Here is a 50,850-nt window from a genome sequence, read left to right as displayed (position 1 = left end):
GGAGTGAAGAAAGAGTTTAACGGATTGTTAGTGAAACTTGTAACTGCAGCTCTTCACTTACATTGTAGATGTTTGATGTACCGAAGAGGAACTTTATAAACGTTCTAACAGAATAAAGTTCTTAAGAATTTTCTCCACAATTTATTTTATCAACCTACATTAAACATCTATGGATAAAGTTTCCTTTCGAAAAAAAAACATCAAGAAAGGAAATTTTTATCTACATAATAAATAATATAAAATAGGATAATAAATTCCAACAATATTTTTAAATTAACATATAAGTGTAGGACATTTTTAATCTATGCATACAAGTTGGCCAGATATATTTCGAACTTAAATTGTCTGCATTGGGTTTAAAGGTAATCGATGGTCGACCGCGATTCGAAACTGATGTATTTACATTATTTTCTAGCCGAAAGACCTCTGAAAATTTGAATTCAGCTTAAAATTTACTAGTTCTCAATATCATCTCTATTCCATACTAGCACTAAGTTCAAAATAATATAACAAAATAAAGGATTTAAACCTTTTTTTAACGCCAACTTTGTGTTTGAACATGAAATAGAACCGAACCACTGTAATCAAGTCATCTCGTTTTTTATAGAGTCGACCTTCTTGCGGTGAGTGAGACAAAAACACCGGCTAACGGTTCGAATTTCAAACCGCATTCGATGAGCTCAGCTGTTGGATTGGCGAGTGCGGAGATGGAGGCGTGGCAACGCAGCATCGTGGCCCCCACAGATGTCGCTCTGATCCAAGCAGTGCCGCGTTCAAATTTCGAACAGTTGAATGCGTATTGTAACTGTTCGCCGGCGAATTTTACCGCCACGCGACGCTTTTGGCGACGTTGCCACTTCGCGCTACGAAATACAAGGTAAATTGTAGTACAATAATTGTAGCCCCTAGTACGCGCACGTGAAGAGGGCGCAATGAAGCCTTTCCTCGCTGTGTTCACATGATCGTGGAACTCTCAAAGCGTATGTTATTTAAGTGTACCACCCTATTTCAATGATAATTAATTTGCATACACGACACTACGATTATTGACTTTGATTTTTTTACTCGAAAACGGATTTTTAAGCATACAAAATATCGACTTATGCCAATAGCCTGTATTTAAAAATATTATCCTATCTAAAATCCAATTTAAATAACTAATATATTATAATAGGCAATGATGAACTTTAAGTTATACGCAAGTAACGTTTTATGTTCAATGAAACTTGACAAGCTAAAAAAAATCTCGATTTGATTGGAAAAAGTTTTCTTTTTTTATATTAAAAAATTACTAAATTAGTTCTATCAATATAAATGAATAATTCAAAATAAGCAATGAAATATATGACATGTGAACTATTCGAATTCTGTTTACAGCAGTCTAGACTAGCAATTCGCGTTTATTAAATAGGTCATCAGCCGAAACTCGCGACTCTCAATTTCCGATTGTATACCAATGGCATAGAGTCTATTATTGATTGGATAATTAGTTTGGTAAATCTTAATCTGTGAACACACGGTGCATTTTCGCACATAGCTCATTCCGATGGTGTAGTACAAAACTAGATATATGTAATTGTAGTACACTTATAGGATCGTTAATTACAATGTACGATGCTTGACTACACTTGTCCCTTAACAGTCTAATTGACTGTGTTAACGTTCATTGTAACGTGTTAATGCAACACTTAATTAGTTCGCGGCACATCACTAGAATGAATGAATGAATGAATGAATGAATGAACTAGTCCAGCTACGTTCTACCCATAAATATTAAAAATGAAAAGAAACTGCGACACTACCATTTAAAGAAATGAATCGTTTTGCTCACATATAAAATACTGTACTGTCCGTGTATAATATGAAATGACTTGTTTGCTCTCAGCGTAATGTCCAGGAATAATAAAGAGTTAAGTCTACTCAGGAATTATAAGATGCGTCTTACACCTTCAAGCACTTTTTGGAGTTACATTTTTTCGACCATTATTAATAGCCAGTTATTTTTTTTTTCAATGTAGATTTTAGTAATAAAAGTCGACGCTTTCAATGTAAATATTGACAAATCTGTTTTTCCTTTTTAATTTACTTAGTAATATTCAGTCCCTTGTGATCTAGCGATTTTATTTTTTTTATTAAGCTTAAGATAGTTTTTAATTACTTTTGTGAATAGTTTCTTATCATTATTAAGATAACGATATTTAGAAGAGTACTGGACCAGATTCGGTTTCTTTTTAAAAATTATAATTTTTGACTTAATGCGACATAAATTTATTGGGACTTCGGGATTTTATTGTACAAACTATTTAATATATGAAATTTTTGTGTACAGAAGATTATTATTTGCACTTTATTTTTTTTCGTCAAACACATATTTTTGGCTTTTATTACATTTTTTATTTTACTTAGACAGTGATTTTTCTTTTCTCCTTATCCAGCTGACAGAAATACATACATCTAACTAAATATTGAGCTAAAAAATGCACATATGTCTGATCATTAATTATAGAATGTCTTTGATGTTAAGTAATATAAAATTATACCAAATAAAATACGTTCACAAAATACACTCCGTTATTATTTATGGACCAAAATATCAAAGAAGTCCATTTTACAAAATTCGACTTTATCTAGCAATACAGTAAGTTCATTTTCCCAAGCCGCACTGTTTCGGTATTTCAAAGTAACAGCAACATTTATCGTAAAAGTCTTTCTTCTCTCAAGTTTCCCCGGGTACATACAGAGGTCTCTGCCCTTTTACTATCGCAGGGTTTTCTTAGTAACAATTGCTGCGGGTTTGTATTTCGAAGGGTGTGGCGTGGGGAGGCTTCGGAGGGATTCCGCCCAAAGGGGTCCAGGGCGGCCTTGTTTTGTTACCCTCATTCGTACCGCGAATGCGATGCAGTTGCAATTCTCGTGATTTTCGCCGTCTACAATTTTTAATTTCAAATTTCGCGTATCCGTTCGCTGAATTTTTTGTTGTTTGTTTTTATATTGCACAAATACCAGTGTCTGTGTCAGTATTTTGAATTTAAATTAAAAGTGAAGTAAATTTAAAGTTCAAAAGTGAATATTCAAACTAAATTTGTTTTAATTGGTTGAATTATTGTGTTGCATTTTGAGGTAAATAATTTGTAGTGTACATTTTTTTTGCTATTTATAAAATAAATATACCACACTTATAAAATTATCGTATTGAAATAATGAACGATTTGCAAAATTTAATTTTCCTTAATTATATTATTGAAATACAAAAGTTATTTCGAATATAAATAGCTTACTTTATTGTGGGTATCGGAGTTCTACACAACATTAATGAGGTTAAAGGTTATGCGTGTAACATAATTAAATTTTATTTTATCAATATAATTTTCAGTTTGACATATTTTTGTTCGCGGAAACGGTATGGTCATTAAAATTATCGATACTTAGAAACTAATGCTAGCTGTTAATAATATCGTAAAATTTTAACGGCTTCAACGTCGCAAAGCCTCGTACCGACAAAGCGTTGTTAGTTCGGTAAGGAAATATGAGATAACATTTATAAAATTGTACTCTTAAATAACAAAAAAAATAATAAAACACATTAAACACTGTCAATACACACATGTCACATTAAAAACTTTTTTCATCTGATTGATTTTTAGTAATCTAAATTACCTAAATTAATAGTACATACCAATAGCAAATTTCCTAATGAAATATCTACATATATAAAAGAAAGTCGTATTAGTTACACTATTTATAACTCAAGAACGGCTTTACCGTTATGCCTGATAATTGGTTAGGAGGTAGCTTAGAGCATGGAGACGGACATAGGATACCATTTATTCATTTTTTTCGAATTTATGCGTTGAAGAGCTGCTTTTTATTTTTTTAACTTTATATATTTAACTTATTTATATATTAAGTTTTTTTATAATTCTAATAAATAAATAAGTAATAATTAATAACATTTTAATCCCAAATCATGACTACATTTTTTGCATGTTTTATCCTAAAAGGACAAAGAAAGCTATGGATACCTTCTTGATATGGATTCTATAAAATATCAAATTTGTACAATCGTTTAACAACAAAGTTCCGTCTATCAATTGTAGCTTACAGCCAATATATGCAGCTTATATCTGACCAACATAAAATGCCTTGTTTTTTATAGCTCCTAATATTAAAACCTCCGACTTTAAAACACCCTTATCAAAACGAACAGCGGCGGTAAAACTATATTTACAATGGCTGTAAATAAACGCAATTCCTGATAAAGAAAAATAAATTCTATTTATGATAAGATAAAACTGAATTTTTAATCACCTACGGCTACTCTGTTAAATAATTCTCGGGCTCAATTCATTGTAAATTCGTAATTAAAACTATAATGATAGCGTGAACAAACCACGCTATGGTTTTTATGTGAAGCTTCGCTGCTTACCTTATTAATGCTCCGAAAGCTTATGCAGCTTGGAAAAACTTCTTTTAGATAACATATTATTATTTCAAATTCGTAGGATTTCTAAAAATTATATTCTATTATGAATCGCCCGCGACTTTGTCAAAAAAAAAAAAGCTTATGTCGGCGTGCATGAGCTACCTTCGCGTCGAAGTCCCGTCAGAATCGGTACAGCCGGACTGAGTATTACCCAGAAAAATGGCACATAGTGGTTAGGCAAACATTTTTATAATTGATTATTCGTCATCAACGTGGCGAATTATGCGTACGAAATACATTTTTTTTGTTACATGCAGACCTTCCAATTTTTATGAAGTTTATATATAAAATTCTCGTGGCACAATATTATTTATCTTAGTCTTCCGAAATGGCTTGCTGGACTTGTTTTCTACAAAAATACTAGCTGTCGCCCGCGACTCTATCCGCGCGGGATTAAAAATAGTTGTTGGCCGATTCTCAGGCCTACTCAATATGCTCACAAAATTTAATGAGAATCGGTCAAGCCGTTTCGGAGGAGTATGGGAACGAAAATTGTGACACGAGAATTTTATATATAAGATATATACATATTCTGTAGATCTGAGAATCTACTAGCTACTATTTTTTAATCCCGCGCGGACGGAGTCACGGGCGACAGCTAGTTTTGTACAGAAACATACTCGCATAAACCTTATTACCGAGTCGCGTAAAAATATTCATATTCGTACATGAACACGGTCGAAGGGATACATTCGTTTATTTTATAAAACACTTATGAAACATGTTAAAATGTTCAAAACTAACTGGCAAATAAATTATGAACAAACGGACATTGCTTTATACTTCCTCGTGATGTCGTAGTGTTGCAAATGTTAAATTATTTAAACTCTGCATAATCTCTCACTAATTAATTAGTGATCATTTGCTTCATAAATTGAAACTGTTAATATATTTTGTCATTCAAAAGTGATTCTTATAACATAACTGTAAGGTTCATACATTAGATACTAAAACAAACATTTGTCATAGATTATTTGCTTGCAACGTTTATTTAATGTTAAGCATTCGCTTAATTTTGACTGAATTTGGATATTTGAATATTAAAAAGACATCTATGATTTTAATTTCACTTACACAAACAAGTACGTACAGTTATTTTGTTTGGTTAATATTTAAGTTGCCAACCAAAAACCACAAATACGTACTAAAGGATTTTTTTTAATCTTCATCTTTTTAATGTTATAAGTTATCTAAGTATTTAAATTTAAACTAAAAAAAGTACTGTTATAATATTTGTACAAAATTTTCAACTTACATTTATTTTATATAAGCACATAAGCGAACTATTATTAAGTTAACCTATATTAAGTTAAGGGTGATTAGGCCAAAGTCAACCACGCTGGCCGAGTGCGGGTTGGTTGACTTTACACATATCTTTGAATTTCTTCTCAGATATGCAGGTTGCATCGCAATATTTTCCTTCACCGTAAGAACGTCGTACTTATGTACATATGTAAATCAGAAATCGAAAAACACATTGTCACATGTCGGGATTCGAACCCAGGACATGCAGATTGTAAGTCAAGTGCTTGACCCCTGAGCCACCGACGCTCTCTATTATTAATTACCTAATTAAAAATTAAGTAATCCTGTCTATATAAAGAAGGTACCTTAGCTGAATGTCAAAAATGTCAGACATCTCTGGATAAAAATATAAAATATACAATAACTTTTAGTAGATTATTTTTTTCAGGTTATTTATATTTGCGCTTCAAAGTTACGACGCGACGTATTCAGATAAGATCATTAGTGAAAAAATATTTTTGTAACGCCTATTCTTGATACAAAACATCATTATATTGTTAAAATTCGTCTGAAGTTTAATAATAATTTACGATATAAATATGTGGTATTAAAAATAATAGTACTGTAGCGAAGAAAAAACAAATAGCTACTTGAACATAAAATCGCGATGTTAGATTGTCGAAACCATTAACGCTTCTTATCTAAAGGCTTTGTATAAGTGGCCAGTGTTATGGCCAATTGATTGGCCATTTAACGTTCGCTGTAATAAACTTGTAAGCTATACGATAACTAGTATTGAGAGCACAAACGTCGCATTTGTGATGTGTTAAAGTATTGAGTTGTCGTTTCTACTTATATTTTAAAACAGTGTTTTCGGTAAATATTCTCATTATTTGTAACCTTAAATTTAATTCAATATCTGTGACATTTTTAAATGATTTTTGCAACAAAAAATATTTGAACTTTCGTGAGACGTTTCTATAATCTAATGAGTGTTTAACCGTTCACATATTAGTTTAAAAAAATTGACTCGCGAAATTGTTGAATCGATATAAGTAAATTGATAAATAAATTAACATAAATTCAGTTAGATTATTTGTTTTCTTATGAGATATTTTTAAATGGTATTAACCATTTGTACTATTCAAATATTTACAGGTAAAATAAAAGTTCGGGAATAATCTTAGTAATAGAGTAAAATACAAATATAATGAATAACAACTCAACGGCTTTTTTTGTTTTACTAGAGGTTACAAAGTTATTCCTCAATTACTTAGGTAAACTTAAGGTCGATCAGTATTGTTTTAGTTCGTGATTTTCTCACCCACTTGCGGCAAGCTCTCGTGTTCGGCCAAGTCGAAAACTATTGTTTACAGAATATAACAAAATTATGTATATCCCATAATCACCCACGCAACTTCAACAATAGAATCACGTTTGGGGTTTAACCTTTCATAAGTCAGATGATGAAGTTATGATAAAATATTCTGCGATTTTCAATAGTTTTAGTATAAAGAATGCCCAGCAGTGGGCGTCTCATGGCTGAGTAGATAGAGTATAAACTTTCCGTATCGAAAGAGTTAAATACTTATACCTACACGTCACAATTATGTAGGTACATATATAACCCGTAAAGTAAGTCCTTCATAGGAGGGACGCATAGAAGGGGAAATATTCTCTTTCTGTACGTCTCCTCGATCGATTAAAGGTAGACAACGCCTCTGCAATTGCGGATGTCTACACGCAGTGGTCGCTTAGCCATTCCCGCGAATTCAAGTGGCCGCTCGCTCGTTTGCCACTTTATGACATAAAAAAAGTTTGGAAAACGCGCCGCCTGTACCTTATGAAAATTATAAATAGATGTGATATACAAGTAGACGTAGCAGTAATTCAATTGTTCTAATACACTGCCTTTACAAAAAATATTACTTACATAAAGAATTTTCTTTCTATGTATTTTCCTTCTCTAGTTCCTTTATCATATATTCGGAGAAGTGATCAGTGACCTGAAGAATTTACATTTTAAAACGTACACGACATTCGGTCCTCAGACTGAAATAAAACGAACTTTAACAGGCTCCATTGTCTCTTCCAATAAAAGAGCGGTCTCGTATAAGTTTCCATAGAAATGTATAGATAGTCCATTGTGTACGGATGCTGATTTGTGCCAGTCGCATGGAGGAATAATAAATGATATACTAAGGAGCTCCGAGATAGGGCTTAACGTTGAAAACTCGAAGCGTACGCCTGTTTTATAGTTGATTCTTGCATTCAAAGTTTATAATAGAAAAGCCTTGTTCTCTATATTCAATGGTACTTTCAATTCGTATAGGATGTTCGTTTGAATATTTATATTTAACCTTTAATGTATTAAAGAAAATACTTACTTTTAAACCTTTTTTATACCCTATACTTTTAAAAATTGATTCTTTCCGCGTATCTATAATAATTTACTTTTATAAAAGTATGCTAGTTTGAAAGATCTTTGCATTACAATATTAAAATAATAATATAGTAATCTGCTTTCTAATTCAGTAGGGGATTGTTATACCTACTCTTAAAATGTTATAAAAAAACTTCATATTGATATTAAGCATCGACTATTGGGATGGGCCCTTAGTCTTATCATTTTTTTACTGTTAGACTTTTTTGCTACTTCTTTTTAAATTTTCTTAATTAAAGAAGTAAGTAAATTTGTTAAAGGAGACATCTTTAAGGCGTGTCTTTGAAATTGCAAGCGTATTTAAATTTTAAAGACATCAAACGAAATAGACTTTTTAAATAAAAATGTGCGCCAATTTAAAATTAAAATAGAGTCAAATGTAAGCTCTGACCTAAGGTCATATACATTGCCTTCTTTTACGTTTTTCAGTGAATACACGGAATATTCTAAAACTCTTTTATTTATACAAAACATTTACAAATTATTTTTCATTTGTAATTAAACTGGGACACGGACTACTTATTTATAACAAAAACGACGCACAAAGATATGTACATTTTAAACGAAAGAACTTTTATCAACGAGAATAATCAGTGACTTGCTTTATATCATTATCATCATTCGTCTGTCCATTGCTAGAGTATATGATCATATATTAATATTAATAAATAAAGCCGATATATAAACACGGCTAAACACTCACGTATAGCCGTGTTTATATATCAGTTTAGTATAATGTCTCACGAAAGTTTGAATAATTTAATAAATAAAGCCTCTTATTTTTTTGTCATGGTGAATCAGTAATATATTGTGGAGTTGAAGTGGGTGAACAAATATTAAATTAATTTGACATCAATATAATAAATACCAATAAGTGTTATCTACAGAATCTAATGTTGTATAAACAACGATTCCTGGGAGTAAATCTTATAAATGAAATATGGAATTTTTTCATCGAATGCCATAACTAACATGCGCTAATAACAGGATATAGTTACTTCGTTATACATAACTATAACTCGTGTTTCTCATCCGTCAACAGGTTTTGCTATTACAAAACAATTGGAATCCTGCTTTGATTCAATCAGGCAAAAACAGATCAGTCAAGTTATGTCTGCGGCCATCGGCAACGGAGAACAGCCGGCGCAAGGTGAATTGAACCCTGTTATTTGAGGAACAGAGTCCGTTGTGGGCGGCACGACGGAGCAGGAAACCATGCTTAAGGAGAGGCAGAGTTTGGAGGGGTCGCCTGCTGCCCCAGACGAGTGCGCCGGCTGCGGGGGGAGGATACAAGACAGGTGAGATGATCTGTATGCTCGTAACCGCTGTAGACATGGCGCAGAAATGCACTAAATGACATTACAAGTAATTGAAATGCAGCAATAAACTGATATGAGCACACGACCTCGCATAGAAATGGAAACTTTAATAGTTATTTTACAAGCATTATAGATTGCAAAATGTACCGGCTAACATGTAGACGCGCCATTATCAACATGCCTACTACTTTTTATTATTGCTTGGTGTAGTTGTTCGGTTAATATTCATATACAAATGTACGCAATTTTTTTAAATACATAAGCAATTTGTTTCATATATCTACCTTGTAGCTTTTGTCCTTAATCGTTTTAAAGTGACCAGGCAGGCTAGTTTATTGATGTCTATTTTAACAATTTCACTAGGTTTTACCTACTAGCGGTAGACCGACAGTGGCATGGTACTTGCTTGAGATGTTGCGAGTGTCGATTGCCACTTGACACCGAGCTGACTTGCTTCTCCCGAGATGGAAACATCTACTGCAAGGACGATTATTATAGGTAAGCATGAGCATCACTTTATAAATTAATTTTACATACAATACATAATATAATAAGGTAAGTATAAAGTTCACTGCGAATTGCTAGCGAATATTAGCTTGCGAATTGCATAGCTTTGCATATTATATAAAATTATATACTTTGTTTGGAATAAATGTGTGTTGATTGTTCATTTCGGTATAATATTATCTCACTCATTCCCATGAAGACTTTACGAGATCATTTCAATAGCAAATTCTTACATTTCAGTTCAAAAATTGCATTCTTTTCTGTAATTAAATTAAGACATACTGAGTCTACTTTTTTTTTTAAATTTGCTCTTTCATGTTACCGTTTCTAGAATTTTGATATATTCATTAAAATATCCGAAGAAGGAGAAAAAGTTTAAAATAGTTTACGATAATTGCACGAAAAGTCAAGTGTGGTGGACATGTCAACATGGGGTTGTAATTAAGGCGGGCGGCGTTCGGACCGTCACTCACGATCCAACACACTTGTGAAGCTCCCACACCTGTCGAACACACCAAATACATTATCCATCTGTCTCATTCTAACGAAAAATTCAGTGTACTTTTTAGATGGAAATAACTGCTTAATTTGCTCACAATTTTTACCTATATTTACCTAATATCGTCAATTAAATATATTTATTGTGATTATCAGATCTCTATAAAACGCATCAATCCCCAGAATCGGGTTGAAATTTTTCTTGGAATGTTAAAAGTTCAAAAATTAAAACTTTACTTGTAAAAATAATTTAAAAATTCTTATACGGGTCTAGCCCGTAAAGAATCGAGTAACAGATTTTTCCAATACTTAGTAATCGATTTAATAAAAACACACAGTATAAATGCCTTTGTAAACCGGGGGTCAAATCTAAAAGAAGTTGGTAAATATTTTCGTAGGTGGGGTTGTTTGAGTGGAGCATATGGTATAATTGTTATATTATTACAAATGTTATTGCTATGAATGGAATATGTTCCAGGTTTATTATTGACAAGAGTAATGTTACCTTAAAACAGATCATTAGAAAATTTAAAGAAAGTCCTATAAAGAAGCCATGTTAAGATTTTTTTTTGGAAAGGGATAGGATATATGGAAATTTCAGTCTATATATTATCTTTTATTTCAATTTTATTAATATATCTTGTTTAGATTAATTATAACTCCATTTTAGCAATTTCTGGTGACCCTTTGCTCGTATGTCATCAAATACTAAATAGGAAAATATCGCGTCGGCAGTGATGCGTTCTGTCTATCTGCAACTTGGATTCTGTAATTTCTTGTCGTATGTATACTGCTTTTATCTGCACCAACTAAAGCATCTTGTTCCAGAATGTTCTGCGTGAAGCGCTGCGCCCGCTGTGGCAACGGCATCACCGCTAACGAGCTGGTGATGAGAGCACGTGACATGGTGTATCATCTAACTTGCTTCACTTGCTACGCGTGTGGTACTCTGTTGTCCAAGGGCGACGTGTTCGGTATGAGAGATGGACTAGTGTATTGTCGTCCGCATTACGACAACGCGTGTATGGACGAATACTGTGAAGACGATATGAACAGCGTCTACAGGTATGTTCGAATAGTTCAATATTATAAAGGATTACCATAAACTTATTATCGCAATACATTGGTCAAATAGATACCATGTTAAATAATATTACATGTCAAAGTTACGTTAGAATTTTTTTTAAATTTCCTATTCAATTATACAGTACACTAGTATAACAGATGTCACTATTTTATATATAAAAAAATTGACCTAATTTTACTAAGTGGAACTAGTTTCATAAACCAATATCATCTCAGAATTTGTCGATACGTACAGTCCCCAACAACTGCAAACTAGACGCTACTACTCTTGTAACTATCGTAGTTACTCGATTGTTAGTCTCAATTTGCTTCCGTTGGTTCTGATTGGGCGGATCGAACTCTAACCACATAACTGCTATTTCATGAATTTGTCGTCAAATTATTACTTGTTACCAAGATGTTTGCAGAGTTTAGTTGGTACTGGAATCACTAGTGATAACTATCATAAATCAAAGGAAAGATCAAACTGGACTCTAATGAGTTTGATCCTTTAAAATACGTATATAATAATTCCTTTCGACACAGGTGTCAAGATATGCACAGCGAAGGTGGTTCTCCATCACAGTTTTACAACGGAGGACCAAGTCTCAAAGGACGTCCTAGAAAAAGAAAACTGGCTCAAGGCTCACCCGAGGACATTCAGGTGCAAACCATGCGAATGACCAGCACAGCACTCGGTAAGTAAGAAAATGCAAAAAGAAAGTAAAGCGCCACTTATAAAGCGAAACATTGTTTTCATCCAAAGCGAATGTTAAACTCACAAATTTAATTAAAGTCTGCCAGTCAGTAAATATTCACTCGACTGAAAGATGTTTATAAAAATTCTATTTAATTTCCCTCGGCATTTCAAAAAGAAATTCAAGCTTTCCCGCTTTCGCTACCCTTTGAGACAATTTCTGTGAGGTTGCGCTTACGCCAAGGTAAGTTTCGGAGTAAACACGCACTTACGAACGTAAGTACTATGAAACTTACACTCGCCGTGTATTCTATAGTAACTTTTTTGTGGAAACGAGCACAACTGGCAAATTTTTACATATTTCATCGATAGACGACGGTCGCTTCATATTTAGCAGAAATCTCAGAAGGGAAAGCACGACGCGTTACTCGCGCTGGCGTCCCAGATGTCAATTCATCCCAGTCCGACCGTAATCACGACTAATGAATAGGCGACGCATTGTCGAAATTGCTCTCGTCCCTTTCTCGCGCAACGTGAGGTAGTAAGGCTGAGCGGGAGGTGGGTAGACGTGAGCGTTGGGTCTCCTGCCGGGGTCGGTCGTCTGGATTATTCTTTATAGCGTCGAAATGCGAAGCACTCATTGAGTTGGATTCAGTTTGTGTGACTCCTCGACCCGATTAATCATGACGCTGGACTGAATGGACCACGGGACGACACTTCGTTATACTTTCCATTGGCCATGAGAGTTTACGCGCTTGGTAATGCAACTGCATCGCCGCTACATGCATGGTTGCGGCACTGTACTCTGCTCTAAGTTAGGCTAAAGTCGCTTACTTTTTAATTCATGAATGTAACAAAATTTTAACAACTGAGTGGAAATGTGTTTCCTATTATTAATTTCTAAAGTTACTTCAACATTTTTGTGTGGAAAATATTTTCTTTTATATTTTTTGCGACTTGATACAAGCAAGTTAATTAGTGACGTAACAATTTCTATCGCGAACACCTTCACTTTTGCTACAAGTGTCTACACGATGACTGCTTAATTGAATGATCAATTAATCAAATGAAACATGCTAAAAGTGCCCTTAAAGTGTAGATGAATATGCATATAAAATAAAATTTTACTTTGTTAAAAATTATATTTAGTGCAACGTACAGAAACAGAACACGAATAAGTGGCTTCCCGCCAACTAATACTCTTTGTTGGCACAACAACGCCACTCGAACGTTGCGCGTGACGGTGATAATGGTAACTAAGGGCTCTTCAAAAACTACGTGCCTTATCGGAAATCGAAAAAAATCATATCTTAAATACGTTGTCATTTTTCGTCCATATATGATTTTTTTTCTGTTTTCAATTTGCATTTTAATTTTAAATTGCATATAAAATTACAACTGTTTATTAACTGTACTAAATAATTTAGATTAAACAGATAGGATTTTACAACGTTATGCAGATTATGTAAAAAATTCTAGTAAAATAAAAATTAATTATAAAATTACTATAAACTCATTGCACGTAACATTAAGTCTCAGAAAAAAAAACTCTAGTTGTATATTAATATTACAATAGAAATTAACATCATATTACAATATTTTTTGTCCATTTTTTTAAATTCTATTTTGTATTTTTTTGCTTCAAAGACTCCTTACTATACTGCAATAGTTTAGTGTAGAAGTTGTGAGAATAGATAAGACAAGCAATAACTGGACCCCCCGGTTCACTTAGTAATTTATTAATTAGATCAACATTTCTAAATGAAAGGCAGATGTATGGCGGGTTCTTCACGCGGAACGACTGCCACAGAGGCCGTAATAGAATTTAATTTTAATTAATAAAATTTAATAAAACAAAAAAATACAACGCGTGGTGTTCGAAATGACATTCCCGACTCTTATCTCATAATCATCGGGGTCCGTCGCTTACGGTAAAAAAGTCGTTTAGTGTTTGAAGCCATTTCTCATGAGCGCACCCATTCACACCTGCGGTAGCAGACGATTGCTTATGTTTGGTACACAAGTTTCACAAGCCACGCCGCGCAGGTGTATAAACAAATCTACGCGACACTTATTAAACTTAACATGCAATTATAACATTGATTAAAATAATTGGATCGTTGTATCTGCATACAACTTCGATATCAAGATAATCTCTATTTATTATAAACACCGAGTACCATTTCCATTTGTTTACCTCAAAGTTTATTGAAGATATTATTAAACTTGAAATTAATTCTTCTACGTATTACGTTTCATTTCATGGAATCCAGGAAATCCAAAGTTCCATGAATTCAAGCTTTTTCATGGAATTTACTTCTCTTTATGAAACAAATTAAACTGGTAAACTGCTAGCATACCGGACAAGACTATAATATAAATGACTTTGAAAAGACTTTGGGATACTATCCATCGAAAGGTACTCTAGTAATATTTCCTAAACATCAAAAGCTCAATTAACCGTGTTGAAAACATCTCTATTAGCACTAAAGCGCTGCTTAAATTGTATTACTTTTATAAAACTATGTTTTTTTTATATTTGATAGACAATTATAATTACTAAAGTCGGTTTACTTTAATTATAAATTATGGTCTCATTTAAATACGTACTGCGCTTTAAAATTTATTGAAATTAAAGTAGCACCTGTACAAAACATGAATCAATATTTAGATCATTTTACCGACTCCACACATTTTAACTTTCGATATTGTTTATTGCTATCGTTTTATAGAAAAACATTTTAAGGTTAATTCGTATATATAATTTTCTATTAACTACCTTTAATCACTTAATATATGTAAATTATTGACATCGCTTGAATTCAACCATTTTATAATTAATCATTGCTAATGTATTTATTTGTCGTATCTTTTTAATTTATTTCTTTATGTTCAACGTTTTATTTTTATTTATCTTACTTGGCAACAAAGTTTTTGTCAATATTTCAAATAGAAGCTCTATATATTTATAATTCTAAAAATCTAATATTTTAACATGATTTGAATGCAATGAAATAGATAATTAAAGAAATTAAAGAGAAATCAAAAATATAAAGTTTGTATAAGGATATCGAATCATCATGATAAGTGCCCACTGAGGGGTTAGGGGCCAACCATAAGTTAAGGATGACTAAACCATAGTCAACCATGCTGGCAAATGCGGGTTGGTTGACTTCACACAAATCTTTGAATATCTTCTTAGACATGTGCAGGTTGCATCACATTTTTCCTTCGCCGTAAGAGGGATAAAAGTACACATGTACATCGAAAATCAAAAACACTTTGGTATATGGAGGGATTCAAACTGAGCATCTGCTGATTACAAGTCAAGTGCTTCACCTCTGAGCCACTGACACTCCTTATTGAGTTATTGCGAATGTAGATAACTAATTAGGATATACGTCAGATACAATTGTCATACTTAACTTTCTATCACAGCCCTGTACAACTTTTAATTGCTATAACTTTTTGGGGGGTGAGAATATCAGATAAAAAAATAGAAATAAAAGAAAGCGTTATGCGTATTCCTCTCTAACTGCTACTTATTTATTGCTCGGTGTTGCTACTAACAACTTTATTGAACGGATGTCGTCAGATAGTGACCGAAGATAACAGACATTCCAACGGACTGCAGTCAAAACACTCCGGACAGGATAACCTCGACTTTATAACGTGCCTTTGAGAAAGTAAAAGTTTAATGTACCAGATGTAGTTTGAGAAGTACGTTTGCTTTACGCTACGTCATTTAAATATCAGACATTTTTACAATATTGACTGGCAGTTTACCAAAGAATATGCTTTTGTAATGTGACCAAAAATAGCGTTAACAAAATCAGATAGTAATGTAAAGTTAATGGATAGAACGAAAGCAATGTTCAAGTGTTTTGGCTAATATTTCAAATTCAGTCATCATTATTTTAACGTACCCAACCTAGAGACGTAGTCAACTAACCGTACCACGCACGTGTGAGTTGACTAAGCCTCTATATTACTTAATAATGAGACATTTATTTCACTTTTAAGAAACTTTATAGACTCTTAAAGGTTGTATACCAAAGCTTATTATATACATATGAAAAACACATAGAATACCATTTATTCTTCTGTCTTCTGAAAAATCTCAAGCAACTGTAAATAAATATTGTATCGAGACAAGTACACGCGCTCCTAAACCAGCAGCTTTCGTTTCACTTCTATATCGGCTTACAAGTCCACCAAATTATTTTTTATTGTCATGTCCAAGGCATAAGCTATCGAGTTTAATTATTTAAATAAAATCAAATCCGTTTTAGCATTGTTGATTTGATTAGAAAAAAAAACAATGATACTATTTCATAACTTTTTTACATGTTTGGAAAAAAAAACTAACTACTTAATTGTTTACTTAGTATACGTAACGTCTGCAGATTGATGAGCAAACAATTTAAAAATTGCAACTTTAAAAGATTTTTTTTTAAAACCGCTCTCGCTTATTGTTTGTACCAATCCACCGCGGCGCCTATCACTGCAATAAAACACGTATTCCCGCGTAGCTCCTTTATTTTTTTTTACAACCAATCGTTAATATCGAAGTTTTTACGACACCAATGCTTTATTACTATTTTTTTTGTCAAAAGCTGTTTACGTAAAGTCGGTAACATGTTAATTCTGTCAATAAAATTGAAACAATTTCAAGTGGTATCAAACTGGTCGCTTTTATGATTAGGTCGGCATTTACATCGGGATTATGTCCGTTGTAAATTATAGTTCAAAATACGGACCGCGTTGAGCATAGATAGTCCAATTTTGGTTTATTGATTAAATACAGGTTTGAGTTATATGAACTAATAATATTTTAGTGTTTAGAAATGATGAAATGTATCCTTAGGGACTGTTTAATTAACTATTAACGAATCTAGGCTATTTCAAATCGATAACAGAATCGTTATTACAAATGGCAATAATTGAGAGATTCTATCAATTCTATTCTAACCGTCGAAAATTCAATAACGTTACAAAAATAATTAAGCTATGGTTTAAAAAAATAAATGATTGAAACATATGATTATACATTAACATTAGAGAATTATTAAATGGCCTCATGGAACAGCGGCGTTAAGGGTCGCTAGCCACCCAACTGTGTTAAGGATATAGAAATTAATTATTAAAAACCACTGTTCTCTTACAACACGACCGAACCGGCCATTAGCAGATATCATTCACATCGGAATACGCCCAATTATCGGTACATTTATCATCGCATGTTATTTGTTTTGACGAACGTGTAAGCAGCGGGTACGAGCTTGTTTCCTTTAATTATTAATATTCGGTTTTTTGGTGAAATTCCGTTGGCTATTTAACGAGCAAGACGAGTGGATCGAGCTGATAACTTCAGATAAGCTTCACGCTTTTTGCTCTTTAATGTTTTTAATTTGTCAGACATTTACTGTCAATCATATCACGTATTATTCTACTTGATAATACACTTAAAACTGAATATAAATTGTAGTAGTTAATTGGCGTAATCGTCTTGCCAGACAGCTGTACGTGTAAGTTCTTAATTTTCTCTTTGTGTTACTGCACAGATTCCTATCTTGAGTTAGAGTAATTAATACAACTTCTGTCTTCCGAAATATATCGGTGTAAATTTCTTGGAGAAGTTCATAGCTTGTGCAAACGTGCGACATCGTAGCTTCCGAAGCGAATTAATTATTCCCGACACCTATCTGACGTTTACTTTGAAGTACTATAACACATCTTTAATTTGCACGACTATTATTCATTGTAATGTACCGACAGAATTATCACATTTGTAAAAAAATATGAAGTGAAAGATTTTAACCAGAAGAAAATAACGAAAGTTTATTGGCACTACGCCAGTTGAAACTTTGGTAAGTATAGGAAGTCGGTGGGTAAGGCTAGCAAAAAATAAATTGATCGCGATCCGTGAACCAAAAACCGCAGTGCGGAGGTGTGCAATCAAATTGTTTACTAATCCTCGCACTTCCTCTCACCAACAATGGTCTTGGAAAAAGTTTAGGATGTGGCGACAGGCAGACAGTGACCGATACGCTACAATGCTACTATATACAGACAGACAAAGTTTCTCCACTATTCAAAGTCTGATACCGACGCCGCGCCGCGCCGGTCGGCACAATCTGAGTTTGAAAAGACTACGCAAACATAGCTTCTACAAACTTTGAATAACTTGGATCATCTCAATATTTATATCCGAAAACAAATAAAATTATTTCTTTCTTTCATCTCGACTTAGCTTCAAACTTTTTAACTCCATATGTAAAGATTTTAACAAAACACGTGTGAAAAATTCTTTCGTGTAGCATAGATTCTTAATATAAAATCGCAAAATGTAAATCTCATACATTGATATTATCAACTGAGTAATAATTAGAAATGGCATTGCGAAAAATATTACATCTGCGCACAAGCTAGGCGAACAGCGATTTTATATAATAGTAACAGTGACGAATTTTTACTATCGAAAAGAATTAGTAATCTTAATTATAACTATTGTTTCAGAAATACTTCATAGGGGTGATTTATCTTCGTCAATGGAATCGTTGGCTTACGATTCTTCAGTGGCATCACCCGGCAGCGTGTCGAGCCACACTCAACGCACCAAGCGAATGCGAACCAGCTTCAAGCATCACCAATTGCGCACCATGAAGTCCTACTTTGCGATTAATCAAAACCCTGATGCCAAAGATTTAAAACAGCTTGCGCAGAAAACTGGTCTATCGAAGAGAGTCCTACAGGTCAGTTGAGATAATTAAAGTTGAGTAATGACAAAAAGATCAAAAGAGACAACATAGACTAGGTTTTGATTTTTATTCGACGTTTACTAGATATATACATTTCGTTAGAAAAATGTCTGAATTTAACAGGTCTGGTTCCAAAACGCGCGAGCTAAGTGGCGACGTAACATCATGCGTCAAGAATCGAACCAACACGGACCGATGACTGCGAACGGCAACCCAGGCCACTCGGGTACATCACTTGTACCAGGACCGGTGTCGACGAACGGTGTCCCTTCTACCATGATGTTGGCCGAACCTATCCAAGGTATAGACGACATGAGAGTACATACTCCTCATCCGATAAGTTTCAACGAATTGTATTAATAATCGATAATTAAAATCGAGTTATACATTACTCGCTTTGTATTCTTTCAGCACTAAAGATACTCTATGTAGAAATGTTAAATAAATGTATCATGCATCAATGTATCACTTCATTGGTCTTATAAGATTAAAATACATGTTGTGGTATCAAGTTCATTGACCTCGAAAATGAACCTTATTGATTAATAGGTAATATAATCACCATCGTTAATTAAAATCACATATATTAATAAGATTTATAAAAAAAGATATAGAAGTATTGTTTGTAGTAATCCTAGCAAAGAGATCTAACTCTTTGCCTCACGAATATCAATGTAAACGTAACATTAAAAATGCAAAAAGAACAATCGGTCTCCTTCAAAAACACTGCTGTTCTTTACAGTAATTACAGTAATTATAAATTACAGTAGATGTATTTATGTGCTTCAATGTATATGTATTTTGAAAACGCTGATTTCTTAAATTAGATTATTCCATATTGTTTTAGTTTTATTTAAAAGCTTTATGTAAATAAAGTGGTACTAGTCAAAAGTAGTGATAGAAAATTATATAATATTTTATTTATGTTAAATTTCCACGTAGATGTTTCAAATGAAAATTGTTAAGGAATTATATATGTATGCTACATGCAGGTCAGTGTTATTATATATATTATAATTTTTAATTTAAACTATTATATATATATGTAAGTTAAGCTCTCGTAGAATGAAAATGTATGTTAAATATAATTAAATAGTATGTGTACGAAATAAATGTTTTTAAAGATTTTTCTTCTAATGTAACACGATCACTTTGTTACATTTAGATGTTACAAAAAAAAACTTCGTATGTAACTGCATTTTAAAGCTATAATAAATACATTCCAGTATTAATATAATTACATTGTTTTTACTTTTGTTGAAAAACTTGTCATAATTTAAGAAAGAAAGACATTTGTATTTATTTTACATTTTGTAATTCAGTAATTGTTGGCGTCTATAGGCTTGATTTGATTGAAGTCTAAGTACTTGTTCATACTTATGAGAGGATATCTCCAATTCCGGATGTCTAAGGGGAAGCGGTCGCTTGGCAGTTTCGGTGAATTCAGGTGGCCGCTGGCTCGTTTGTTACCTAATAAAATACAATAAAAATTACTTTGTTTGCCGCTATTAAGATGTGAACACTCTCATACGACGCCATATTATATTCGTAATATGTTTGATAGACATAATATTTACATACCTCAAAAGCAAAACAATTTCTGGTCAAAGTAATACTTTTCCTTATTTTGTACCAAAGCCGTAACAAGGTGGCGAAAGCGTTTATATTACTTATGTCACGTGTATCGTTTAAGATTTCTTAGTATCCGATCCAGACTGAATTTAATAAAGTTAATAGTTTCTGGAAACATTCTTTAAAAAAAATACATCGCGAACTAATGAGATTTTCTAGAAATACATCTGTAGGGAATTTAGAAATCTTACGATAGATATTTTTTACTGAGACATATGTATGGTCTATAGTCGTATTTGATACTTCAAACTTTGTACCTTAGCTGGATGTAGGTATACTTATTAATACGTAGTATTATTTTACGTTTCTTTGATTTAAAATAAAATGTGCCAAGATATAATAAAAGATAAATAAAACCATAACATTTTATTGATTCCTAATTCCTCCACATAAAAATATTTGTATGTACACGAACTTTTTTTGGGACTACTAAGTCTCTTATATTTAAATAATCAACTATAATGTATTCTTGTAAACGGCTACGTTCAATCAAATTTTTGTTACGTAATGTGTTTATTGAGTACTTTTTAAATTACTTCGTGTTTGTAAATACCACTTAATATTATCACAACATACTCAACATTTATATGTATTTAGTATATATGTAGAAAACAACCTTCGTAATACTCGTATATAAATGAAATCAATAAAATATATTAACTAAAAAAAAAATTGTTTTATTTCAATTATTCCAAGCCAATTAATTTTAATAGAAATAAGCATTTCATTTTTAACAAGCACTCATAACAGATTACGAAAGAATATTCCTTCGTTAAATATCGAAAACAAGATCGTGTATTCATTTATGTTTCAAATTACATTTTGTTATTCTTAGTAATACCAAAATAGGCTTCAAGTGAATTGACCTACAAAGGAACACAAACGAGACGAAAGTCCTAATTCTTTCTCGACACAAAAGAGCTTAGAGTGCGCCTACTAGAATAAACTGAAGCAATTTGCTCCACTCAATGGCTACTAAAAATGTATATTTTATTTATATGTATAACAAAAGTTACCCAAAAAAACAGAGTCGAGTAATAGCAGGTAATTACAGTTGTGTGATTTACTCCATGTCTATGAATTTGTATATAACTTTCTTACATCATACCAGAAAAGATAGTCGGCAGAATGTTATTATTTCATACCGCGTAGATACCTCATTAAAATATTGATATGCCATTATAAATCTAGTTGAAATATGTTAACAAGATGACGTGGTCCGCGATTTTCGGTAACATTCGATACGGACCCGTCTATAAATCTTTGACGTATACATGTATCTCCTTAATCCCGGAATCGGCCCATTTTTAGTTCTATAGTTATTTTAATGAGGGACAAAACGCCCTGTTGAAAGACGTCCCGTTCAACGATTTAGGTTCGAGATAAATATACAAAATATAATGTCACACACAAAGAATGACATCAGAGTTCAACCATGGAAAACTCTTCTAACTATGTAGGCTACAACTATGTTCTTCCATAATAAAAAAAAAAATTTAATAATTGTGTTTATAGACGTTAGCTCATCGATATTTTATTTTTCATTAATTGACTCCTTTTACAAATAATATATTTTTCGCTAATAAGTAGAATAAACATAAGTATCCACATTATATGTACCTTTAAAAAGTCTAGTTATTTTATAAGCTATCTACTTCTATAAAAGCTTACTGTGAAATGACTAAAGACGAGTCGTATTACATTTACTTACATCCTTCTGTATAAATTAAACACATATTTTAATTAATATTTAAATTTGTGACGTGACATTTATGTTCTCTAAAATCTAATTAATAATTCACATAATGTTTTATGAAGGAAAAATAGCGATTGTTAATTGTTACAGTAAAAAAGATAAAAATATTTCTATTAAAGAAACTTAGTCGCTAGCTCGTTATTCCTGCCCGTTAAGACAGCGACTTGCATCCTCTCTCAAAGGTCAAGTATTTGCAATTTAGCGATAAAATGCTGCCTGCCTTCTAGGCATTATGCTACACATAACTCTATCTATTTTAGTTCATCTTTCTATGTTTTTTCCAAAGCTATTGTAATCCTAGTTATGAAAATTACAACTGCTATGACATTACAATGTAACGTTATACGAATAGATATTATTATTTCGTGTTTTGAATAACTAACAGTATTATATACATTTTTTACTAACTACGACTTTAAAAAGGTATGTTCAAATTAGTTGACTAACGTTTAAAAGAAACAATCAAAAAACAAACTTATTGTTAAGTATAATGAACTGATATACTGAAATGAAGCTACGTGATCCTTATTATTGTTTTATGAATGTGAAATTGTACAAGATTTTACATATTTAAAAACATCGAGAGAAATGTTTCATTATTCATAATTGGCTCATTAACGTCAATAAATAGTTATATTTAAACCTATTTGTTGACATATTTTTGATGATTTAATTAATCATAAATAAGAAGAAAAAAGCGCATATGCTAAATACGAAATGTCAAAACTTTTATTGTCATTCATCGCAATCAAGCAGCGTCCGGATGACGTAAAAGAAACCCGCACCGACTGATTTATTAACACAGAGCCGTGCACGGTTTCGTCGCACAGATTCATTATAAAATGTACAAAAGCATGCGTTCCAAGTCACCTGAGAAGAGTTGCTTGCAAAAACTCGCCGTCCATCCAACATACAGAACCGAGACCGACTACAATCCGGAAGCGACGCCGCAGTATTTTCAGGTTATGTACACGGAGTCTTATAAATTATTTATTTAAGGCCCTTATTGGTAAGAGCGCGAGTTTGTTTTTGCTGGAAATACAATGGACGCCTGACGTGGAGCCGACCGATGAGGCACCGATGTAAATTGCCGCCTTTGCGGTTTTAATTGAATCTTTTTATGTCACATTTTACGTCTTTAATATATGTCAGGGTACTGGTATAGTGAGTTATGAAATTATTTAAACAACGGGCTTCACTGATTTCCCGTTTCGTAATACAGATTTTTTATCAAATTTGCTTATTATTACTATTACACCACTTATACTTTAACTACGACGAATATTGGTTGTGTTCTTCAATAAATAGTAGATTAAACACTGCTTAAACAGGTGTCAGTGAATGTTCTAGAAGCGAAAAAGCTAGCATGGCACAATCCTCAGTCAGCAAATTCCTACGTTATTATTGTTCTCAACAAGAAGAAACATCGAACCAGCATAAGAAAGAACATGACGGAACCTTCCTATAGAGAAGTAATTTTTTTTGTTATTAGAGAAAAAAAAATAGTCTATGATATAATTGATTGGTACATTTTTTTTCTCTATTTCTATTTAACATTAAATTACCTACTTCTTTAAAGTGTGTCATAGAGGTATATAATAAAACTGATACTCGAAGTTATCCGTACATTGTGAGACAGGAGAGTTATGTAAAATCCTTTTATTGACTATAAGACGCAATTTGATTGTGTAACCCGAATAGAACCCGGTTCAGGAGTTGGCGTCGACATCAAGAATTTCCCCTTAATCCTGACGTGCCAAATCTAGTGCCGATTACTATTGTTGTATTTTAAAATGCTTAGAGCTTCGTGTTCGAGATGTATACGAGTATTGAAGAAATACGACTGATGTGTTTGTGGCTGGCGGTCATGGAGCCACGTTGTTGTGCACCGCCGAGACTCCTTGGCGAAGCTAGTGTCGACCTAGGTTCCATCTGGTTGCAGACACGTATGTATTTTTAATGACCAAAAATGTAACTTTTTAGTTTCTTCTCAATTATTGCCAACAATCCTATTTGCAATTTTTTTTTCAAATCTGTTTAACGGAATTTTATAATTCTCTCTCAGTTATAAAATTTCTCACCTATTTGTGAACTTCAATATAAGGGCTTCGTTAAGGGTTTATTTTGAATGCAGATCACCAAGTATTTCATAAGTGGGCGCAGTTGTGTTCACCGCGGGATCCTGCCGCTGGACCAGTGGGTTTTTTGAAAGTTGACATATCTATCATTTATAGAGGCGAATTACAATTACTACCAGTAATAGCATCTAATGTTGAAGACAGGGAAGAGTAAGTAAATAAAAGAAGGTTACCACCCTTGAAAAATGTATAATAACTTGGTACTTAACCTTTTGTAATCGTACTTCCTGGTAATAAAAAGGAAAACAAAAGAATGTGTACGCGCACTCAGATTTACTGACCGAAAATTAATTAACACAAAATATAAACTAGAGTGATGAAATGCAACGTGATGATAAAAAAAATCGTAATTTCCAGAAGTCTCCTTCTACCCATTGGGTCCGAACAACAGCGAGCCAATTTTCTCATAACCATATACAGCGCTTTCGGCTTACCGAACGGAACTCATTGCCATGGCGACAAGCGATATGGGAAACCACCGTCAACATTCGTCAAAGTTGCCTTTTGCGGTCTTGTGGTATGTTTTGTCCGTTATTACACCCATATAGAGTATTCTTTTTTTAACGAATAGCACTTTCCTTAGTCGTATAAAAAAAACTTTTAGTGGTAGCTTTAATCCATATAACACGGAAAGGGGATATTTCAATTATAATACTTTTATTCGTAACAATATAGGCTAAGACGGCCATTCAGCAGAGAAGCACTCAGCCGATGTACTGTGAACAAATATCAATGGTCGAGTTGTTTCCTAACATGAATCAACTTATACGCTTCGAAGTGTGCGCGGCGGACGGCTGTTTTAATAAAGTACTTGCAAGCACTTATTTGAAGCTCGGCCAAATATCTCATGACGGCGAAAACGGTTAGAATTTGTTATTCACATCAATTATTTACCTACATATTTGTATTAAATATGCAAAAGTTTCATCACAAGCTACATTATGTAAATTTTACATTTAATTCATCTTCTTTCAAAACAGTCATATACATATGTGGATCGATTAGAGGTGTGTCGAAAATCGCAATTATAATTAAAGAATATAATATATTGATAGGCAGAAAACTCTACGTAATGGTAAATAAAATATCCGTATTTTATTGCGTATTCCGTAGGTTTCCTTCCAACATTTGGTCCATCTCTTCTGCATATGTACGGAAGCGCTTGCTCTAATACTGTAGGGGTCACGTCTGAAGACGGGCCATTCCATCGCGGCGCTTTACTCGTATCTCTCAAGACTATTGTACCGTACTACAAGCAGCATCTTAGAGCTACAAGCGTTGAGCCAGTTGGACATATACGACCGGTAATATTTTATTTGTATATCTTTTTAAGAATCCAAACTAAAGGACTGCATAAAAACATCTTTTTTTATAATGTTTCTTTGATTTTATTTAATTAATATATCTAATTTGAGTTTTAGACAATTTCTTGTTAAAAAAATGAATAACAATCACTTATGGATCAAGAAGGTTTAGTCTACCCAAATATAGTCATGTGCGAGTAGTAAAAGTAATTAGATTAATAACTTTTCCGATCTTTTATCCAAAATTATGAAATAGGATAACCACTGGATATCTGGAGATTATTGTGTCTTCTGTCCACTTCTGGAGATATCAATGGTCGATAATGACTTAGTGCCGAAGACTTGTGGCGTTGCAATATCTATGGGCGAAGTTTATTGTGAACAAAGAGCTGATGAAGGTAACAAAATATTTTACGAAACACAACAATATCGGTTTATGTTTCATTCATAGCCTAGAGATACGAATGTCTAGCTATTTAACATGCTATTGTTTTCTCGTGAGTCTGGGAATTGCTTTTCATTCAATATCAAACAGCTGACGTTCGGACTATCTGCACAAATAATAAACTGAATTTAACAAATAAATGATGCTCTATTTTAATTTACTCAGTTATTTATATCAAATGAAAGTACAGTTTTAAACAAAACTAGTAGTTGTTATTATAAACGGTTATGGTATAGTTACCAGAAAAAAAAGCTGGTAATATAGAATACATATAATATTTGGAATATGTTAAACTGTTTTCTTATAAATTTAAAATATTTAGGTTCGTTTTTTTTTTTAAATACCATCAGTAGTGTCAACAGATAAAGCTATATTTTTTTCTGGTGATTATAAAATAATCATGTACATTTCGGTGATAATTTAAAAACATAAAAACAAAAACACGCTATTGGTAGTTGTGGGAATTTGACATGACAACTTTTTATAATGGTGACTTGCAGAAGCTTTGGAGCTTTTAAGCTAATTAAGTCAAATTACTTGTTTATGTATGTACTTTAATAAAGCTAAAGTTGAAAATATTTATACAGATATTATAATATACATTAGTATTGATGACGATTTGTACATCTTGTATTTAGAATGTTGAAAGATTTTCATATGAAATTTAAGAAAACTAGAGAGTATGTCAATGCTGATTTTTTTTTCAGAATTTTTAACACTGACGGAGGAAATAAGTAAGTATTCTCTATATAAATGTTTTATTTAAACATAAAATGTTAATAAAGAGTAAAATTTGTAAATTATATTTAACGTAGAACACAGAAAGCTCTATTACACTGGATATCTTGATGTGACGAAGAGTTCAACAGTGTACGGCCACGTGGAGTTTCCCAACGCGTTCCCTGTATTACAACTGGCGACGAGATTGCCGGACTTCAGATTCAGAATGTTCAGAAACAATATGATCAATTGTATTGTACAGCATATCGTGAGTAATCAAAACTAATGCATTAACAGAAATTCATCTCTAAATCTATGGCCTTCTGGGTCAGAAACGGACTTCCATCGGTAATAAACATCGTGGTAATTTTGTACAGTTGGATGTTTAAATAGTTTCTCCTACGACTTCCATTAACTAAATAAACTCTATTCAAGTTTAAACTTTCAAAAACATATTACTAGGATCATCATATGTTTCGCTCTGACAAACGCTGAGTCAAGCATTGTGATCCCTTGGGAAATTAATTATTGGTGGCATCATTGCCCCACCACCCTTATTTCCGCTTCTAAATATACAAATATTTATGTTTTACTTCTTTGAAGGGTAAATTATTGCACTTGTAAAATGTACACATCATGTAATTATAAGTACAAACAATGTGCAGGTTATTTTATTTTATTAGCAGCCGCATTTAAAGTGTTTATCTCTGATGTTAAAGTCGTTTAGCTTTATTTTATGAAATTTGATTTTCATTGGAAATATTTGATGATAAATTTAAAATGTCCTTAGACAAAGTACTTATTACCTACGATATAGCTATTCGAAAAATCAACAATAAGTTTCACGAATTCATGTCTACGCAGTTAGACACTTCTAGACGGTTCTACTAACAATAACGATATTATTATAAAATATAGCTTTGTCTACATGGAAGTTTTTTCACCATTAAATATTAAGCTGCAGTATTTCGCAATAAAAGAAATTTTACCAGGAAGCAACAACAAGAGATATAGGGGAACGTCTCGAGAGTTGTGACTACACCAGTCCAATGGATCTATTGGATCAACTGAGCAAAGTAATAGATGATACAGCGACTGGTATTGTCAAATTCTTGGAGTTTATCCAGTATCCATCATTCTCGAAAAACTTCTCCGAAAGCGCCTTACGTCATTGCGGAACCGAACTTGATATGAAACAGAACGATTTGCAAAAAGAGGAAATGGTAAGAGAATATTCACAATTACATCGAATTAAATTAATAAATTATATAACTGAAATCGATCGACGACTAACTGGTCATTTTATTAAATATTTAGATGATTATCAGTTTCGTTTAATAATAAATACCTAAGGTAAGATATTAGTTTAGATGATACAAATATGGAGAGCTGGATCTTTATTTATTATACGAATAAATAGACTTATGCTTCTAGTAAAGGAGAAACACTCACCAATGTCTTAATCAAGCGAATCCTCGAAGCGAAATATATTAATTACATCATTCCTGTTCACTTCACTTTGCTACTGACGGTATCTCATTTCCTTATCGAGTATTGATTTACACGTCGAGTTTCCTGATTCCCCTGAGGAATGCCTACGAGTATTGAGCAAATATTAGACTATATCGAATAATATTATAGTTATATAGAATTATTTTGTTTAGCTAAGGAAGGGAAATGGAATAAATATTATATATGTGTATGACGTCCCTGCAGTCAGTCAGAAGTATTTTGTCGACTAATTTGACAAATCGGACATAAATTTAACTATTATTTATTTATTAAACTAAAGTATTAATTTTCTTTAAGATTAAAATTCATAAAAATTTAATGAAAAGAAAAGAAAGTGCATCCGAAATAACTTTACATTCGATGGATAAATTACCAAAAGATAGTTTCATTGGAACTAAAAAACTTGTTAAAATATTGTTAACAGAGACAAAAACATTAGGGCAAAGTATGAAAAATCTCATATGCAAGGTAAGATAAAAAAAATGCAAGCTTTAAGCGGCGTCCGTCTCTTTTGGACTCATTATTACTATTTTCCATTTGGCAGACCACTGAAGGATGGCCAGATCTTGTAATTTGGTTATTAAACGGTGGGAATAGGGTAGGTTTTGCAAAAATACCTCCTGCAGACATTATCTACTCGCCGATACCAGAGCAAAGTGGGAAAAATTGCGGTAAAATACAAACAATTTATTTAAAGGTAAAAATATATATATTTCATGAAAACATTGAGATACGTGTACTCATTATTTAGTGTTTTATTACAAATTCATTATATGAGAGTGGGCAGACAAAGGCTAATGTTGACAATACAAATTGTTTCGTAAATAAATATTTGACTAACAATTGTGAGGTAGATTTTGATATTAGGAATAATAATTTTATTATATTTCATTACGATATAATTATTATATTATATTGCTTAAATTAACCAGTTGTTTTAACTTGTATCTCATTTTTTTTAAGCCTTTAAAATGTCCAAGACATATAAATACATTGCCAAGCAGTTGCTATTGTATCGCGGCTAAGTTGGAGTTGATTACATGGATGGGTACATTTCGGGACAAGTCTTCGTTTGATAACTTCATGCCACAAGGTTACAAAGTCAGAGTTAAAGATCATGATATGTGCGTACGAGCGTCGACTATGGTAAGCTCCTATTGACAAATAACATTTCTAGGGGATTTTAGATACCATGAGCCACGAGATAGTCAACATAAATTAACTGTCTCATTTAATAACTAATCATTTCATCATCATCAGCTCACTATACGTCCCCACCGAGGGGCTCGGAGCCAACCCTAAGTTAGAAGTGATTAGGCCATAGTCAACCACGCTGGCCTAGTGCGGGTTGGTTGACTTCACACATATCTTTGTATTTCTTCTCATATGTGTGCAGGTTTCATCACGATATTTTCCTTCACCGTGAGAACGTCGGATAAATGTACATATGTAAATCGGAAATCGAAAAACATATTGGAACATGACGGGATTCGCGCCCGGGACCTGCAGATTGCAAGTCAAGTGCTTAACTTCTGTGCCAACGACGCTCCTTCACTAATCATTTATATTCCGTCAATCAAAAAATTCTAGGTGTAGATAAAAATAACAATACAGGAACACAAGAGCTGTTTTTAGCAGTTATGCAGTTTTTAACTGGTCGACGTAGACCAACTGCGCTTGTTAGGGCAACTGTAAACTTTGTTTCGTGTAATGGTGAACGCCGACCTAAAGCTTTTGGTACCGACTACTTGAAGCAATCCGTTCCAATGGCCCTTATGCAAATTGATACTTCTATTCAATAACGTGTTGCTCAAAGAGAGTATCAGACATTTCAATAGTTTTGTATTTCAGATGGTTGAGTGTCGCGCCTTTGTGTACCGAGCTAAAATAAGCGAAGCTAACGATAGTACACCTATACACCCCTTTCTTAGAATCAACTTTATGAATTCTGTTAAGGAAACTCAAGTAGGTTTATATTGTATTTATTCTGTTAAATACGAAAATATTGATGTAGTGAATTCATAGAAATTAATTCAATTTTTTCCCTTAAATTCATTTCTTTTTTTATTATTACTACATTGAATAATTGTACGGTTACAAAGACATATGTAAGTATAATAATTTACACACCTATGTATGCTGTAATCTGTCAGTTTCGATTGGTTTGCCATATTGTCATCCCTTTCATTTTATTTAGCAAAACAGAGACAACGTCTGTTAATACAACTGTTACGGCAGTAGAGTTTCTCGGTAAGGCTCACATACGACGTTATACAGACAGGTGTATAATATGGTATATGTAAAATTTTAGCTTTACGTCTGTTTATTTTTTAAAATTAATTCTATAAGAACATTAGAGTCTTTTTAAGGTTCGAGAGAAAACTACGACACCAGTTTGGAATCAAGTGCTCAGGATACACAGGATCCAGTTTGCTAATTCGCACAGACTAAATATCAGTCCACCAACTGTTCTTGTAGAAGTGAATAATTGCGATATCGAGGTATCTATAATGTTGTGTTTTCTTTTTATTTATAAGATTGTTTTCGCTTAATTGTTACTTAGTGGGATGTTTACATATAGTTTCAAAAAGGTGGTGCTTTCATAGTAATACTAGAATTAAACAAACATCATATCTACGCTGGAATTATTCCAATATAGCAATATCTTATTTGACTTTAATCGTGAAGATTTTACTTTAAAAAAAATGTAAAACAAAAGATTGTTTATTAAGATTGAAGCTCCTAATTGAAAGGGTTGATAAAATCCGGATTTTTGTATTTTGTTAATTAGTTAACTGTAGATGTAGCCGACGGTCGTAATTTGCGTTGTTTTCAAAACATTTTAAACCTCTTCTTATATCGATCTGTTTGCCCTAATTGGGAAAAATAAGAGTTGTTTTAATAACATTGTCTAGAGTCAACCTTTTCACGTTTAAACCCGTATTACCTTTCTTCGTCTTTTAAATTTTGTTTGTTAAAGAAAAATCTGTTTATTGATACAGATTTTGTTATACACCTGAATATTTGAATATTCAGTTCTGTAACAATGTTCTAAAATAACTTTGTTTTTGAAAATAAAATTTTGCGATGGAAAAAAATTCTGATGATAGTTATCGCGATGTTAGTAGTTAGGAGGTTCGTTATGCCGAGTTATATTTTTGCTAACATTTTAGTGGTTTGTTCACACGATATATACGTTCGTCAGAATCACGATACGTGTCAATTCGTTGTTAGTATCGTTACGAGTTTTTAACCTTGTTAAAACTACGCATCGATGGCTATGATATTGTCTCGATTTATTTGTTGTCAAGCCGTCTACAGTTTTCCCTAAACCCGTCATGTACCCTTCGTTATCTACCCTGAGGGTTCTCACAATAGCCAGCAAATGGACGAGTACTCCGTTTTATTTCATTACTTACATAAGCAAAAGTTACATAGTGCTAAACATGTAGTGAAATATACACATAAATTTCCACAACTCACTTAAAAAAAACTTTGTAAGCCGCCTTACAGAAAAAAGTGCATAATCCCCGTAACATAATTTTTTTAATGATTTGAATGATAAATACAGGACAAAAACGAATTAATCGGCCGCTTCGAACTGACGCCCGTAGTTGACGACCGAGCTGATTATGAATATGCACCGAAACTTAGATGGTACAACATGGCCATTGGTGCAGAAGTCACTGGGCAAGTTCTGATGTCAGTACAAGTGCTGCAGGTAAGAGAGTTTTTGATATCAAAACTATATATTGAAAATAAAAACTACTGCATTTTATTAAATATACTATTTTAGCGCCATCTATACTTTATAAGAGCAAACGCAACGAAGACAAAATAATTCAGTAAAATTTGTTTCACTAGGCTTAGTTTCTTACTATAGATGGCGTTAATACTAATTTATATATTTCTTAAAAAATTATAAAAAAAACACTATTTCTCAGGTTCCAGAAAAATTATTAAAATCTACAACATACAGCCCTATTGAAGAAACTTTCTTTGCATCTGGAGTTCGGGACTTTGATAACGTCGACGCGATAGAACCTTTGCCAAATACTCTAATTCCAAAATATAGCACTTACAAGTACAGTATACTTAAACATTAATTATTTTTTCACTAGAGCGTTTAGCCGTGCTACTTTAGTCATGCGACTACTACTTTCGGCAATGATGAAAAAATTACAAGCAAAAGATGCGTGCGTTCAGAGTCACCTGGGTGTTGTGCTTGGTATAAAAGATAAAAGGGAGTTTATACATTGTATTTTATATTTGCAGAGTTGACATATACTGGTGGGGCCTAAGAGACGTGACGGTTACAAGAAAACCGTGCGTTGTCCTTGAAATTGAGGACTTGACACTTAAATCGGATATAATATTAGACAAGAGGAACAGTTGCAATTTCCCTAATGGCAGATGCTCACATACTTTCGAAGCACCACTAGACGACACTCATTATCCACCTCTTAACATCCGATTGTATGACAGCAGTACCTTTGGTAGAACTCTGTTCTTCGGCACTTATGTTGTTAGGAACCCAATGAAGTATTATGTAAACTGGTTACCCCAAGATGAAAGAGAGGCGTCGTTGAGGAGGGCCTCTATAATGTCTTCTAGTTTCACTGAAGGTATTTTTTGATCTACAGTTGAAATTTATTGCAAGAAATACCACTATTCTTAAACATCTGTTGCCATATAATATTTGTTTTCAGTAAGGCAATCTTTGTACATTAGAAAAAGCGGTCCGTTGATAAAAGAAAGCATCGAAACATTTAGCAACATTGCTATTCCTGTTAAGTCACACGTCAAACCGAGGAAATGGACCAGATTGTTCAGTAGACGAGAGCCAGATGAAGAAGAATATACACTTTTACCGATGTTTACTAGTAAAGAGAAGAACGCGGTAAAAGAAGTGCCATCTACGGAATATAAGGACTGGTGGATGAGATATTTGTATTCTCAACAGGTCATTCAACTATTTATCATCATTCATCATTGTCAGCCTAAACTGAATGTAGTTTCCCCCATTGGCAAGGCCTACCAGGCAATTAACTCAGTACATGAGTTTTCTTAGGTCGAGTCTAGCACTGGTTACAATACATCGGTTTCTTCCACTTTGAATAACTGTTATCATTTAAATAATCAAAATATAATTCACCTTTACAAGTTCTTGATAACTCTTAGTAATTGATGCTAATTATAACAGTTTATTTTTAGGAAGGCATCGGTGAAGATAAAGTTAATGCGGGAGATAAAATCACTGTATGTATTTACTAGTTCTTAGCATCACGTAAATATAATTATTTATGTAATTAATAAACTCATTGTTATAATTGTATACATAACCATTCAAATAAACACATACAATAGTCACTTGTGTGAATGCAAAACAATATAAAGTCGTTCATTGTGTAGCGAATTTTCAAACAAGACAAAATTTTTCTTTAGAATTTCGTATAAATTTTTGATTACCATCATATTAGTGCGGTATACAGACCATTCTTACACCACTCGCGATTGTTCTGTGACTATAAATTTAAAATATGTATTTTTGATTATGTTTAGATATACGATTCGGAGTTAGAGTTGCAATCTGGATTTTCTAAATTTAAAGACTGGTGTTCAACACTTAAACTGTATAATGGTAATAAAACTGGAATCCCAGAGAAGGATGAACAACTACACTGTGGTTATCTTAAAGCTGGTATTGCAATATACAAATGGCCACCACCTTCCACTACGGTAGCCGTTAGTCCATACGGTGTGGAGTTGAATAAAGGGTGAGTAAACGTTAAATAACAAGTAACTTAGTTGAAATCTTTCCTACAAAGAATGTTAGAATTCTATAAATTTAATGAATCACTTTATAAATCTTCAAACGATATTCAATAGAGGATCAATAATTCTGAAGTTCATGCAATAGGCGAACATAATATGCATTACCATTCATCTGTATTGTTTCTTTTCTATTTCTAGCTCTATTCACCTAAGCGTTTATTATTAATATCGTTATCTGCGTAACTTCCCTTAACGTGTTTTCTAAACCAATAACATCAGATCAGATAACAAACCCAGGGTTTAAGATTATTGGTGATAGATACAAACGTTCTCTTCCATATTAAAGTTATAGTAAAGAGGAGTTGTTGTGCAGTTCTAGAGTATTTTAATTTTTAATAAAAGATATTCTATTTCAGGTATTTTAATGATCATCCAAATAATGAACCGGCAACGTTTTTAGTGCGGGTTTATTTGGTGAAAGCGTTTAACTTGATATCAAAGGATTTCACGGGTAAAACAAACCCTTACATTGTACTGACTTACGGTAATAAGCATGTTGGAGATAGAAATGATCATATACCTAGAACATTAAATCCTATTTTCGGAAAGTATGTACCTTTAAACTATTTTATATCAACCTACACTAAAACGCTGTAAACTGTAAACAGTAATAATATTTTTAAGAAGCCCCAACAAAAAGTAGCATTTACCTCTTTTCTTGAAGGAATTTCAGTTATCATTCAGAAGAAATTTCACTGGCCACTTTAGCAATGTAGGTATTTACAAATAAAAGAAAACATTGCTTTAAATTTTTACAGAATGATTGAATTTAGTTGCTCCCTTCCCGAGGACTATCTTTTGACTGTAGCTCTCTATGATTACGATGAAAACCAATCTGATGAAATGATTGGCTCAACTCAAATCGATCTGGAAGATCGGGTCTTTACTAAACATAGAGCTCGCGTTGGGTTGTCATTGGAATATAATGTGTAAGTTAGATTTGACAGATGGCTCGTTAAACTCTAAGTGTTGTAGCCCGAATCATTTCACGGCCACTTAGTGTTTCTGGCGTTAGTAACCTTAAAATGACTGAATATGACATTAAAGAATGAAGTGTTAATTTTTTTTTTCAAATACTTATCGATCGAATTCCTTAATGATCATTGTCTCTTTAAAAATAATTCTAACTATAGAATGGGTCCAAACAAGTGGCGTGACTGCACCAAACCTTCGGCTATTCTGGAAGATTTGTGCCAAAGAAACTATATACCATCGCCGGTTTATCCTGATGCAACCACTGTTCTCGTTAACGGCGTTGAGTATAGAGACAGTGAAAAAGGTAAATATGTCGCTGTTTCCAGTATTATAAATATCTCTACGGCGTTCATTTTGAAGATATTGTGATGAACCGCACACTATGTCCTCATATGACACATGCTCTGATTTCTTAAATTTGACTGCTTTTAAAATTTGTAAGAAAGGAAAAAAGTAAATCAAAGTAAATCAAAGCAAAGGTGAAAAAGCCCAATCCACTTTTACGGAATTCTTTAGTTCCTTAATAAAACTAAAACTCTCTCTAGTTTACTCCTCCAATGTTAGATTTAGGGAGAAGATCACGGATGGCATCTTTTGATAATTGAAAACTGTGTCAAAAATTAATTATTTGAGTTTAATTGCTACAGAAAAGGTTTATGCATCACCAGTGGAACGCAAAGAGAACATCTGTCTAACACTGCTGCACAACTGGCATACTTTGCCCATTTGCGGATATCAGTTGGTCCCAGAACATGTTGAGACTAGAACTCTGTACAATACATCGAAGCCCGGTCTCGAAATGGTATGAACTCAACTAATATAAGAACAACACAAATATTAACAAAACTAATTTAGATCTTTTACATGTAATTCCTTTCAGGACGGTAAATCTCCATCTTCTAAGTCTTATCAGTAATCCATTTTTTTATGATAATTATTAACTAATGTCAAAATATATAATTTTAGGGAAAACTTCAAATGTGGATTGACATCTTTCCCTTAGATTCAAATGTGTGTGTTCCAAGTCCAATAGACATAACACCGAGAAAAATTGAGGATTTTGAATTGAGAGTTGTTATTTTAAATGTTAACGACTTAAAGTTTTATGATAATGAAAAGAAAAGGTCAACGGATATATACGTGAGAGCGTGAGTAAAATATTCTTCGTTAGATCTCTTAATTTAAAAAAATAATCAAACTGTAAAAAGCACCAAGGACATCTCGTTGTTGGCGTCGGCAGTAGAAACTCTTGTTATCTAAATTTCGATCTTTATTTCGTAGCTGGATAGGATCAGTGGAACAAGTTCAACATACAGACGTACACTCTTATTATCAAAGCGGTGTATGTAATTTCAACTGGCGCATGATTTTCAACTTTCAATATCAACACGCTGAAGGAAAGGTATAGTTTGGGGTTTTATTAGTTCACTTATTTAATATACCTCTCACGAAAATCATTCTAAGATACAAGCAGAGGTATTCCTATCTTTACATCTAAGTAGAACATAGAAGCCTTCAAGAATACAGTATCGGTATTTATTACATCGTGTATCTAATCGTGGTCAAGTCTAATTTATCGTAATAAAAATGCAACCAAACTACGCATACACAGTCGATGGTAGTTAGTATCGTCTTTTCTTAGTATATCCATTATGACTTCTTTATTATTCATTGTAAATTAAGAATGCTTTATAACCGTACATTTTTAGTTAGTTATAAAGGAAAAAGGACCGTTCAATGAGGTGGAGGAGCGTATACCACCCGTGTTGATTGTACACGTACTGGATGGTGAAATGACGACATCCGATGATTTTTTGGGCAATGAATTGGGTAAGTTATATTCTAACATAAGATCGAATATAATATTGTCGCCACAAGATTTTTAGACATAGTTAATTACAATCCTTTGCCGCAAATGACGTGCTTTCGTTACAAAGTTCTGGGTCTGAATGAATAGTGAGGGGACGTAAACGTCGATATTTTAGTAAGGCCAGGGCATAGTGGGTGTTGTGCCAGTAAACCGGCACATTGTTGGATGTTCTTCCTAACATGATATAGATATAATGTCTCTATAAACGTCTTCATATTGTCTTGATATTATAAAATTTGTAGGAAAAAAAACATCCTCGAATATCCTTATTATTAAGTATTTGTATTTTAAAACTGTAATAGTGATGAGTTGACTTTGAATAGCAATAAGAGTAGTTTATATGTTAATGACATGGGCAAATTTAGGTTCCCTTCACTTGAATTTGAATTGCATGCCACGTGGAGTAAATCTTGCACAATTGTGCACTTTGGATACGATGGACAAAGGCAAGAAGATTAGCCTCTTTTCTCTGCGCACATTACGCGCATGGTGGCCTTTGAAACTTATTGACAGAAATACTGGAAACGATAAGCCTGCTGTAAGTAAGAGTATTCTTTTCACTCTTTATTAAAATTTATTAACCGACTGAGAAGAAGTTTTATACCTATAATATACCATATTAATTTATTCAGGCTTTGTAATAGATATTGTTTTATAGGGGTCCATTGAATTGGAGTTGACGCTTTTGCCCAAAGAAACGGCGATATTAATGCCTCTCGGAATTGGAAGGTCTTGCTCATTTGTCCCCACAATGTAAGCATAAATAACTCAGCAGCCTTAATTCATTAATTTTAATATTAGATAGCCCAGGTTTAAAAAGTAGTTTACGGATTAATTTATTTTACAATTTAAAGTCGAAAAAAGTATAACAGCTGTATGTTTTCGTTACAAATTGAAAAATATTCACAGATAATTTTCGTAATGGCCGCCAAACTTTTATCCCCTATGTTTTTTGTTTAGGAGTTTGATTGAAATGATATTTTGATGATTATTACATTTTTAATATTTTTTAACAGATGCGCAGCGAAAAAGACAAGGTTCTCGCTGATTTGTAAAAATCATAGTCCTAAAAAAAAACGTCCAAGCTGCTGTTGGATTCTTGTGTTATTAATGTTCTTAGGACTAATTTCAATTGTCTCACTTTGTTTCATTAATTTACCAGAAATAATTTACGATATATTTGATTACTGATAAAGTATGTAAAATTGGGGTCCTTCAGTAAAAATATATCATCACTGATTCTGATCGGTGAACAAATTCGATACAAATATAATTTCTATGTTATTTATTTATAAGAAAAGTGAACACTCTTCAATTCCTTTACTTCACTTTCTAATTGATTCTTGTTATCTATATGTGTAATAACCCTAATCGTTAAACTGTCCTCCTAATACTATTGACAAGGCTGTACGGGACATTGTTTAAATATGTAAGTGAATCTTAACGTGGATTTTCACTGCTTCAACGCTTGTCCAAATATATATTGCCAACGTTCACATCTTTTAAATAATCGCTTACAATTTTTGTACAGATTATTCGGTATTCTAAATTCACTGTTGTTAAAAATATGAAACTATTCTTTATTACTGTTGTCGTGAATGTTATTTTTATTACTGTTCTATATTGGTAAAGCTCTGATTTTGTTACCATTTTAGTTATTTTTAACATTTACATGAAATTAATTCGATAATGAAAAATATAGGTGATTAAGTAGGTTTTTTGTTTAAAAAACATATTTTATAGATATTTATAATTTATTAGTCGTATTGAGATAGATGTTTTATAATTTTTAGCTTTTATTATAATTTTAAATATAATTGTAATAAATAAAATAATTATATTTTTATTTCAAATCCCGCATCTATTTTGAAAATTAGGAAGAAAATTACTTCTGTTTTAAATTTCACATGTCTCATCGTGAGTTACCACTGCGAAACACATACATTAACATTTTGTCATTTGACTCTTTGAAAACACCCTGATTATTTAAATTTACTTTTATACATCTTTTTCAACAGTGGAAACTCAAAAATAAATTGGATGAATATTGAAACCGTCGGGGGCTGTGTTAAATTAATTACACTAAATATTTTACAGTAAGAAACATTGGGTTTACTAATATTTTTTTAATATTGGCACATGTCTGCAACAGTCAATACATTCAGAATTATAGTCATTTCTAAATATTAGTCAGAAAGTGCGCCCCCTATGCTATCAATGTTGTACTACGACCATTAGGTATTAATACCTTGGCATTACGTAGATGGCAGTAAATGGAGTTTATTACAATTTTTAATATAAACTAGCTGTCGCCCGCGTCCGTCCGCGTGAATATATAAAAAACTTAATTAGTGTAGCCCAACCATCCATCCACATCACATCCATCTAAACATTCGCATTTGTAATATTAGTAAGTTAAATAAAAAAAAAGAATAAATAGTATCCTATGTCCATCTCCTGGCTCTAAGCTACCTCCTCACCAATTTCAACCATATCGGTAAAGCCGTTCTTGAGTTATAAATAGTGTAACCAACACGACTTTCTTTTATATACTAGTATATAGACATTACTCGTGCAAATCTTGCGAACTTAACGTTTTGTTTTTTAGTTTTGCTGGTGCGATCTCGATGAAATCTACCTTTAGAAATTATTATTATTATTATAGCGATGCTTGCGTATTATGATATAGATTAGCACATTATGTAAAATAGTGTCTGATCGATTTCCCGAATCTGTCAAATTGATAAATACGTTCGTCTGGAAAATGTCTGTATAGATACGATATCTGTGTTTTTATTTTTTTCTAAGAAGTCCTTACAGTGATCAAAATATTCAAAGAAATGAAAGAGCTGCTGTCTCCAATGCAAATTAAAAAAATAGGAAGAGATTTTTTTTTTACTATTTATTTGTTTTGGAAATATGTTTTTATTTTTCCTATATTGTGAATTATGATTTGAAAAAAAGACTGCAGGATTGTGGTCTTAAAACTGTGTAGATTTACTCACTGGTCATCGATGACATCGAACTATAAGAAGAAAATCGTAATCTTGTCATAATTTTCTTCAAAAGCCTAAGGTGGAGAACAATATTTTAGTGCTACAGCTCCGGCAGTGGAAAGACACGGAAACAATATCTCGCAACATCAACCAACAAACTGCTACGTTTCTTGGCAATGGCCTTCTAAATTTTATTAGTTGAATATTAAAATGTCAAGTAATCTTTCCCGATGACGTTATTATTTTATCAGCATATAATCGTAAATTATTTAAGCCACATTGTACATAATATTATTGCTTCATATCGTTAATTATCTTAATAATTTAAATCCTCCACGTTAACATAAACCTTGCCAAGTTGCCTTGACATGTAAATACAAACACGTAAATACGTGAATGTAGTAATTATTACATGGGATCTAACAATTATCTTTTCAGTTTTTACTGTCAACTATACGTAAGTATATTAGAATATTTTGTATGACAAGCGATATGTTTGCATTCACTCATACTACGATAGTTATGGTGTATATTATTTTGTTAAAATCCTACACTATAAACATTCTAAGTTAGAAAACTATAAAGTTATTTCGAGTAACTTTAAACAACATGAAATATATAGTAAAAGTATGAATAACTACACAAACATTCAAAGTAATCAATAAGACTTAATATAAGTTAGTGGGGTATGATAAACAACTTGCTTTTCACGCTAAATATATTTTATACAAAACGTATATACAATCGCCTTAATTGGAGGTATTCCAACTTAAAAGGAACATCCGAATAATCGTTTTCTACGCTTTTAAATGCAAACGCTACAAAAGTAAGCTATGAACATACGAAACATTTAACGTATGTAGTAAAAACTGATCGCGAATGTCCGGAAATCTATGGAGAATCTCATCCAGTCATTAGGGAGTTTACACGCATGCCTATTGAATGGTTTAGCTCCCAGCCATTGCGCGTCGCGTGATGACCATAGCAAACGCGACCGCGCTAGAATAAAGTGCTTCAGTGCTCGTTGTTTTGTAAACTTTACGATCAACTTCCAGAATCAAAACCATCCTTACATCAACGGTAAGTTTTAATATAAACTTTCACATATTCTATTATATTATAATCAATCTAATCAAACGAGTTTTTTAAATCGTAACATATCTGTAAACTTTAAATATATTTATAATTTTTTTTTTATGTTTTCTTAGTACTTAATATAATAAATATTATACATTGCATCATTTTATTACGTGCAACTTTGTTTGAGTTTTTTAACCTTTGTGATAGAAAAATAGTACCTAAGCAAGATAAATAGAAGTGAGTGCGAAGTTTTTATTTTCACATCTCGGAACCTTATCTTCCAGACATCTTATCATGAATCTCATTTCAACCGAAAATGTACTTGAACATAAGGTTAAGCAGAAATGCAGTTTCAATGTGCGCATTTATTTCTCAATACATAAATACATGTTATGTAAATAATTAGTCCACTATAATTTGTTACATATGTATGATGTATGAAAATTATTAACATTGTCTAATATAAATGTATAGGGTGATTAATTTTTATCCGTTTTATAAATTTAAATTCTGCATATGTTGTAAAAACGACGTAAAACTAAAAAAAAATTATCATTATTTTTTTGCTTTTTACAAATATTCTAATAACGTTTAACTAACATAGTAATTTTTTCTTCGAGGATTGGATTTAAGAAATATTTTCTTTTTATAAGTAACAACAATAACGATTATTGGTGCTTGTAACACAGATAGCTTTTGTTTCCTCTCCTATTATTTTCTTCTTACTCTATTACCGAGGTGTCATTGAGATGAAATATCAATTACCGTAAGTTTCAACTTCAGGAGCACGTGTATAAAAATATATAGTTAGCTCTGTAATTTCAAAGAGTAGGAAAGAGATGGCAATATGTTGTAAGTATGTCAGCATTTCAAAAAACAGTTACGATTTAACCTATTAGGGTTTCGATTACTATGACATATGTATTGACTCATGTTATCCCTATTTTTTCAATCAGAATAAGATCAATAAACTCTAAATCCAAAGCAAGAACAAGGGATGGTATTTACTATTCCATATTACTTATGTATCGCATAATATATAATTAACATTTTATATTTCAACATAATGAACTTTGCAATAATTTTCTCCGATCTCGTTTTTCTTCTCTATTGATACAATACAAGAAGTTAGGTGATTTACGTAAAATAGTTAAATCAAATAGTGAATATATCTAAATATGTCCCTCCTTAAAGAGACAAATCAACCGCAAAAGTTACTAATACTTTTTTTAAATGTTCGTCAAATATTTTAAATTATTTTCACAATCTATATTTTTGTGTGTAAGCTGATTTTTATAAGCTTTTTTATTTAGAACATAATAACAAAGGTTTTATCAATTTAAGAATTAAATTTTGATAGCTTCTAATTTTGAATTGTTGCTTTTATTACCTATATTACTTACTATTATGAATTTTTATCTAATTTAACATATAAAGTTTATAATGAAGCTAAAAATCTTCATTGATAGTGTAAAGACAAAAAATTATTAATAATAAATAGAACAATTTAATACTAGTAATTTACAATTTAACATGCTTTTTAATTTTTTTTTAATTTAGTTTTTTGTTAATTTTTCATTTAATTGCATATTTGGTGAAATAACCTATACACATATATAACTATATTGATGATATACTCTTCATAAAAATCTCTTAATCTCTATATATGATAGTACAAACAAAATGTAAGCCACGATACTCAAATAAACGTATAACTTTATCTTTTCGTCATTTGATGAGAATTATATAAAGAGAATGCTAAACATACACTGCACAGTTCTAAGTCAGACTCGACAACAAACGTTCTTTAAGAACAAAGATAGAATTTAAAGTAAATATAAACAAGAAGAGTATCATAAATTATCAATAATAATGGAAGATAAAGTCATCAGTGAGAAAATACCATCGAAAAATTATATTTCGGAGAAAGATGACATATCAAATGGTGAAGTGGACTACGATCAATTACTATCATCAGCTGGGGAGTTTGGTCGATACCAATGGTTCTTATTCTTCGCTACATTTCCCTTCTACATATTTGGTACATTTTCATATTACTCACAAATTTTTATGACAGAACCTTCACAAAATCATTGGTGCTGGGTTCCAGAGCTAGCGAACTTGAGTGAACATGACCGCCGGACTTTGGCCATTCCCTCAGACAGCGATGGTCGTTTCGGATACTCACAATGCACAGTTTATTCAGCAAATTGGAGTGACGTCTTAATAAGCGGAATAAAACCAAACGAATCTTGGCCAACTGAGAGCTGTCAAAATGGATGGGAATTTGATAAGACTGAAATACCATACCCAACTGTGTCCAGTGATTGGGGATGGGTATGTGACAAGGATAGTTATCAGGCTACTGCGCAATCAGTATTCTTTCTTGGATGTATATTAGGAGGCTTCGTGGTTGGATGGGTGGCTGATAAATTCGGAAGAGTTCCAGCAGCTGTATTTGCAAACATTATTGGCTGTATAGCCGGTGTGGCGAGTACATTTACGACGTCATTCTTAGAGTTTTCTATTTGCCGTTTTTTCATGGGAATGTCTTATGATAACTGTATGATGATGATATATCTACTGGTACTTGAATTTGTAGCGCCTAAGTACAGAACGATTATTGCCAATTTGCCTTTTGCCATATTCTATACACTTGGCGTCAGTTCACTGCCATGGATTTCTCTAGCGTGCGGCCACTGGAAGACTATTGGTTTGGTAACAAGTTCTACTATGGCATTGGCCATATTTACACCATTCATTGTTCCTGAAAGCCCAAGATGGCTACTATCAAAAGGCCGGGTTGATGAAGCTATAAACAAACTTATAAAAATCGGTGAAGTCAATAAAAAGGAAATACCATCGAAACTTATCGAACAGTTTAAATTGTCAATAAAGAGCGAGAAAAAACAAAAGAGTGTTAGCTCTCTAGAATTACTTAAAAGGCCTGTATTAAGAAAAATTTTTATTACCATGTGTGTGGTTTACATGTGTTGTATGATAGTTTTTGATGCCTTAGTAAGAAGCGTCGGTAGTTTAGGATTCGACTTTTTCCTATCATTTACACTAGTATCACTAACTGAATTTCCCTCGTTGGTGATAGTAGCTTTTGTTTTAGATCTGACTGGCCGAAAATGGTTAACTATTATTTCCTTTTCATTGTGTTGTATATTTAGTATTGCGACAGCTTTCGTTGGAGGCGGCTTGCAATCAGTTCTATGTGCAGTAGTTGCCAGGTTTTTTGTGAACATATCTACCAACACATCTATACAGTGGGCTGCAGAGATGTTGCCGACACCAGTGAGAGGCTCAGGTACATCGATTGTTCATATCTGCGGTTATGTTGCCACTGTAATTTCTCCATATATTGTATACTTAGAAACTTATATTGTATGGCTTCCCCTAGTCATAGTAGGCTCCCTTGCAGGATTGGGAGCAATACTTGCTTTTATCTTGCCCGAAACGGCAAGAAGAGATATGCCACAGACTTTCGAAGAAGCCGAGGAGTTGATAAGAGATCAAAAACTATTCGATATTCCATTTTTAGAAAAGAAAAAACGAGAGACATCTGGTCATGTAAATTCGTCATTCCAAATGAGTTAAACTCATTGAACTTATTAGGCCTATCTGTAAAAAAATTAGACGATGTTTCAAATGTATTTTAGCTTAAACATGTCAACCCTTTTATCGTATGCTGATATTATAAATTACCGCGTTATTATACCGGAAGCAGTGGTGGTTGGTCATACACATTTAAGGCTTAAACATCTGTTTAAGTCATCTGTAATATCAGTCACCGCTGGTTAAAGGGTTAAAACACATGTTTAACTAAACAATGTCTAACTACATTTTTTCGATTTTTAAGATAATGTTTTTGTACTTAAAAATGCAAAAGCGAAATGTCTCTTGTATTTAAATTGTAAGTTTTTTTTTATATTCGTAACTTGTACTGTACGCATTATGAAAGGCCTCAGCGAATATTTAGCGTATTAATTGCAAGATTCAAAAACTTAATTTAGTAATAGCGACTGTTCAGTATTATAATTAATATTATTTAATCTAATTGTGTAAAAAAGTGTTGTAAAAATATGAAATAAATGATATTCTATGTGTAAAAAATTAATGTAATTTTTTGATAAGGTTTGTTCCAATAAAATAATTTAATGTACAAATTCCATAATAACTAAGATAAATATACGAAATTCATAAATAATATTTCTTTTTATTACTTTATTAGTTCACATTATAACCCAAAGTTATCTCACAAACGTAAGCACTGGATTGCTTTTTGTATGATAAAATACTGTGGAAATAAATATGCATAAAATCTATATATACATAAATCAATTGCTGTTCGTTAGTCTCGCTAAAACTCGGGAACGACTGAACGGATTTATCTTATCCTGGTCTTGAAATGTTCGTGGAAGTCTAGGGAAGATTTTAAAGGTGAGAAAAAATCGAGTAATTGCCGGGAAATGAAGTTTTTTTCATTCCACGCGGACGAAGTCGCGGGCAACAGCTCGTGATGGATAAAGATAAAACAGCTTTATATTCCTTTTACATAACATTTATAATTAGATTAGTCTTAAATATAAACTGTGTGAAGTATAAAGTCTAGGTTTTTTTTTATCATGGATGTTTGGTCTTCTTCTTGACCTTCTAATGGCCGCATAGAGCAGAGAGTCTTCTCCAGATTATTCTATGCCTTCCTGTCCGATGTTGGCTACTCCAGTAGTTACCGACAATCTCTTTGATAGGCTTTTAAGTCTACTACTGTCTTAGAGGGGTCTCTACTAGTAATTTTTGTTCCACAGTTGTAATGTTTAGCCTAGAACTGAGTGTACACTTATGCAAATACATATTGTCATCTCTTACATTCTTTTTAATTAAAAGAAGACAACAATATTGATTCACGCGTATACTGGAAAGTCACTGAACTTATCCTTTAAAATGTAGTCAAGTGTAAAACATCAATGTGACATAATATTCATTGCCGTATATAAAAATTGGTATCGCGTTACGATATGCAATCTGAATTGCTTTAGGATAAAGGTATTTAAACTTATAAACCATAAATCTAAGCCAATTTTGATCGTGGATTAAATGTTCACGTGTACACGTGCAGTTATATGGAATACGCATGTTATTAATAAGATTAGAAATATATAAGCAAAGTAACTAATTGAGATAGGTAATGATAGAATACTATAAAATGATCTTAAAACAGTTTTAATAAGCTTTTACTTTTTTCTCCGATTACTCTGACATTTTATTGTCAAGGGGAGATTCCTATGCTACTTCAACTCGAATGTTTCGAGTCCACAGGACGAACTTAAAAATTTACAATGTCTTGCTTTAATTTAATTAATAGAATTTTAATGTTATTTTTTGTGTTATTATTATTATTAAATTACATTATTTCATAGTTTGTAGTATTTAATTATTTTTTCTTCTTAATTGCTCTGCCTTCAGTGCGCTTTTTGGTTAGGAGTCTGTCTTTTCACTAATATTAATTGAAATTTAAAAAAAAAAACATGTTTTAATGAAATACCAATACCTCGAAAATACTCTTCTTCAAGGCCAGTAATTGGATCTTTTATACTTTGGTACACTGAATAAAACAAAATTCATTTTCACACGCGTAAACCTTCATATCGTCTAAGGATTCATAAATTTTAAGTTTAAGTTTTCATTTGTAACCTTGTGTAAGTATTATATAAAAGGCTTTTGATTTATGTAATGATCTAGAGAACGAATATGTAATCCAATCAAGAGGCTCCCTATTAATCCTAAATTAGAGGTGACTAGGCCTCAGTTAACTATTCTGGCCCATTGCAGAATGATTGGGATTTATTCGTACATATGTATAGTCTGCATCAAGATGTTTTCATTCATCGTAAAAACATCGGAAATAAAAACCGTTTTCCTATATACTGAAACTATAAAATCTCGAGTGGTTTGTTTTTATGTCTAAGAAAAAGGCTTGCAGGCTAAAATTATGTACTGATTGTATCTTTTATATTGATAGCTTATCTTAAGTGCGATCAATGTGTAGTCATACTTTTATCAATCATTTTTTAACCGGCGCCTACGTTAATTGTATCCTTGAAGTCTCAATCATAGAACGTTAGAAGACAATTGTAATAGTGGATAAGATAAAATTAATCTTTTTGAGTGTATAAATCAAAATACACTACTAGTTCTTTGAAGTGAGCTTCCATTGCCGAAAAAAGCGCACAAAACATTTTGTCTTCTTAATTATTAATTTTTGTACAAGTATTAGTGGAAACGTACCTTATGATTTTATTTTTTGAAAATATGTTAAAAAAACTTCGGGAGTTAAGTTATTGATGTCATTCGGTATTTTTAATACAATTAGAAACTAATTTCTTGGATTCCTCTGGAATATTTGAAACATGATATCTCTGAACTCGGTTGCGAATGACATGAGAAGTTTGACGTAAGATTTCTTAATGCATTAACAAATATTACACGTGGTGTATAATTTAGCTTTATAAAACAATATAAACTAGTAATTTGTACAAAAAAATATTTGCTGACTAAGCCGTATGGCTTTATTTTACTTTCCGCTTTAGATGATTGCAAGGTGAGGAGAGACCAGGTGGGCAAAGAGTTGACAATTCGGTGTCAGCACTTGTAGGATTATGTGAATAATACGGGCTTATTCATAAAAACTTAATCATTATGTCAATCTTTTGTCGCATGAATTAGGCACTACCAGGCATTAAGCCTGACGTAAATTATTCAAAAGTAATAATTATTGAAACATATTAAGACTTCCTAAATGCGATCTTGACTAATTAATAACAAAGTACTTTTACCTGAAGCAGTATTGGTAGTACATATATAAGGTAAATGTTACTATCGGCGGCGGGCAAAGGGTTAAAACACGTCTTAACTGTATTTTTGAGTAAAACAGTAACTACGTTATGTATGCGGAAGCATTTAGAAATTTCTAGTAACAATAGAAAAATAGAAAAATCTACAAAAGCTCTTGTGAGTGCAATGAAACTTGAAATTACATCTTTGAACTTTTTACAACCAATTATTTTCAAGAAATTTTTCTAACAACTATTACAGATCTAAGTCATCTGGTTTTTCTTTGTCTTCGCTAGATTACGGTGGAAATTGAACTCTATTTTGAGAACGATAAGAATAATATACGTAAGAGTGACATGTTTATGTAAATATAAACATGATGAATAAATATGTACAAAAAATTAAAATAATACAACTGATAACGCACATGGGATAGCCGTGACGACATTTTTTATATTATCAGATTATTGCATTAAAAATATATGATTTTCATACATAAGTAAACATACTGGGCTTACCCATAAAAACTTAGTATTTCAATTAGATTATTACCAGAAACTACGAATATTAAAATATATGTAGATTTCCGAAAAGTAATCATGACATATAACAAAGTACTTACCTATTTGTACCGAAAGCAGTTTTGGTGATATGTATTTAGGGGTAAAAGATACCCTTTTATAACATGGTTGACGTCCGTAATATCAATTACCGGCGGCCAAAGGGTTTAAACACGTTTATAAGTATACAGTGTCTAATTATATATTTGGAATAATGCATTCAGAGCCAACAGAGACTCGCGTTTGTGCTTTTTTTAATAAATAATAGCGTCCTTATTAGTTACCATCGGTTTGAGTTCTGATGTAAATACTATCGTTGTATTAATATAAATGAGTAAGACTTACACATTCAGAGGACACTTACGGACTGATTAAGTGAGTATTAAACTGTACTTAATGCGGACATTTTAAGTGCAATTTAATTTAAAAATTAAATAGCCATAGATTTGTGTTTAGACTTATAAAGAGGTCGGCTAGTAACATTCTATTAAACAGAATATAGTTTTAAATTTTGGAAGCTTATGAATACTTTTTTTATTACGAATGAAATAACGCTTTACCATAATCCTGATGTTATGTATTGTTTAGGAAAGTTGATACGCTCTAGGTTAATATATTAATGTCTTCACCATATTTAAAGGCACTCACAAATTAATTAACGTTATTTAATAATTCTCCAAAATAACACAAACAATTTGTACTCTTTTATTTACGTTAAATGTTACACCGTGTATCTTCATTTTAGTACTTAATTGCAAGTACAGTTGGTTGATGCTCTTCCGACAGTAGTCTCTGATTGCGAAGTCTTATTGTCTCACGTACGAGTTCCTATCACACTTCCTACACGCGTTACCTCCACAATAGTTCAAAGAAATTCACTTCGTTGTACTTGGATATCTTATTATTGGATACCATTGATTATAAAGAATAGACATAATTCTAAACTATTATATTAACGATGCTAGATAGTTTATTTTAATGAAAAAAAGGCTATTTTATTTATATTTAAATATTTGGCTTTTTAGCTATATGTGGTATAGGTATTATATATTTTGGTAATATTATGTTTTATGTATGTGTTTTATGTAAAGCTAAAAAATGATATTTCTGTTACATAATTTCCTAACTATAACATAATACCACTTATATTATAAATGCGAATGTTTGGATAGATATATGGATGTTTGTTTGAAGGTATCACGAGAACTGCTCTATGGATCTACCTGAAATTTGGCATAGATGTAGAATATTGTCTGGAAGAACACATAGGCTTCATTCAGTTTTTTGTTAATTCCACGCGGACGGAGTCGCGGTCGACAGCACTATATAATCGTGATTTTAAGCATCACTGAAATTTGTACAAATTCGCTACTTTTTCTTCTCACATCAATATTGAAATTACATAATTCCATTAGTTTAAGCGTAAACCTGGTTCCTCCCAAAGTAATTCCTCCTTGTAATTCTAGTAAGACGTTTGACAAATATCAACAAGGTAAATTATCTAAATATTTGATTTTAGATATGACATAGAGTAATAAAGTTATAGAGGTCTTATGCTGCTTATTATTGTCACTCTGTGTAAAAATGGTACGTAGTCAGTTATCTTTATTAGGTTTTTTAAATTACTTACGTTTAATGTTAATTACCCTATAACATCCGTAATAATTTTTATTAATATTTTAACAAATTTATTATTAAAACCTCCAACGTTATTACGTTACAAATAACGGTTTCTACTTTGTCTGTGGATGGTAGGTGTGAAGGAATATATTCAATTCAAACACTGTTAATATATTGCATAAAGAAATAAGCTATTATAATTTTTAGCAGCGTTATATGCTTAATTTGTTACTAGTTGTCAACTGCGACTCCGTTCTCCCGGAATTAAATAAAAATTGTAGTCTCTGTGTTCTTCCACACTGTGTTCTATATATATGCTCAGTTTCATCGAGATCCGTTTAGTCGTTCTGGAAATACCTTCATACAAACATCCATCCATTCATTCATATAAACATTCGCATTTATAACATAAGTAAGAAGTTAGCATCATAAGTAAGTAATGATTATTGTGGTGATTCCTCTCTTTACATCAATCTTAGAAAAAAATCCTTTATTCTGCCCAACTATGGCATTTAACTATTGTATTAAAATCGCTATTGCAAACAGCAT

The 50,850-nt window shown here is 32.3% G+C and overlaps 3 protein-coding genes across 7 annotated transcripts; all 3 read left to right on the top strand.

Annotated features, from left to right (window-relative positions):
- The first annotated feature begins 777 nt into the window (after positions 1–777).
- Positions 778–19,979, top strand: ap (apterous). Of its 4 annotated transcripts, none has more exons than XM_013324179.1 (7): positions 778–877; positions 9,214–9,469; positions 9,854–9,988; positions 11,324–11,560; positions 12,107–12,258; positions 18,777–19,012; positions 19,142–19,979. In XM_013324179.1, exons 2-7 carry the CDS (start codon positions 9,387–9,389, stop codon positions 19,376–19,378), a joined length of 1,080 nt encoding a protein of 359 aa, XP_013179633.1. In that variant the 5' UTR covers positions 778–877; positions 9,214–9,386; the 3' UTR covers positions 19,379–19,979. The 4 variants fall into 4 exon arrangements, with proteins under 4 accessions (XP_013179633.1, XP_013179634.1, XP_013179636.1 ...); XM_013324180.1 differs by lacking the exon at positions 778–877 and adding an exon at positions 885–980; XM_013324182.1 differs by lacking the exon at positions 778–877 and adding an exon at positions 3,005–3,120.
- Positions 19,980–23,163: 3,184 nt separating this feature from the next.
- LOC106126476 (ferlin misfire) lies at positions 23,164–38,411 on the top strand. Of its 2 annotated transcripts, none has more exons than XM_013324164.1 (32): positions 23,164–23,368; positions 23,738–23,878; positions 24,208–24,352; positions 24,541–24,694; positions 24,902–25,061; positions 25,220–25,406; positions 25,658–25,848; positions 26,105–26,246; positions 27,001–27,027; positions 27,109–27,281; positions 28,006–28,236; positions 28,823–28,993; positions 29,070–29,222; positions 29,489–29,671; positions 30,377–30,490; positions 30,895–31,026; positions 32,097–32,246; positions 32,470–32,609; positions 32,801–33,150; positions 33,235–33,488; positions 33,740–33,784; positions 34,088–34,302; positions 34,717–34,908; positions 35,119–35,289; positions 35,494–35,639; positions 36,004–36,137; positions 36,302–36,483; positions 36,617–36,737; positions 37,045–37,165; positions 37,571–37,743; positions 37,864–37,958; positions 38,222–38,411. In XM_013324164.1, the coding sequence occupies exons 1-32, from the start codon at positions 23,249–23,251 to the stop codon at positions 38,394–38,396; spliced, it is 5,088 nt and encodes a 1,695-aa protein (XP_013179618.1). In that variant the 5' UTR covers positions 23,164–23,248; the 3' UTR covers positions 38,397–38,411. The 2 variants fall into 2 exon arrangements, with proteins under 2 accessions (XP_013179618.1, XP_013179617.1); XM_013324163.1 differs by having other exon boundaries at positions 35,983–36,137.
- A 4,659-nt stretch (positions 38,412–43,070) lies between these two features.
- LOC106126467 (solute carrier family 22 member 13) lies at positions 43,071–45,356 on the top strand. Its single transcript, XM_013324152.1, has one exon. It carries the CDS (start codon positions 43,154–43,156, stop codon positions 44,882–44,884), a length of 1,731 nt encoding a protein of 576 aa, XP_013179606.1. The 5' UTR covers positions 43,071–43,153; the 3' UTR covers positions 44,885–45,356.
- The last annotated feature ends 5,494 nt before the right edge of the window (positions 45,357–50,850 follow it).

Source organism: Papilio xuthus, unplaced genomic scaffold (assembly GCF_000836235.2).
Source record: "Papilio xuthus unplaced genomic scaffold, Pxut_1.1 DF825017.1, whole genome shotgun sequence".
Taxonomy (NCBI): Eukaryota; Metazoa; Arthropoda; class Insecta; order Lepidoptera; family Papilionidae; genus Papilio; species Papilio xuthus.
Note: the sequence above shows the minus strand (reverse complement) of the source record. Positions and strands in the feature narration are given on the sequence as shown.

What these genes read in the sequence shown, in the direction of transcription:
- ap (XM_013324179.1), top strand. Translation starts at nt 9,387, where the DNA reads ATGCTTAAGGAGAGGCAGAGTTTGGAGGGGTCGCCTGCTGCCCCAGAC. An exon ending in AATGACCAGCACAGCACTCG is followed by an intron (nt 12,259 to 18,776) that starts GTAAGTAAGAAA and finishes CTATTGTTTCAG; the next exon opens with AAATACTTCATAGGGGTGAT. An exon ending in TATCGAAGAGAGTCCTACAG is followed by an intron (nt 19,013 to 19,141) that starts GTCAGTTGAGAT and finishes TGAATTTAACAG; the next exon opens with GTCTGGTTCCAAAACGCGCG.
- LOC106126467 (XM_013324152.1), top strand. Translation starts at nt 43,154, where the DNA reads ATGGAAGATAAAGTCATCAGTGAGAAAATACCATCGAAAAATTATATT.
- LOC106126476 (XM_013324163.1), top strand. Translation starts at nt 23,249, where the DNA reads ATGTACAAAAGCATGCGTTCCAAGTCACCTGAGAAGAGTTGCTTGCAA. An exon ending in GTCTTCTAGTTTCACTGAAG is followed by an intron (nt 33,151 to 33,234) that starts GTATTTTTTGAT and finishes ATTTGTTTTCAG; the next exon opens with TAAGGCAATCTTTGTACATT. An exon ending in GATATTTGTATTCTCAACAG is followed by an intron (nt 33,489 to 33,739) that starts GTCATTCAACTA and finishes GTTTATTTTTAG; the next exon opens with GAAGGCATCGGTGAAGATAA.